The 72,089-nt window shown below is 42.5% G+C and overlaps 1 pseudogene; it reads left to right on the top strand.

Moving 5' to 3' along the window:
- The first annotated feature begins 38,512 nt into the window (after window positions 1–38,512).
- LOC147661102 (olfactory receptor 51L1-like) lies at window positions 38,513–39,448 on the top strand (annotated as a pseudogene).
- Window positions 39,449–72,089: the final 32,641 nt, after the last annotated feature.

Genomic DNA, 72,089 nt, shown 5'->3' with positions numbered 1-72,089 from the left:
CTTGAAGCAGGCCTAAGGAGTGAAGCAGTGTTTTGGGAAAAGGCTGCAACACGCATTGCTGGAGTTGTGTAATGCTTGCGACATGAATCCAGCAATGCGTGACTTTTCTGTCAACAGATGCATCAGAATTTCAGACGCATCTGTCAATCCTTGCGCCATGGTGCGCCGTATTGTAAATATGGCTCATCCATGGTGATGCAACAGTTTTGCATGGTGGCGCAGGAAAAGTGACACATCTCTACAGATACGTCACTTTCTTGTAAATCTGCCCCATAGGGGCTTATTTATGACCACTTGTGTCACTTTTGAGCCGCCGGTGCATCACTTTTTGTGACGCACCAGCAGCGTAAAAAATGTGCCTTGTTGCACCATATTTATAAAGTGATGCATCTAGGTAGATGCGATCGTTTGTAAACCCCTGTGCCACATCATACCTGCTCCAGGTATAATGTATGCAGGTGGGCGTTCCGACGCAAAAAAGTGTCATAGAAGTGACACAGTGAAATCTATAAGATTTCACTGCACCACTTCTAGGAGGCAAATACGTCAATATCTTATGCCTGCCTCATGTGAAATAAGACTGACGCAGGCACATTTCACATGGGACTTGCCCATGTGTAATGACCCATTGCTAGAGTTGCGTCACAGACATGCGTCAGTAGTGACACACTCCAGCAAAGCAATAAAAAGTGACACATCACTGTTTTCTCGCAACGATGCGTCACTTTTCATAAAAGAGGCCCTTACACTTTTGATCTCCCACTTGCTCTAATTTTGCACTGGTCACTTTATCAACTAATGTCTACTCGCTGCTAAAAATGGAGCTGAAGTCCCTATCACAGGGGTCTCCAAACCGGATTAAATTGTGGATAATTTGAAAAATACATGATTGATTTGGTTATATATTATTCTCTGTGTTGTGCAGTTTTACTGTGAATTCTCTTGAATCTTGAATGAAATAAGTAAAACACGAAGTCAGTTAATTTGCACCCATCACCTCCCCAGCAGAACCTGAGGATACTGTCAGCATTAGTAATTGCAAAGGGCCTTCTCCTGAATGTCAATTGAAGGGAAATAACGTGAAAGAACAGACGGTTTTGCACGATTTCGTCCATTTTTCATCTTTCTTGCCAGAGATTCACCTGCTGTAAGGCAGTGACAAACAGATCACAGTTTATGGCACAGATACTTCAAGAACACCACCACACACGTTTCAGTAAATGATTCATACACAACGTTTTAATCTTCATGTAAAGAACAATACTCATTTAACTCTAGCTCAGTGGATAACCTGTCAGGCGTTTTTGTTTTGTTCAAAGATTCAAATAAGACTTTTGTTTTGCAGATTCCTACAATTAGCCAGTGCTTGAAGTGTTTTAATTGCTGTGAACCTGCACAACATGATATGTGGCTTTGCAGCTCACTGTTCCATTAGAGACCCTAAGAATAGAGCTCCTTGCAAGGATGATGTTATCTCACCTGAGATACCCAGTGGATTAGCAGAGGGCCAGGGATGCTTTAGAGTCTCCCAGGAGTGGATCTGAGTACTTCTTAAATACCCCTGCACTGTGCACACATAGATTCACCATCTGTGAGCTGCACGGAGAGGCCTGTTCTGCACAACACTGCTGGGCCCTGGTGCACAGCACAGGGCTGATAACCAAAGCACTATAACATTGTGCCAGACTGGGTCTGTATTCATGTAGAACTACTATGTGAACCTGCTGCATGTGGATGCATTGTGTCTGTTTTTTTACATTGTAGAGACATAGTACAATACTTCTGATTGTGCTGCGGGTTCATATTAATGACCTGGCTTCCAGCTTCTGAAGACTCCACATCAGGGGAGGTGAGTTACCTTAGTGCTGGAGTTGGTGTCTGTGAGTGGCAAGTGTTGATGACACTCTGGAGCATATGTTCAAGAGGATCCGCCACCAGAACGCCACTTTTTTCGATCCTCCGGTGACGCAGTGCCATGCAGCATATTTACAAAGCGAAGTTAAGCCACTTTACGTGGCTTAACGCTGCTTTGTTAATATGGTACCTTTCACACAGGAATCTGTGTGAAAGGGGCGTACAATGGGTGTTGCTGCAACACCCATTGCTTTTTGAAGCTGCCCCCGATTTACAAGGATGTGTAAATCTGAAGGAGCGCCAAAAGTGGACACCATGCACAACAGGCATTAGAGTGGCACAACTAGGAGAAATACTTTATTTCTCCTCGTTTTTGCTTTTTCTATGTGTGCTGTATTCTATAGCACAAATAGAAAGAGCAAAACACCTTTTCAGATGGTTTATGTGCAGGAAGGGACACCCTCCTGAACATGAAGAATCATACCTCCAATGTCTGTGTTAGCGCTTGGCAGGAATTTTTTGTGTCACCGCTGAGGGAAAACACAGGGGTGCGCCATATTCTTGTAAATACTGTGCATCCCTGTATTTTGAAAATGGTGCAGTGCGGCACTGCCAAACTTGCTGCAGCACTGCACTGCACCATTTCCTTGTACATATGCCCCTTTGTCTTCTCCCCTCTCACTATGATGGCAGAGTGAGGAGTCTCCGGGCAATAAAATAAAGACCATTTAATGAATCTCGCAAATAGAGCTTAATTCAAAATGAAGCTATGCCTACTAGAGTGGTTCAGCTAAAATGTGCAGTGTAGAAAATAGGTTAACAAAATGTAAACTCATTTCAAATGCATGTGCAATATGGCATTAGTGGATCTCAAATTGAAATACAAATAGATCAATAAAGGCAGTTTCTCACGTTTAGGTACATATGCAACTTCTCCAAACGTCATTGTAGGATTGAAGTGTGACCGGCGTATTATGATGATGGCGGTTGGAGTTTAAATCGGTCGGGGAATCTGACATGGTTCTGACGGGAGCCCATCCGCCAGTCGGAAAGGGCTTGTAACCCTTAAGGATGGCGTTTCTGTCTTCAGGATTATGAGATCGGTTTCCGACAGCCAATCCATGCCCGCTTTTCCGACATGATTGGCTGTTAGAAACTGATTTTTGAGGTCCCTAGCAGGACCAACTTTCCCCTTGGCCCTCCCAATTTGGCACAGGGGGCACCTATGGGGCCTGCTAAACATGCCTGGACCGTGTGGCAGGCACCTACCACTTGGTGCACGGATGTTTGGAAACACCCAATTTACTATGGGAGCTTATGCTGCGTGCTTTTTTCTGCTCACAGCACAAGATCCCTTAGAAAATTGGATGTTTTCGACCACACTGTGCGGTCACACCCAAATGGCCTCCGACCTGAGATCGGTCGCTTCCCATTCGGTAACGGTGTCAGTTGGACGTGATTCCGCCCGGCATCATAATCAGGGCCATTGTGTAATGAAGCTTAGATGGGCCTGAATGAAATGAATACAGCCACTTACAGGACAGACTATTCTTAAACACAATACAGAGACCTTGTAATGTCCGAGTACCGGTGAATGAGTTTGTGGTATAGACCTTAGAGGCACTCTCTGTAGTTCAGTCTGTTAGTTTATTGTCTAGGCACCTAGGCAGATTTTTTTTTAGTTTGTGTTACTATAGTGAAATGTCAGCGCAAAAAGGGTCTAGGCTGATGTGTTTAAGCATGTTATGCAGTACAGCCTTGTAGCCAATTGTAAAATAATATATTTACTTTATTTATTCTGTGACTTATAATGGAAGCTGGAGGGATTTATTTAAGAATGTATTCAACAGAGTCTGCTCCTTCACTGCCGGTGGCAATACCTAAAAAATAAATTAATACTGGGGTAAATGTGTTTCTTTATTGTTCTCAGGAGCTGTTGGAGGTTCTGTAATCTCTAGGAGTTTGCATTTCCCATACATCAGCGAGTGGAGTTTTTCAGTTCCTATTTGGGGATAGTTGATTTTTTTAAGGTGCTTTTTTCTTAACGGGCTATACATTGAGGGTGATGCAGCACTTCAGAGGGTGGGATATGTCTTCTCCCACGTCCGATGCTTGTCGGATGGTTGGAATGGCGAGCTCCGCGCTAAAGAGATTCTCCCTGCCATTTTGAGGGACGGAGTCAGGCGGCTTGGTGTTGTGTACTACCCCCTGCTCTGAGGCTTCACCTCCCTGGCCTCACTTGTCCCTGGAAGGTTTGGAGGAGATAACAATGTTTGGGGGGCACAGAGTTGTCCTCCTGTAGCTTGCCTGGATCGTCTCCAGCTCCAGTAGGCTCAGGCAGGCTTCTTGCTGTTTGCTGAGGACGTGTCAGGAGCAGCTCAGTAACAGAGGGAGCAATTTAAAAAAACCTACTTCATCTGTTCAAGGATTGGGAACTGCTGCAGAAACCTTACTCTGGCTTCATCCATCGGATCCCCAGGTTTCCAACCGGAAAGGGTAAGGGCCTTTTTTTTGTTTTTGGTTTTGGATTCGCGTTTTTCCTTGAGTCACTCTGCCCAGTTGGGTTTGCTGCCTGGGTCTATAGAGTTGCTAAGAAAGCAACTATGAGGAATCACTCTAAGGCATCGGGGGCCCTGGCGAACCCGGAGGCCGCAGCATTGGCGCAAAAGGATAAAAAACAAGGAGGGCAGGCAGTAGCTCGAGCTAACCATACCTCCCTGCTGTGTAAAGAGCCAATGATGGCCACAAATACAGGCCTAGGTATGGGAGACAACGAGGATAATTTGACATCACCAGATGCTGCTGAAAATTCCGATCCGGAGAAGCCAGAATCTATAGAGCAGACAGAGCATACGATTTTGGTGGGCACAGAGGCTTGCCATGCTAAGCAGAAGGACTAGTGAAGATACAATAGCAGTGCCACTAAATCGCAAATTAGATCTAGAACAGCACACAGCTATACTAAAGGAGTGTCCCCTGTTTCAGAAAGCTAAGCCTTTGATTGCTGTAGATTCTTCTGACGTCTCTCAGACAGGAAGTTCACTAAAGTTACTGCTGTCACTTGCTTCTGATATACTGGGAGTGCAGGCTAATCTTCAAAATTCTTCACAAAGCCCTTAGGCAGTGGCTTTCAGGTTTCTGCAGCCAAAATATCCGGATGGGCAAATAGTGGGTACAGGAGGAGATAGAAGGCAACACTGGCCTCCCATTACCTTACGGTAGCCCCTCCACTCCAGATGGAAGTCAAGGACATGCTTAATCTTATCCTTGAGGTGATAAGGGAATTTAAGGTCTCTCAAGCTTTGGAAACTGCTGCTCTCCATGGCAGTTTAAATAAAATTGAGGAAGCTAAAGTGCAGCTTACTGAGAGAGTAAAAGAGGCTGAATGTAGGTTTCGGAGCTAGAAGTTCAGCTCACTATGACCCAGAATGAAATTGGACAATTTCTCAAGCATTAGCCCTACAAGAAAATAAGATAAAGGAGATGGAAAATTACTCACAACATATTGTTGGCATACTAGAGGGCTTTGAGGGCCAACACCCGCTTTCATGGCTGCAGTCATTTATTAAATCCCAAGTCTGCCAAGTTTTTCTGGTCACTTAACTTTAACAAGAGCTCCCCTAGTCCCAGCACAGCGTCTGGTACATCGAAATATCCACGAACAATCCTTATTAAGTTTGGGGATTATCGAATTAAACAGATGGTTTTGTCAAAGGCGATACAGCAGAGACAGTTCTCATCTTCAACACTGCCCCGTGTCGGATTTTCTCAGATTTATCCGCTGCTGTAGCTAGTCGCAGATAGGAATTTGCTAAAATCTTTCATCTTTATAAGGCACAAGGGGTACAAGCTAGGATTGCCCAGCAGTCAAAGTTAAAAGTTATCTCTAAAGGGCCATTTCATATGTTTTCAGATAACCAAACCGTCGAAGTTTCTCCTTTATTTTTTTTCTCTGGATGGGGTTGAGGGGGTAGAGGGTGAAGGGCAGAAGATGGCTAGGGGTTAAGGTGAAAGTCGAGGAGACAGTGATAAATTTAGTGAATTATTATGTTCCTATAATTGATGAAACCATAGCACTCGAACAAATCTATGACAAAGCAGAGAATATGGAAGGTATACTGATTATGGGGGGTGATTTTAATTTTATTCAGAATCTGACACTTGATGCCTCGAATAAATCAAAGTGACAATTAATGCCTTAAACAGCAAAGGTGATTAAAAAAATGACAATGGATTTTGCTTTAACAGATCCATGGAGGCAAAGGCACCCAGGTTTCTCTCAATTAACTTTTTCCTTTTCTTGATATAGAACGGCATATCGATTGGACTTTTTTGGTAGATAAATTACTAGCTTATGGCAGAACAGGGATACTGGCCAACTCTTTTTCCGCTCACTACGTAGTTTCTTTTACACTAATCTTAGGGATTACTCCAAAAAAGAAACTACAGTGGCAGTTCAATAAATCTTCATTAGAAGATAATACTTGGCTTAAAGAAACTAAACTTTTTATTAGGGAGTTTTCCCAATTCCAATCTTTATGCTTTGGAAGGCTTTTAAAGCTACATTCACAGGGCAAACTATTTCTGATGGGTCTAGGCTCAAACAGTGTAGCAAAACACTCAAGATGATGGATGGAATGTTGTACATTGGCAAAACATTCATCCCCAGTCACAGATCTGGATTTATTCTATTGTTATTTTGCTCACCACGCCACCCCTGTTCAGACATGGCCATATGCAAAGCAGTCTTGACCCTGTGCCTCATGGGAACAGTCCAGCCCGAACTGCCAAGCCAGGTCCTCCCTGGACTGGAATCAAGCATCCTAGGACCGGTTTCTGGCTATCAGCCATCATCAACCAGGATAGCTTGACTCCAGTGGCGTAGTGAGCACGTGACCCAGTGTAAGCAAAACAAAAAATTCTGGGGTTACAGGCTGCTGCGGATAAAGCCAGACAAGACTCAAACTTAACACTGATGGAGGAATACACTTTTAAGGTACAACAGCAAGAAATATTCAAAGCTAAGGAGAAATTGAAGGATTTTTTGGAGTAGAAGAGATTGTAGCAAAGTAAGGCATACCAACAAAAACTTTATGAAGAGAGTCAGCATATTGGCAGATTTTTGGCCTGGACCGTGAAGTCAGAAAGCTGGACAAATAATAAGTCAAGCAAAAATCCAATTACTGGCCAATTAGAAGAAGATAAACACACAATTGCAGATGTCTTTTTCACTCATTTGACAAATATTTATACGGAATTTACGGTTATAGAAGAGTCAAAATTGACATCATACTTTGAATTATTACATCTGCCTCAGTTATTTTGGCAGTTAACTGAGCAGCTTAATAGTTCCATAGAAGTTTCAGAAATTTCGACAGTATTGAAAAGTATGGCAAATGCCAAGGTCAGTGGCTCTGATGGGATCCTGGTAGTAGTGTATAAAAGGTTTCAAGAGGAATGACTTCCTTTTTTAATTAATCTGTTTAATCTAATAAAAGATTGGATAGATATCCCCAAAAGTTTTAAGGAATCAGTGGTGGTAATCTTCCTAAAAAAGGATAAAGATCCTTGAGATCCCAATTCTTACTGCCTATTAGTCTGTTAAATACAGGTTACAAAATATTTATGAAATCTGAGCAATGAGAATTGCTCCATGTGCCCAACAGGTGGTTCATATAGATCAAAATGGTTTTCTTCCAGGACGGCTAATGGCCACTAATACATATTTTTTAATGCAAGCTATTGGCTATTTTCCGGCTGATAGGATCAAAGCAGCAATTCTGATCATGAATGAATGAATGAATGTTGGATTTATAGAGCGCGTAGTTACCCTGGGGCATCCCAGCGCTGTACCACTGGGGAACCCATCCAGGCTTCCCTTTACTGGGCATCCCCAAGGTGCAGCCAGGCATCCCCGGCGGTGATGAGGCCGGAGTGGAGAATAAGCAAGCTATTGCCCAGAGTTGCAGCGTGGGACCCCATGGTTAGAGTGGCACCGAGGCGAGATTTATCGGGCCCGCTGACATTGATCCTGCACCCGGCCGCATTGGGAATTGAAACCTGGTCCCGGGCGAACCCCTGCCTCCGGGTCTGCCGCCTGTAACCGTTGTGCCACATTTCTCCACCTGATGCCGAAAGGCTTTTGATTTGGTAGATTGGCGTGCTTTATTTTTTATTTTGGATAAGTTTGGTTTCCCTCAACAATTGATACGAATGCTGAAAGAAGTATGTAGCCAGGCGGAGGCCAAAAATTATTATTAATGGAGCAGAAGCTAGGATGGTAAATCTCAATTGCTGAACTCGACAGGGATGTCCGCTATACCCCCTTCTTTTTTCCCTGTTTATTGAACCCCTAGCTGCACAAATTTGTAATAATGTACTGATTTTGCCTCTCATTGAGGGGGTGGCAATAATTAAATTATATGCAGACGATATAATCCCATATCTTAAAGCCTGGGGTTCTGATATACAGGATGCTTTGGACAAAATTCAGAAATGTATGCATGTGGGGGGATACAAAGTGAACCAAGTAAAAACGGAAATCCTCACATTTAATTTGGAGCTTTCCGAGATGCCATGACATCGGTCACCACACCCAATTAGATACCTGGATATCTTTGTTACAAGTTAATATGACCAACTCTTTTCACTGAACTATAGTAATAAGCTTGCAAAAGTTAAAAATTACTAGATAAATGGATTTGGTTGCATTTATCACTGATAGGATGAATTTCAATGGTCAGAATGTCAGTACTACTATTGTGTGTTTGTGTCTTTTTAGTAATCTCACCTTAAAAGTTCCCAGTTCTTACTTTAAAGAATTGGATGAAATGATTCAGAAGTTTGTTTGGAAAAATAAGCAGCCCCGGGTAAAACTAGCCACATTACAATTAGATGTAGCATGTGAGGGATTGGCACTGCCACATTTTGCAAATACTACCAGGCCTCTCCGATTAACTTATCACAATTAGGAGAGAAAAATTAAGTTTTTAATAACTTCCTTTTAATTCATATGTTGAAAGAAAGTGCCATTAAACTGCCAGCTTTTTTGCGGTCAGTAAAACTTCCCAAAAGGACCAGATATAATTGCTATTGACGGTAGCGGTGAGAATTCAGTTGTTTTTTAAATCTCGAGATATTCCAACATACCATGCTTATACTCCTATTCAAGATTGTGCCGCAGGAGGTTTAATGTTGTGCAAAGGACTCTATCAACTATGGCAAGAATTAGGTTTCATTTGGCTTGGGGATTTTTACAATCAAGATAGATTAATTGCATGGGAAACAATATGATTGCAATTTAGTAACCCAAGCGCTGCCCTTTATATGACTTTCCACCATGAGGTGAATTTTCTCAAAAACAATTATAGTATGCTGAGCAAATCTACACTCAGATCACTAGACAGATGTCTAACAAAATGGCGAGAGTTGGAATTTGGTATCATTTGCTACATCAAAAGGCTAATAGAGAAGAGATTATTATGATATGGCTTCAGAAAATTCATTCTGAGATAGGGTGTAAACACTAGAGAATGGCAGAAGCTTAGTGAGATAAGTAATAAAGTGCTGTGAGTTGTTACTTTCAATAAAATTATTTTTTTATTCAGGTAAATAGCATATTACACCCCTTTGAGATTGCATAAGATGTTGCCAACAAATCAGAATCAATGTTTTAGATGTAAAAAAAAAGTTGAAGGGGGTTGGGCACATATATTTTTTGAATGCATTTACTTACAGCAATTTTGGAAGGATGTTTTCATCTCTATCACTTGTTGTTTGTCTATAGCAATTGTTCCATCCTGTATGCTGGTTTTATTTGGTACAACTGGGGAGGTAAAATGTCTGAAAAAACACTCGCAGTATTTTATAGTAATATCGATAGCCGTTGCAAGGTCACTTATTTTACAAAACTGGAGAACAAATAAACAACCAATGATTGGACATTGGGTTAAGAAAATGTGCATGACTTATTGATTTGAGGAGGTCTATGCAAAGGGGGTAGGAGCCACTGTAATTTTAGAGCTATCTGGGCAGGTTTCTCTTCTTCCCTCTTGAATTGGTAACAGTTACAGATGAGCGCTCAGCAGATTAAGGTAAGTCAAGTCAAGTCAAGTCAAGTCAATTAATTTATATAGCGCGCTACATACCCAGAGGGCCTCAAGGCGCTTGAAGAAGGGTGGGGTATTACTTGTCGAATATCCAGGTTTTAAGTTGCTTTCTGAATGCTAGGTGGTTCTGAGTGAGGCGAAGGTGAGTGGGAAGTGTGTTCCAGGTTTTAGCCGCCAGGTAGGAGAAGGATCTTCCTCCCATGGTGGTTTTGTTGATGCGAGGTATAGCAGCAAGGGCTTGGTTGGAAGAGCGTAGTTGGCGGGAGGGGGTGTAGAAGGCAAGTCGTGTGTTGAGGCATTCTGGTCCAAGTTCGTAAAGTGCTTTGTGTGCGTGGGTTAGGAGGCGGAATGTTATCCTCTTATTGATGGGGAGACAGTGGAGGTCTTTCAGGTGACCAGAAATGTGGTCTTTACGCGGGATGTCTAGTATGAGTCTGGCTGATGCGTTCCGGATGCGTTGGAGTTTTTTCTGAAGTTTTGCGGTGGTACCGGCGTATAGGGTGTTTCCGTAGTCCAGGCGGCTTGTAACCAGTGCGTGGGTGACCGTTTTTCTAGTTTTGGTGGGGATCCAGCGAAATGTTTTTTTGAGCATGCGAAGAATGTTGAAGCAAGATGATGAAACGGCATTGACTTGTCTGGTCATCGAGAGTGAGGAGTCCAGGATGACGCCCAGGTTCTGCGCGTGGTCCGTCGGGATGGGTGCTTTTCCAAGGGCCTTTGGCCACCAAGAGTCGTCCCAGGCGGAGGGGGAGGTACCTAAGATAAGGACTTCTGTTTTGTCTGAATTCAGTTTTAGACGGCTGTGCTTCATCCACTTGGCTACTTCTTTCATTCCTTCATGTAGATTGGATTTGGCGGTGTTAGGGTCTTTGGTGAGTGAGAGGATCAGTTGGGTGTCATCAGCGTAGGAGATGATGTTGAGGTTGTGTTGGCGTGCGATGGCCGCAAGGGGGCTCATGTATACGTTGAAGAGGGTGGGGCTGAGTGAAGATCCTTGTGGCACGCCACAAATGACTTCAGTGGCCTCTGACTTGAATGGTGGGAGGCGGACTCTCTGAGTTCTTCCGGTAAGGAACGAGGTGATCCATTCCAGTGCTTTTCCTTGGATACCGATGTTTCTGAGGCGTTGTAACAGGGTGCTATGACAGACTGTGTCGAAGGCTGCGGAGAGGTCGAGGAGGATGAGGGCGACTGTGTCTCCATTGTCCAGTAGAGTTCGAATGTCGTCTGTTGCTGCGATGAGTGCGGTCTCAGTGCTGTGTTTGGCTCGGAAGCCAGATTGTGAGGAGTCGAGGGATTTGTTGGTTTTGAGGAAGGCGGCGAGCTGGTTGTTGACAGCTTTCTCGATGACTTTGGCCGGGAATGGAAGGAGCGAGATGGGGCGGTAGTTTTTGAGTTCGGTGGGGTCCGCTGTGGGTTTTTTCAGAAGGGCACTGAGTTCGGCGTGTTTCCAGCTTTTCGGGAAGGTGGCAGAGTTGAGGGAGCAGTTGATGACGTCTCGGAGGTGTGGTGCTATGATGGAATCTGCTTTGTTGAAGATGTGGTGAGGGCATGGGTCTGTGGGTGATCCTGAGTGGATGGAATTCATCAGGCGGATGGTGTCCTCAGTGGAGATTGGGTTCCAGTCATTAAGGATGTTCAAGGGGGGTGGAGGTTCGGCAGAAGGTTGGGTGGGTTGGTCTCCGGATTGGTTGTCAAAGCTGTTGTGGATGTCTGCGATTTTGTCGTGGAAGAACGAAGCTAGGGAGTCGCAGAGTGTTTGAGAGGGAGTGATGTTGTTGGAGTTGGCAGTGGGGTTGGTAAACTCTTTGATGATGTTGAATAATTCCTTGCTGTTGTGGGCGTTGTTGTCTAGTCGGTCTTTAAATGAGGCTTTCTTGGCAGTCCGGATCAGTTGGTGGTCAGTGATCAGTTGGTCACAAACACAGTCTATATCGGTGCTCCAGGAAAGAACAGAGCCGGGTACCACGACTCCACAGTTGAGCCACCTGGGTGGTTCAATTTCACAATAAAGAACAAGTCTTTTCCGAGCACTCTTAATATCAATAAACACAGTCCTCCAGTAATGGTTCCCACGCTTGTGTTGTTTTCGGTTTATTATTTCTCCATCATTTTCCACTTCCTCACAGCGCAGCCAACACGTGTTTCGTCTAGTCAATATTATGACATCAGACTTCCTCAGGGCTGCAATTAACAATAGACATATTCTAAATCATATTATCTTCTAACATTCTCCTATTTAACAAGATAGAGAGGGGATACACCCTAACAACTCCCTAGCGTGATAGTGACTAGGGTACAGTTGGAAGAAAGAAAGTCCCAAACCAGGAGCACTCAAAAATCACCCACGTGTATCAATAGAGTGCATATGTCACAAAAACTGCGACATCAGATATATAAAGTTACATTGAAAGACAACAATCTTTCATACCATATAAATATGAGGCATCATCTACATACTCTCATAAGTTCATCTGGGTATGCAAAAAAGTTCCATCTAAAACTCGACCTTGTCACACATCCTGACTTTGGAACTGTAATAGACAGTCCCTCTTGTACTAAGCAGGATTAATATAGGCGAGATGAGATTGTAATGATGCAATGACGTGGTGCATAGGATTCATGACATACGATTAAGCAGTCATGTTTGTGTTTTAGACATAAGAACGACGGTATCACATATAAGGCAACATTGCGGCAATAATTTAGAGAAGAGATTTGAGGAAACAATGGTATTCCTAAAATGGCTGCCGCACTTTCTGGGCTGGCAATGCTACTTCAAAATTCAGTCAAGAAAAACTTAGAACCTGGTTGTTTCAAGAATAAAATTTTGCCTCAATAAACACTCTGAAAATGCAGTGAAAAAGATTTCGTGGCCGATGTTTGCAGTTGGGAGGTTTAATGAGGAAAGATTGTTATCGCTCTTATGAGACAAAATGGCGCCTGTGATAGAAGTTGAAGCTCATAATAAGCGATAAAAGTCTGTGAAGCGTGTCGGAAAGGTTGCTGAGCGCTTAAATGCATACCCGACACCTTCCGACGCCCTTAGTTGTCCTCGGCGCAGGAGGGGGTCAGCTTACAGATGAATGTCTTCTCAGTAAGCCGCGGAGCCTCACTCATCCGCCGCCATAACCCTCGGGCACCAAGCCACACCCCCTTTGCATAAATACTTTAAACATTGCCTCTAAGTTAACCCTGACTGCTTTTGTGCCAAGCTACCCAATGACTTTATGTGTTCACCATGCATGGGTTTGTGGCTGTTGCTTGATCAGAGCTTGCACCTCAATTAACTAAAAACCCAATTTCTTACATATTATCTTTGGTATGAGTGTAGTAAAGTGCTTGTGCTTGTCCCCTACATCAACTCTGGTTTATTTATTTTCCCTATAATTCTACTCTAAATGCCACAAAAATCATCTATGACATAGCCTATTAAATGTGGGCTGTAGTGTACATTTATACTTACTACATATATGACAGAATTATATGCTTCCATAGGTTAACACTAACACATGCCTTGTAAGCCCACAAGGTAGCTGATAATATATAAAAATCGGGGGCAAAACTTATTGAGGCAACTCTGTTCTCACAAAAATTCAAAAAAGCAATTTTACTGGTAGGTGCTGCTAGTTTTTCACTGAACATGCTTAGCTGAGCTTAATATCTTTGTTTCGTATTGCTACCTGGGGAAAAAAACTAGAAAATGCTTCAGTTATTTTGTCACAAGCCACTTACCTGAATTCTAGGTAGTTCTGACTTGAACTCAACACCCTTTGGGAACTAACCTCGGTAGCAATGAAAACTAACTACATTGCACCGCAGGAAGTTCCCACAATGAAAGGTGGAATGGAATGAGAGAAAGAGAGACAAACCACGCGGGACTGCAGCTCTTGTTGTCTGGGCAAATTTTCGGTCACAGCGAAAGGCAGGCAGCGACTGGACTGGGTTGCGTCAATTACAGGTACAGGTACCAAAATCGACCCCTCCACAGTTTGTGCTTATGTAACTCACATGGTAGCACAGGCACAGTTAGAACATGATACCCCCAATGCAACATTGCAGTGCATAAACACTGGTTTTGTATCAACACATAGAGTATACCACTGTCTTTCTCTTGGTGGGCCTCCATGAATGTTAATGCTCAAGTTGTAAACTGTTTAATTCTACAAGTTATCTACCAATTTGCATTAATGCCAAAATAGCACTTGTTCCAACAATGGATCGGTCCTAAAAGCAATGTCCTATACACGCTTAGTCCAAGAAAAATACTGTTCAGACAGCTCCAGAACAGGCTAGCATCTACTCTCAATATGCAATGCAGGTAAGTGCAAAGTCTCGCACACCAGAACCTGGGCTTCTATGGGAATTCACAAGGGCACATTATCAAGCCCTTTATCACTGCTTTAGCTGCAGTTTCCTGCCTCTAAAGTGGCGATAATGTTATCTCCGTTCCTTGATAATATGGCCCTATTTGCCGTAAAATACCAGATTCCTTTTCCTTTTTTATTTTCAGCACCTGACTGCAGGGAGAAGCATTGCCGAATGTTAACAGCCAGTATGAGAGCAGGAGTATAGGGCAGGTGCAGAGTTGCTGTGGAGACGATGAAGCTTTTTTTCTGACCGGGTAGTTGCCAGAAGATTCGCCAGGGAGCTGCAACGTGAAGAGTCCACTGGTCTGGAGTCAAGGTGAGCAACTAAGATGAGGCCAAGCACCAAGGTGTGGTCTGGGCGGCTTAACCCTTTCGCTGCCAGGCATTTCCCCCTCCCCACATGTGCTAAGCCGACTTTTGGCTATTTGGGGTAGTTCGCGCTTAGGCCCCTGCAACTTTTTGTCCACATAAGGTATCAATGCCAAAATTGTGTCCTATTTTTCCAACACACTGAGGATTCTAAAGGTACCCAGGGTTTGTGGATTGCCCTAGCAGGGCCCAGCAATTAGCCGAAATACAGCTTATTTATTAATTTAATTTATTAAATTCGAAAACATTGCTGCAGAAGAAAGGGTCTGTTTTTTTCTTTGCAAACGCCATCAACAAAGGGTTTGTGGTGCTGAAATAACCATCTTCTCAGCTGTAAGGGACAGAAAGACTTTTCTTAGAAAGCCAACATTTTCTTTACAGTTTTGGCATTTTACTGGGCCGGGGGAGGGCCAGGGTGGGGAGTAGTAAACACCAGAATATTGATGAACGGAGGTAAGTAAACATTTAAATAAATAAAACAAATTTCCTTGTGCCTGCTGCATCGCGTTTTAAGATGCAGCGAGCGCAACACATTTTTAAAATTTATTTAAATGTTTACTTACCTCCGTTCATCCATATTCCGATGTTTACTACCCCCCACACTACCCCTCCCCTGCCCCGCCAGCCTCACTGCCCCACAGACCTCCCTCCACGGGCTGCTACTCGTAAAAATTACTATTCCCACTCAGGGATTGCAACAGTAGGGAAAGTGCTGGATAGCGAAGGGGTAAAAATGACTATTCCCACTTCAAAAAGTGCAACAGTAGGGAAAGTGTTGGATAGCGGAGGGGTAAAAATTACTATTCCCACTCCAGTGACTGCAACAGTAGGGAAAGTATTGGATAGCAGAGGGGTAAAATGCTCTATTCCACTCCAGTGAATGCAACAGTAAGGAAAGTGCTGGATAGCAGAGGGGTAAAAATCACTATTCCCACTCCAGTAAGTACAACAGTAGGGGAAGTGCTGGATAGCGGAAGGGTAAAAATTGTTATGTCATGTTAGTTATGTATTTATAAAGCGCACGGCTGCTCCCAGGAGTGTCCTGGCGCTGAGCAAAGAACCACATAACAATCACGGAGAAAAGATCGACATAGACAGAAATCAGAAGACAGATTAGAGTTGGAAAAGCCATATCTTGAGCCTTTTGCTAAAGGTGAGCAGATCATGAACCTGTCTGAGGTCCAAGGGAAGACAGTTCCATAGACTGGAGGCAACCACCTGGAAAGAACAAACCCTATCTGAGCAAATGAAACTTTAGGAACAGGAATCAGGAGTTGAGTGGAGCACCTCAGAGTACGGTGGGGAATGTAATGGGGGAATCTTTGTCTAAGGTAAGGAGCTCCAATCTGATTAAAGGCCTTAAAAACCAGAATCATAGCATTAAAATGAATTATTTTCTGAGCAGGAAGCCAATGCAGGGGAGATGGCCCTAGCCGCCGTATCACCTGCAAGCGAGCAATTAAGTAACTGGGAAGTCCCAGGTACAAAGAGTTGGCATAGTCCAGACACAAGGTTACCAAAGCATGGACAATGTTTTTTTTGTGAGGGACAGAAAGCAGGGGCAACATTTTCCGCGCCATTCTTGAGATCCCGAAACAAGTCCCAGCTACAGATTGGATCTGGGACTTCATAAAAAGCCTAACATCTAGTCGGACTCCAAGTTTGTTAACCGTAGTCACGGAAGAACTGGGGTAGGACAGGTTCTGTCTTTCCACCAGCTATGCCAAGTCTCACAGGGGCGGTGGCCGAAAAAGATTATCTCGGACTTGTCACAATTACATTTCATTTGATTATCTTTCAGCCAGGGGAAAACATCTGAGAGACATGCATTTATTGTATGACCATCAAATTCAGCCTCCTTCTCACAAGTGAACAAAGGCTGGGTATCGTCTGCATACAATATAATCTTAGCCCAGTGTTGTTCAGCCAGAAGTGCAATAGGGGCAAAATATAAATTAAACAGAGTAGGGCTCAAAATAGAGCCCTGTGGGACCCGGACATCCATGGGAGGAATAACGGCAGAAAAAGTGGGAGACCATATTGTTTGGAGAGGAGCAATTACATTTCCAACTCCTGTGAGTGCAACAGTAGGGAAAGTGCTGGATAGCAGAAGGATAAAAATCACTATTCCCACTCCAGTGAGTGAAACTGTAGGAAAAGTATTGGAAAGCAGAGAAATAAAAATTAGTAACAAAATAATAAAATAATCGTAAAAATAAATAAACAATATTTTTCAAATATACAATTAAATATTTTAAACATATAAAAATAACACATAAAATGTTAATAACAAAAAGCTATAAATATGATATAAAAATAATAAATACATTTCTGCATAATATTTATTTAAAAGGAGCAAATATTCACAAACAAATTATTTAAAAATAAATGTATTTATTTTATTTCCTACCGTATAACACCACACCAATAAAAAAACATCAACATTTCTATTTACATTTATTGCCATAATTTCCATAATTAATAATGATTGTAAAATATATTATTAATAAAACAAAGATAATACACATTCCTTGAGTACACATTATTTAACACTAACACATCCACAACACACACCTAAAATAAATTACCCAATTACCATAATTAATTACAAATACATTAATTTAAATTAATTAACAAATAATTAATAATTCATCGATACAAAATAAATTACTTCCCAGACTGCACAACATTTATACCTATAAACACCACAACACACACCTAAAATTATTTACACCATGACCATCATTAATTACTAATTAATTCATTTAAATTAACAAATAATTAATAATTCATCAATACAAAATTAATTACTCCCCACACTTCACACCATTCATACCTATAAACACAACAACACACACCTTAAAGTGATTACACAATTACCATAAATAATTACAAATTGATTGATTTAAATTAATTAACAACTAATCATAAAACAATTATTAATAAATTAGTTAACACATTTAACACTATAGCATCACAATTAAACAAATATTAATAAATTAATATTATTAAATACATTTTATGTAATAAATTACTTCCCACCCTACTACCCTATCAACTCACCACCCGCTACAGAACTAAAAATGCAAGATTCTATTAAAAAATGTATAAATTCTACAAACAATCAATACATTTATACAATTAAATTACTTCCCATCTTATGCCCCTATAAACACACAACCCACTACAGAACTTAAAACACAAAATTAAATTAAAAAAATTTAATATCAACTAAAATGTTAAAATATATAATAAAAATGCAAACAATTCTCATAGAAAAAAACAAATATCACTCACATCTAAAATATATACTAAAATATATTTCATTAATAATAAATCGATATTTTTAAAACTATATTTTTACAAACAATATTAAACTCTTCCATATTTTTAATCAATATTACTTACATAAATTCGACATTCTTGATCACAATGTTTTTTTAATGATATTCCTGACCCACTAAATTTTTACTACGATATTTGTGCAATTCGATATTTCTTACTCGATATTCTTTCTCTGCACCATGTCATTACTTATTTGCCAGCCTACTGGCACAGAAGTCAATATCCAAGTCCTCAGTGAAGAAGAGTGTAAAGAAACAGTATAATTTTTATCTAGCTGTCACTGTGATTTTTGTTTGAAAGAAGTGAGGCAATTCTGCCAACTTATCACCAGCCAATTTGGCCTGTGGATTGACAGTTCCGGAGCATTGTGGTTCACAAACCCCATTATGTGCACACTTTTAAAATGTAGGGTTCTTATATTGAGTTTGGCAGAGAGGATTCTCCATCTTAGGGGCATATGTAGGTAAAAATTAATTTGCGATTCTGAAATTGTGATTTTCGGGAAATTGCATTAACAGAATCGCAAATCGCGATGTAGGTAAAAAAATCGCAAAAAATTTGCGATTACCAAAAAATTGCAGAATATCATAGCGATTACTCAAATAGCGATTCCTTAATAGCGTAATCGCTATTAAGGAATCGCTATATTGGGAAACTGCAATTCAGGTGCAGAATGATGACATCACAACCATGAAGTGTGATGGCCCACGCTGCACCTGATTGCCAGCACCTGTGTCAGAATCAGAAGCTGCCTGAGAGCCTGTGAGGAGGGAGTGTGGTTTTTGCTCAGCAGTTGCAGGAAGGAGAAATGGAGTCTCAGGGGAGTGAGAAGCAGCGAGAAGAAAACCCAAGTAAAAGAAAGTAAACATTTAGGGAGAGGGAGCTTGAGGTGCTCACATAGGAAATAGTAAGGTAACAAGACATTCTATTTGGCAAAAATTCACTCTGTGTGCCAGAGGCAAGGAAAAGGAGAATCTGGAGTGAGATTCAGGAGAAAGTCAATGCATTTTGCGTAACACAATGCACAGTTGAAGACCTACGCAAGCGGTGGTATGATATTCGCCAAAGGTCAAAGGAGAGGGTGGCCACCAGATTGGCTGAGGCTAAACTGACTGGAGGTGGGACGTGAACAGCACCAGGGCCTACACCCCTGGAGGAGTTGGGGGAGGGCACCCTTATGCCTGAAACTGTGACTGGCGTGGCTGACCCGGACAGCTCCAAAAATACAGACACCAGACAAGGCAAGATGCATGCCAATATCCCCAAAACATAACCAGCCCACTCACAGCCCCAAACAACCAGCCTGAGTACAACTCCAGTACATGTCCACAAGCACACCCAGAATTGCATTATGGGATATGAAGTTTCATGCACTGATAACTGTCCCTGTAAAAACATAGCAAGAGGACATAGGGATGAATCATACTTGGAATGTGCAAAACAGACAAGTAGTAGTAATGTGATTAGATATTTGCAAACTTTAATGCATAACAAAATTTGAAACATGACACACAATTAATGTGTGCATTTAATTTTACAGCACCACCGAAAACACAGGAAACAGTGGCAGAAGGGGTGGATACACCAGCAAATGTGGACGTGTCAGGGCAGAAGGAGCAGGGCGCAGCAAGACAGATGGATCCTGCGCCAGGCAGATGGTGCAACATAGTCTCACCACTGCCACTGATGGAGGCAGAGTGCACAAATCCAGCTGAGGAGGCACAGCCAGTCCCAAGGCAACAAGCAAGGCAGCACACACCACAGTCCACTGTCCAAACTTCAAATGGTAGTGGGTCAAGATGCAGGGCATGGTCCTCCACCAGCAATCCACCTTTTGAAGAAGACACAGTGTTCTCTGGCCTTGAGAGCAGCCTGTTAAAAGCATTGCACCTGCAAGTTAAAGGCATAAGATCAATCCAGCACCAACTTGCAGCACATAACCATAACATGTCTGAGATGCGGTTCAGTGTCAATTCCATGAAAGGTGCATTGGAAGGACTCTGCAGGGAGATCAGGAGACACAGGGTAGCCAGGCGCAGGGAGAAACACTGTCTCCACACCCGGATGGACCTGCACACTAGGGCTGTGAACCACCAGTCCACCGCCTTATCCCTACTAGCCAGGAGATGTGTGAGGATGCAGCATGAAATGGCACACTGCTGCCAGGATGAGGGTAGGGGCCTGGTGCAGGTCACACATGCCATGGACCAAATGCGTTCCGTAGCCACAGGTGGGATAGGGACCCTGAGCAGCTTGAATACAGATGAACAGTCAAGCAGGACCAGCATCATTCCACCACTTCCTGCAGATAGACGCCAGAGAGGGCGCCAGGGGAGAGCAGGGGAAGACTCCAGTGAGGCCAGTGTGCAGCCTGCACGAGGAGCAATAGGGCGTGAACATAGGAGGTGAAGGGGCAGCATGTACTCATGGCAATGTGTGATGCAACACAGACCAGGTGGACTGAGTAATTCATGGCAATAATAGCACTGTGAAATAAACATGTGCAACTTTCAACATTTCAGTCACGCTGTGTGAGAGATTTACTCCTGCAGTTAAGGAATTAAATATTATACTTGAGCATCATTATTTGTCATTTTGTCCTCATTTCTCACCTAGAAGTAGTTCTGTGTGATGTCATCACGTCTCAGGTGCCCCGCACCTGCCCCGGCCCCACCTGCACATCTGCGTTGTGGAGCTGGTTCCTCCTCATCTGATGTGTCTGCATCTGTCAGATCCACTGGGGTGCCCTTCTTGGTAGCTATGTTGTGTAGCATTGCGCAGGCTACCACAATTTTGCAACACGTTTCTGGGCTGTAATGTGCACCACCCCTCTTATGGAGGCACCAGAAACGGCTTTTAAGGATTCCAAAGGTACACTCAATGGTGCAGTGTGTGGCTCTGTGGGCACTGTTGTACCTCCGCTCGGTAGAGCCTGGGACCAAAAACGCAGGTGACCCCCTTTCAAAAGCAGGTTGTTATGTGATAGGTAACTTTGATGTCTCCACAATACGTTTAGGTCCCTTCCCTGACGCGGACACTAGCCCTACCCACACAAGTGAAGTACCATTTGTATTGTGGGACTTTGGGGAAAGCTGGGCATATGGAAATTTGTGGCTCCATGCAGATTCCAGAACTTTCCATCACAGAAATTTGAGGCAAATTTGTATTTTTACAAAGTTTCTGGTTTGCAAGGGATTCTGGGTGACGGAACCTGGTGAAAGCCACACATGTCACCTGATCCTGGATTTCCCTGTTTGTCTAGGTTTTAAAAAATGTATAGGTTTTCTAGGTTTCCCTATGTCCCGGCAGAGCTAGGGTTCGAAATCCACGGCTAGGCACATTGCAAAAAAAGGGTCAGTTCTCACTAGAAGAATGTGATGTGCCCAAGTTGCGTTTTGGGATGTTTCCTGTCACGGTCACTAGGCCTACCTCCAAAAGTGAGGTACAATTGTTATTGGGAGACTTGGGGGAATGTGGGTGGGTGGAAGTTTGTGGCTTCTCACAGATTCTAGAACTTGACAACACAGAAATGTGAGGAAGTTTTTAAAAGCTTAAGGTTTGCAAGGGATTCTAGATAATAGAACCTGTGAGAGCCACAGACTTCACACCACCCTGGATTACCCAGCATGTCTAGTTTTAAAAAGTGAACAGGTTTTCTAGGTTTCCATAGGTGCCAGCTGAGCTAGAGCTCGAAATCCACAGCTAGGCACAATGCAAAAGAAGTGTGGGTTTTAACTAGTAAAATGTGAGGTGTCCGTGTTACGTTTTGGGCTGTTTTCTGTAGCGGTCACTAGGGACATCTAGCACATTTTAAGATGAAGCCCCCTTTAAGCCATCCTGTAGACAAGGTCCATAGTCTTTATATGATATCCTGTAAAAGCTGGAATGTTTTCTAGTTTTAAAAAATAGGTTAATTTAGAACATAATAAAGCATAGGGATATGAAACAACCCAATACAAATAAATAAGCAATACATTATACATAACTAAGCAATACTGGTCAAGTATGGAAGAGATGAATTGTACATGGTCTGAAAACAGGAAAAGTTGGTTGTACAAGCATAAGAAAAACAAGTGCATTACATATGAGTTTAAACATGAAACAAAATTAACAAAAAGTATACTCAATTATAATAAATGGAGATAAAAAGAAAGTCACGGTGGTTTAAGAATTTCCTGTTGGCCAGGTGTGCAAGCAGAGGAATATTGTGCACTATCATCTAAGATTTAGGTGACAGGAGACCACAAGATCTGGCACTTCAAAGCCAGAGACATGGAAGAGACGTAACTTGTGTCTAATCTATGATTGTAGCAAACCGCATACCACCAAGCCTAAAAAGATAACTTAGTAGAATCTTTCCAATTCATAGTGATTTTTGGGAAAACTGCTGCCAACAATAGATCCAAAATACGAGTGTCACATGAGACCAAGCACCAAGCTTCAGACATAATACCTAGGAAATAGTAGATAGAGAAAAAGGGATTGCAGTATGAAAAATGGAATTAACCTGAGCCCAAACCTGTATCCAAAAGCGCAACACAAAAGGGCATGTAAAATGTAAGTCAGTGATTATGATGGCAGGCAGGCTCGAGTCTGCCCGCCATCGTAGCAGTGACTGGGACCACCCGCCTGTAAGGTGGCAGTCCTGCACCACAGATTACGATACCACAGCCACCATGGCGGTCGCATCCAGCCTGTTTAACATTGCAGGAGATGCTGCTGGCGGCAGCACCCGCCGCAATACTAAACAACCACGTTGTGTATTTCCCTTCACAACGTGGCAGGCACCACCACCAAACACAAGGTGGGCCCGCAATGGGCCCCCAAAGCCAATCCCTGCCAGCCTTTGAAAGGCTGGCTTGAGCCAGCAATGTAATTTGCCAGACGGTGCCTGCTAGGCACGCCACCATTTTCAACATACAGGCCAGTCCACCAAGCAATCAGAACGATTGCCTGTGGCGGAACCGTGGCGGGCGGTGTTTGCGACCACCATGGTGCCAGATCGTTACCCTCCACCATCGTATTATGGTGGGGGGGAAATTGCTGTTCGATGGCAGAGGGCCCGCCACTGCATGACTGGCGGTGGCTGACCATCTGCTATTGTAATCAACCCCTAGGTGTTTTAAATTTGCATGTGGCAAAGAACATGCCCAACATGTGTCTGTTATAGCTGGATGTATTATGTGCAAAAGAGTAGGAGTCAAGAAAAGTCTATTATAATTTATATATGAAGAGGAGAGACTGTGTTTTGCAAGGAGGTCATCTGTGGTTTTGGTCCCGGGCTCGGCAGTCATCTAGAGAAATCTACCTATCCTAAACATTTCTAAAAACTAGAAAGCTGGGGAGTCCAGGGATCACAGCACCATGATATATGTCTTACCATCCAGCATTCCCCTTGGTCTCCCGTGTAAAACAATACCTCACTTGTGTGGGTGGGCCTAGGTCCGGCGACTGAGAAGGGCCAAAAACATAGGGATTGACGGGATAGCAATGCTAGTTTCAAGCACTTTTTTATAATATATACGTTTTTAGGCTACCTTTACATTGGGCACCCACACAAATGAGGTATCATCTTTTTTGGGAGACCAAGGGGCATGCTAGGTGGTAGGACATTTGTGCTGGTGGGGTAATCCCAAACAGAAATATAATAAAAATGTTATTTTTTTAGCTGAATTTGAGGTTTGCAGGGGATTCTGGGTGGGAAAACTTTGGGGGATCACGCAAGCCATACCTCCCTGGACTACCCCATCTGTCTAGTTTTCAAAAATTGCTAGGTTAGCTAGGTCACCCCTGATGGCTGTCGAGCCTGGGACCAAAAACGCAGGTGACATCCTTTCAAAAGCAGGTTGATAGGTAACTTTGATGTCTCCACAATACGTTTTGGTCCCTTCCCTGACGCGGACACTAGCCCTACCCACACAAGTGAAGTACCATTTGTATTGTGGGACTTTGGGGAAAGTTGGGCATATGGAAATTTGTGGCTCCATGCAGATTCCAGAACTTTCCATCACAGAAATTTGAGGCAAATTTGTATTTTTACAAAGTTTCTGGTTTGCAAGGGATTCTGGGTGACGGAACCTGGTGAAAGCCACACATGTCACCTGATCCTGGATTTCCCTGTTTGTCTAGGTTTAAAAAATATATAGGTTTGCTAGGTTTCCCTATGTCCCGGCAGAGCTAGGGATCGAAATCCACGGCTAGGCACATTGCAAAAAATGGGTCAGTTCTCACTAGAAGAATGTGATGTGCCCAAGTTGCGTTTTGGGATGTTTCCTGTCACGGGCACTAGGCCTACCTCCAAAAGTGAGGTACAATTGTTATTGGGAGACTTGGGGGAATGCTGGGTGGGTGGAACTTTGTGGCTTCTCACAGATTCTAGAACTTTACAACACAGAAATGTGAGGAAGTTTTTAAAAGCTTAAGGTTTGCAAGGGATTCTAGATAATAGAACCTGGTGAGAGCCACAGACTTCACACCACCCTGGATTACCTAGCATGTCTAGTTTTAAAAAGTGAACAGGTTTTCTAGGTTTCCATAGGTGCCAGCTGAGCTAGGGCTCAAAATCCACAGCTAGGCACAATGCAAAAGAAGTGTGGGTTTTAACTAGTAAAATGTGAGGTGTCCGTGTTACGTTTTGGGCTGTTTTCTGTAGCGGTCACTAGGCCTACAAACGCAAGTGGGGTACCATTTTTTGGGGCAGATGTTGGGGAATACGGGTGGGTGGAAGTGTGATGACCCACACAGATTCCAGAACTTTACATCACGGAAATGTGAGGAAAATGTGTTTTTGGTTTTTACAAACTGTGAGGTTTGCAAGGGATTCTGGGTAACAGAACCTGGTGAGAGCCACATAAGTCACCCCATCGTGGATTCCCCTGGGTATTTAGTATTAAAAATGTATACGTTTGCAAGGTTATTTAGTATTAAAAATGTATTCGTTTGCAAGGTTTCCCTAGGTGCTGGCAAAGCTAGGGTTCAAAATTTACAGCCAGGCACATTGCAAATAAAGGGTCAGGTTTCACTGGAAAAACGTGACGTTTTCATATTGTGTGTTGGGCTACCCAGACAAGTGAGGTACCATTTTTATCGAGTGACTTTGGTCAATGCTGGGTGGTTAGAGATTTGTGGATCCACACAGATTCTAGAACTTTCCATCACTGAAACTTGAAAATCGATTTTTTTTTTTACAAATTTGAGATTTGCAAGGGATTCTGCATATCAGAACCTGGTGAAAGCCACACAAGTCACCCCATCCTGGAATTCCCTGGGTATTTAGTATTAAAAATATATACGTTCGCAAGGTTTCCCTAGGTGCTGGCAGAGCTAAGGTCAAAATTCACAGCTAGGCACATTGCCAAAAAAGGGTCAGTTTTCACTGGTAAAACATGAGGTTTTCATGTTGTGTGTTGGGCTACCCACACAAGTGAGGTAGCATTTTTTATCGGGAGACTTAGGGGTACACAGAATAGTAGAACACGTGTTATTATCAATTGACTTTCTTTCCATTTCTGCTTTCCAAATGTAATACAATTTGTAAAAAAGAATTCACATGCTTGTATGGGTACTCACAATTTCGAAGATGTCCAAATAACCACTGCTTCTGAACTCTATATTTTCTTCCCATTTCGGAAATATATTTTTCTTCTTGGTACCTATTTTTCACTCTTTATATTTTACCAAATTAATTGTTATATATCTGGTACACAAAGAAAAAACAATGCAAGATGCAGCTCAGTTATTGGCTCTGTGTTCCTCGGGTTCTGGGTGAACCAACAAGTCCTATATTTCCCCACAACCAGAATGGTTTAGCGGATGTAATAGTATATTGCCATAAAAAATGTGGCATACGTAGACAAAGTTATAGTTGAAAACGTTGGCACAAATGGCTGTTTTTTTTAAACTCGATTTTATTATCTTTATTTTTTAACTGTTAGTTTCTATTAAAAATATCCTTGAAGGATCTACACAAATGACCTCTTGCTGAATTCAGAATGTTTTCTACTTCTCAGAAATATATAGCTTCCCGGCATCCATTATTCCTTTCACGCCGATTTCTACCTCCAACCAAGGAGGTGGACAGCACAAAAAACAGCAAAAATAGGCCATGCCCCAGTAAAATGTCAAAATTGTGTAGAAAATGTTGGTTTTCTGACAAAAGTACGCCTGTCTCCGGAAGCTGAGAAGATGGTGGTTGCAGCACCATAAACCCTTTGTTGATACCATTTGCAGGAAAAAAACAAACTCTTTCTTCCACAGCACTTTTATCCCATTTGAAAAAACAAAAAAATGTAGTTGTACTTTGCCTAATTTCTGGGTCTCCTCCAGGGGAATCCACAAATCATGGGTACCATTAGAATCCTGAAGATGTTGCAAGAAAAGAACGCACATTTAGCATGGATACCTTTTGTGGACGAACGGGTACAGGGGCCTAAGCGCTAACTAACCCAAATAGCCCAAAACAGGCTTAGCAAGGGGAGGAGGCCTAGCAGCGTAGGGGTTAAGAGTTGGAAACTGGGATGGCTCCTCCACTAGGGCAGAGGAGCATCACCCCACTGCTTTCCCACAGAGCGAGAAGCAGAAACATAAATTGGTAAAACTACCATTTTATGTTTCTGCTTCTCGCACTGCATGAAAGCAGAAGTGTTTAGTTGGGGGCGGGTGGGTGGGCGGATCTGCTCGGCCCTTTGGACCAACCAAACCAGTCATGTGCACTCAGTTTTTTCTCCATGTAGGATGCAATGCAGCCTACATGGAGAAAATGGCCTCCCCATAGACAGCTGGCTGGTCGGCGACCCGGCCAATCACAACGCTGCCATTTTAGCATTGTGATTGGCTTAGGGGAGGGGAGGTAGGCTGCCTGATTCCTGTTCCTACTGGAGGCAGGACAGCAGGAGAGCAGGTCAGGAGCAGAGAAGACGCGGGACCTGGCATGGTAAGTTTATTTTATTTTTAATGAACCTCCCCCCGCACGACCAACACCGCATCCACCCACCCGCGAGTCATGTCGACTGCAACTGAATGCAAACGGGAAGGTTAGTACATCTGACTGAGTTCCTAGTGGGTATATATGATTCTTATATTTTCAGTTATAGCATCAACAACAAATATTTTTAAAATATCAGAGATAGCTTACTCGTAGGTAGGTATGATATTCATGGCTACAGAAACCTAGGCACGTGTCTTTTCATGTGCACCAGGTAAACAAAGAAACACATTGATACCTTGCCGGATGACACCCTGCACCCATTGTTTGATTGTTGAGGAAGAAGCATTCTACACTTGTAGCATCAGAAAGATGTGATTGGCATACTCAAATCAAGATTCACATTCCCATACCTGCTTGTTGGTAGACTGTAGTTGTGGTAAAAAATGTGTTGTTCTATTATTGTTGGGAGCCATACCTTACACAACTTATCTGCATAAGGCGGGATACCACTTGAAAAATAGCCAGAAGGCAATGTGCAGCATTACTATGATGACAGCAACTCAGACTGCAAATGTGGCATAGACTCAGAGGATGTATAAAACGCTGGACAAAAATGAAAAATATATAACAATCATCGATATAATACAAAAACAACAACAAAATCCTAGTAAGATTTTATTTTGAAAAACATTCCATTTGATGAAGAGTAATGTATCCCCCTTTCAAGTAGACAATACATTGCCCAGCCCTACCATCACTGTTTTCCCACTCCTAACCTGGACCTCCACCCACTGCAGATGGTGGGCCTCATTTATGAAAAGTGACGCATCGCTGCGTGAAAACAGCGATGCGTCACTTTTCACTGCGCACTCCTTGCGACACCAATGATGCGTCATATTTAATGTATGGCGCATCATGTCGCAAGGACTTACAGATACGTCAGTATTTCTGACGCATCTGTAAGCGCAAAAGTGACGCATTGCTGGAGTGTGTCACAAAAGTGACGCAACTCCAGCAATGCGTCCTTTCACATGGGGAAAGCCCCATGTGAAAGGGCTTGCGTCAGTCTTACGCCTGCTGTGAGGCAGGCGCAAGATTTTGACGCAACAGCATCCTAAAAGTGACGCAGTGAAATCTCATAGATTTCACTGCGTCACTATTATGAGGCTTTTTGCGGGGGAACATGCATACATTATACCTGACGCAGGTATAATGTGGCGCAGGGGTTTAAAAAGTGACGCATCTACCTAGATGCGTCACTTTTTAAATATGGCGCAACAAGGCGCATGTTTTACGCCGCCGATGCGTCACAAAAAGTGACGCATCCACAGCGCAAAACTGACGCAAGGCCTCATAAATGAGGCCCCCGGTGTGTTGTTTGGGCACGCAACTTTCAGTACTGGTACACTGTAGAGCCATGAATATTTATTCTACTGTGATTCATACTCATTGACCCAAGAGTCCTCCAGATCTCCTGCATTTCATTTGACACTTTGGCCACATAGCTTTCCAGTGCATCAGACCTTTCCCAAGGGGACTTTTTAAGGGTATTATTGCTTGATTAAACATCAAGTATTCACTGATGCCCTGTAACCTTGCCTCCATTCCAGTCATGAAGGTTTGTTTGTTTTTGAAAAATAAACAAAATATTTGCCCCACACCCTGGGAGTGTTCTCCAAGTGTGTGGCAGTCATTTTGGTTTTTTTCCTATCCCTTACTGCAAGATGTTTCTTGATAGTGACAGGCATGATAAACAGCATTACACCCTCCACTAAATAGGGCAGACAGTGTAAAGCCCTTACTCTGACGGTCCCCACTCTGTTGGGCCATTGAACAATGTATTCTGTCGACAAAGCCAACAGGGGCTCAGTTGACAAAATACTTAAAATTCTCTTATTTCTAAATAAGGCTGGTGAACTGGTGTTTTGTCAGTCAAGGACTCCGCTGTAATCACAATGGCGTACACTGATAGCAAAATTCTAAAACTGGACCTCAGTCTTTTAATTTCCTACACATTCTTAACAATTTCAAATGAAAATTCTACAAATAGGAGAGAAAAAATGCATTCGTCATCCCACTGATTTGTATAGACATGCACTCATGATTAGCTTATAGATGTTTTTGGATTTACAAATTTAACACACTTTCTGATTGAATCCATGTTGCTGCTAATATTCTATTATTTCAGACTTTCAGCACACCATATTTTAGCATTGTTTTGCCTCAATTATGCATCAAACATTTAACAGTTCACCATCCTCGCCCAACAGCATCACAAGTGGTCTTCTTCTTGCCTCTAAAAGGAATTTACACAACAAGTGCCATTGTTGTCACTGATGTTAGTGTAGATTTCTCCTATCACTGCAACAAATGTGCAATGATAGCAGTGTGGGTGATGAAAGAAATAGGAGGTAGAAAACGAATGTCAGATTGCTGATCAAGAAGTGTGCTCTTGCTACCACTTGATAAGAAACTCATTTTATTTGCTAAGGCAGGAGAAAAACCACAATAGTGCAGTTTAAAAAGATATACCACTGCAAAAAGAAGTGGTGATGAAGGGGTTTAAAAGGTCAAAATTCGCCAATGCTTTTTTGAGCATTGTTGGAGAATGTACAAGACCCATTACATTATAGAACGTATTAAATCCTGTAGAAAGTGTCATCAAGAAGGTTATTATTTGGGAAGGGGTACCCTAATCAACTTAAAAAGCACATTCTTGTTTGGCGAAATGATAGTTTTTAGAGACACTCTGCTTCTTCGCTGATAACTATGTCATACCACCCAGCAATTCCCTAGAGAAATGTGAGTTAAGTTCAAACAACCAATTTAAGGAAATTGATAATAATTGAATGAGAAACAAAGACATCAAAGTAGTGCCAATATCAATAATATTGGAGAAGAAGGGCAATATATATGATTTTCTTACAATATTTAAGGCAAAATACACATAGAGGGAACTAAGGTGCCACTTGGTTATCAGTTGCTGATTGAGAGAGAGCTAGGCCCAATTTCAGGCTGACTGTAATAGCGCAGAGGTGGGTATGCTCAAAGTCTCACACCAGTCAATGCTTTTGCCATAGGTCTTGGTCTACTTTTTGGAGCTCAAACGGCTCTAGCAAAGCAAGATCCACAGCTGAAGCTGGCACCAAAGTTGTATGCATTGTAGTTCTGGTTAAAGCCATTAGTTTTGGTGAACAAATCTGACTCTGAGCGGGATCAAGCTTGATTTTGTAGCCCCTTAGTTAACTTAAATGCTAAGATAGATTTGCCATCTCATCCCCACCCGAGGTTTTACCTTTTAGATTTAGTCACTTTTTAATTTTCAAAATCCTCCAGCTGGGCAGGCCTGGAAGATGTAGCCAGGCGTGGCTCTGCAAGCAAAATAACTTTAGGATGAGATCCGAATCAACCAGTTTTCAGGGCTGAAAAATGCTCCAGGCCGGATTAGCCTGACTTTCTTGCCTGCCAGCGGTGCACTTTCACATGAGGTTTAGCTGAACCAGCAATGAGGGCTGAAAAATGATCCAAGCAGTATTTAACTGGTTTTCCTGTCTGCCAGTTGTGCAGCTTTCCTTGATTGGTCACAGCTCCTTGTCTCTGCCCATTTTAGGTGGAAACAAATAGTAAGTCCAACTTTCCTCCAGTTGCTAGGAAAGTTGGTCCTGGTCTCTCCTGCACTCCTTAGGTGCTCAGGGCTGTTTTTAAACACCGGGTATCTTTTTTTTATTTGAACAGTTTTATATAGCGCTGGCTAGACCCAAAGGTATCTGAGTGCTTTACATTAGGAGGGTCCAGTCCAAAGTGGTAATCTAGGGTCATATGTAGGAATCCAAATTGTGGTCGCAAACGTTGAAATTCACAGAAGTTCAGCGTTTGCGATCACAATTTGGGCAGTGTGTTATGTAGCAGACAAAAACCCACCTGCAAAATAAGGAATCACAAAATTTGCGATTCCCTATTTTGCAAATGCATTTAAGGAATCCCAAATTGCGATTCCTTAAATGCAATGTAGGAAGCACCCAAGTTGTGAGATTTTAGCTTAAGGAATCGCAAATTACCGCCAACTTCAGGTTGCTGGTAATTTGTGATTTCTTTGAAAAATTTGCTTTTTTGCATTTTTCAAAGTGCCAAGTGGCGCACATACATGCCCTTAGCAAATGTATGTGCTCCACATCTGCACAAATTCTTATTTCAGGAGTGCAACAGGGTGTCCTATTGACACCCTTGCAACTTTGAAATTCCATTCTCAATTTGCGATTCTCTAATTGGGAATCGCAAATTGAGAATGTCTTCCCATTCATTCCTATGAGCCTTCCTAGCCCATAGGAATGAATTGAAAGGTATTCCTCATTTGCGAATCTCAATTCACGATTCGCAAATTAGGAATATGTAGGATTTGCAGAATATTTTGCAAATCCTACCTACATTGCGTTTTGCGATTCTCTATTTACGATTACCTAAAAATTGCATTTTGAGAATCGCAAAAAACGTTTTACCTACATATGGCCCCTGGCTGTTTTGGAGAAAGGATTACTTCTGCTTTTTATTTTCTAGTAGCAGGTATCCTGAGGTCGATCATTTGGGCCCTTGTGGAGCAGTTCTATTGTTAGAAACCAGCATGATTCACAAGTTCTTAAGTTTACTAGTTTGTGCAGTCGTGAAGAGTTTTATTCTTCAAGATGTTTTTTTGTTACAACCAGGAATATTTTGAGATGTGGTAGTGAGGTGCACTCATCCTTTGCACTATCCAGTCATTTCAGAATTTCTTCCAACCAATTTTACCTAAATATTTTTTGCCAGTCACCCTTTTCCTTTGCAGATCTTACACTTTTGGTTTACTAAGAACCTTAATAAGCCCTAAAATACCATTGTTCATGCTAGCCTCTGCCAGAGGAGCTCTTGTCCTTCCCTTAGAGATACCACAAGTCAGAGGAGAGGAAGTTTTGGATGTACTCCTGTTCAACACATTGTTGTTTGCTGTGCCATATTCAGAGTGGAGCCGTTTTGTATATTGGAGTCACTTGGGTTCCACAGACACTTGGAATACAGAGGGGTTCATCACATGTAGCAGATGGCAAGAAGTGTGAATGGCAGTATGCCTGCAGATTACTGATTGGTGATTTAACATTCAAACGTAGGCACCTTCTTCTTGGAACACAGATGCTATTAGTTCCCAGTGGAAGTATAAAATGTTAAATCCAAGATGAGGCAGAATCTCTTCTTCTGATGTACAGTCCCTGCTTTTGGCATCTTTATTTCAAAAAGAACAATTGATGGATGGAATGCTGAACAAATCAAGCATTCACCCTGAGTCACACATCAGGGTCTGGCAAGTAAGAAAACACAAGGAGATAATGGATGGTGCGTTCAACCTTTTCAGACACTCATCCCCAGTCACTAATAGATCTGGGTTTAAACTATCATCTTTCTTTAGCTCACTCCCCTATCCCAATTTGGACAAAGCCATATGCAAATTTGTCATGACCCTGTACCTCATGGTTAGAGTCCAGCCCAAACTGCCAGGCCAGATCAGACCTGGACTGAAAAAAGAATCTTGGGACTGGTCTTGGGGTATCACTCCTCATCAGTCATGCTAGCTTGAATCCAGCGGCAGTGGCCCATTGAGCCCACTTAGGGCAACAAATGCGTAAAGAAAAGATGATGGACATAATAACAAACAAAAAAAAAACATTCACCCTAGTCACAAGTCTGGGTTAAATTCATAATTTATTTGCCCTCCAATACTTTTGGCCCCATTTGGGCTGCTAGCTTCTAGTTTTTTGACTTGGAAGGTGCACTGAAGCCTGCTAACCGGACATTAGAGCCTGTGTGCTAACACTTATAAAATATAAGTTGAGTGGGCTACCTCAAATTGGCACAAACTGACTGACTTGGGAGTCCCTAGTATATGGCAGCATGATACCCAGGGTATGTACGTTAGAGAATCCACTCAAAGGTGCAGCACTGATTGTGCAAAGTGCAAAATGGCTGCCAGCCTGCAACTGCAGCCTGGAAGAGCAGCTTTAAAACTGCTATTTTGGCCTTGCCATTTACACTAATTGTGAAGCTCCTACTTCCCCAACCAATATATGTAAGTCTCCCCTAAGAAGGGCCTCTCGAACACTAAGGCAGGGATCTGTACATTATTAAGAGGGACATATACTTTAATAAGCCCTAACAGCAAAACTGCCAAGTTGCTGTTTTGCTAGGGAAAAGATAGTAGCTCCTTTGGTTTGTACACTTACCAGGTGACCTCTCAGTCTGGCTAACTTCTTAATGGCAGTACAAAAGTGGGTATTTTAAGATATCATGCAAGTCACTGGATTGCCTTCTGTCATTCTGGGGAGTCATATGAACTGCTCTCAGGATCAAGAAAAATAGAAGCCTGCCACAGAGAGAGGTGTTACCTCCCTCTTGAAGCAAGCCAAGCATGATATTGGCCCAAAAGGCGAGCTTCAAAGGGGACATTGCCTTTTGTGGGAAAATGGCGATCACACTCATGTAGGGTTACACCTTTGTTCAGGCAGATGGGCTGGCGGCAGGAACAGAGAAGGGAAAGCTGTGGCCAAACTCGTTTTCCTGTGGGTGTGAGACCCACAGGTAGCCACATCTCTTGGATTGGCTATCAAGCTTCTAACATCCAAAGAAGGGTTCAGATTTGTTGGTTGAGAGTGGACAAAATTGTGCACACTGGGATGGCTGGATGCCACACATAGCCAGAAGTCTTCATAGGGCAGGAGGGATCCTGGTAGCCCATTTGCTAGTGACTGCATCATCCGCCCAGGGGCCTCTTGACACCAAAAGATCACATTGGGGTTGAATAAAGGACTGAAGAAGGACTGCCCTGCTGACCCCTGGACCTGGCAAGAGAGTGCAGGACTGCTCCTCCTGCTCCTTGGGCTAGAAACATGAGGGCTGTGATGGTGGTGCCTTTCTCATGGAAAAGTTGCTACTGAGCCTCAGACCAAGGTCATGACTCCAAGGGTCAGTCTACTGACCTCCTGTTCCAGTACCAAGGCCATAAAAGCTGAAGTCATTGATCCTGGCAATTCATTAACCACTGCCCGAGAAGCCGAGAAGACCTCTACCCCAGACTCAAATGTTGCACTTGTGTCTGGTGGACTCAGGAGAGTCATGAGAGTATGGATTGGTCACCAATGATGGACACTAGCGCTCACAAAAGTATATTACTGTACCCAATTGATCCGGAAATTCAAGAGCCCACCTGTACCTGGGCTTCCAATGGCATAAAGAGGACTTCATGGGACTCTGACCCATGTGGCTAAAGTCGCCAAACCTTACCTACGGACCAAGGAATATCCCAATGAGGATCCCTGTGACCACACAGCACCCAGAGTATCTTTCAGCTAACGTTGCCTCATGCCTCCCCAGCATTAGGACCACTCTATTGAAGACGATGGTGGTCTTGATGTAAAGTGTGGAACTGAACTGAGACAGCTTTGATGACCAGGTAGCTGTCCAAATAGTCCTTATTGGCCCCTCTGACCTTCTCCCAGTTAGAAATGGCCACCTATCTCGGGACAAAGTAGCCGATCGCAACTTTTTCCAACTTTTAAAACGTTTGCAAACTTTACAGTAACCAATGCTTGCCCAGGCTTTGGACAAGAAAACTGAGATTGATATTTCTTAAAAATCTAGTCCCTTATCTTATCTTATCTTAAGAGGAATTTATAGAGCGCACTGACACCATAAGTTTCCTGGCCCTGGAAACTTCTGGTGGATTTTTGCTCAGCAGGGTGACTAAAAATTCATAAAGAATATTAACAATTTTCAGAAATTGATGTCAGATTTATTTTGTGTTGTGTGAATTTATTTCTCCGTTTGATGCTTCTGAATGCTTTACATTAGTTTGTTTGTTTAAGCCTTGCTGCTCAAAGCCACAGATACCCATGGTTGAGCTTGAGGTTTTACAAACAAGCCCGACTGGACCCAAGATGGTTTCATGAGTGTATTACATATTAAGGTTGCACAACCATACCATATATTATACCACAATCCTCACATCTTGGATTTCCCGGATGTTCCTATTACCCTCTGTGATAACCCATGTTAAGTGACAACTTAGTGAAAGCACCCATTCATTCCTAAACCCACAGATGAAACCATTGTACAATAGGCTCCAGGTGGATAACTGCCAAACAAGGATATGTTATGAGCCTCAAGAGTAGGGATGAAAGGCAAACTGGTTCTAAACCAGATTATTTCAGGCAGCCCAAGGTATGCTTTCGTCTAAAGTTACTTTTGCACTAAATATGTCACCAATATGTTTTCACTATTGAATTAGAGGGTTGGAACAAAGTAAAAAATAAACTCTAATAGCTTCAATAACATTTTCCTAGGCTGTTATAATAAAAATTGGTTGATTTTCTGCAAGGACTGTATCTAGAAAATGCAGATTTAACCAGTGCTTAATTTGTAAAATATTAAGTGCCGGGGGCTCAGACGAGGAAGCCACTGCAGCTTGCACCACCCATTGCCCTTATCACCACTGCCAAAACAACTACTAAACTTATCTCGTGCCTGCAAGTGTGATGGTTCAGAATATTCCAGGTCCCCAAAGCTAAAGGAATGGCTGGGGAGGCAAGTATTAGCAATTTTTATCTATATTGTATTCCTAAACAACCATTGTTCTGCTCATCTCTAAATTAGATGAGCAGCGCCACGACGTGGTAGACTGTTCCATGTATGGTGTTGACAATTAGGTGTTGGTGCCGAGCACTGGAAACCAATTAAGTACCAGTGCTTAGCACCAGAAAGCACTGGCTCAAATTAAGCACTGGCTTTAACATATTGAGGAATACTATCTCCAGTATGTAGTATGCCACATTTGATATAGTATGGACCCCTTGGCTACCAAGGCACACTTTAAGCTTGTGTGAAGAAATCATACATTATTGCCATGTGTAACTGTAGTTATTTTAATCTGTTACTCTAGACAATGAAAACTGGAATCACACATTTTTGTCACATCCATCCAGAATTCGCAAGCCAGACTCATCCTTAACCACCCACACAGAACTTGCATCACGCCATAACTCAGTGAACTATACTAGCTTCCGAAACACAAGTGGGGCAGATTTACAATAAAATAATGCAGCGCAGTGCAGCAAGTTATTTTGCTGCATTTAGATAGTGTCAATGCACTGAAATACAACATATTTACAACAATATGTTGCATCTCTGTGCTTTCTCCTGCGCTGATGCACAAACAGCTGCCATGCCCGACGCAGGCACCTTTGCACCATGGTGCAAGGATGCCTGCGTCACAGGTATGATTGTTTATGTGCAGGAAGGGTTCCCTTCCTGCACATAAACACTCAGAAATGGTGTTTTACAACTTCTATGTGTGTTGCATTAGCACACATAGAGCTTGCAAAATGTCATTGTTTTAATGACTGTTTATGTGCAGGAAGGGACACCTTCGTGTATATAAACAATCACCTGAGGTGATTTCCTCTTCCATGTGGGCTGCAGAATTCAACACGCATAGAAAGAGGAATAATACGAAGATAAGTGAATACATTTTTCTTTGTTGGGAACCCTAAGCCTCCCCTGGGGAGGCATAGCATTCAGACGCATTTCCAGATTTACGATTTCTTGTAAATCTAGAAATGTGTCAGGATCCTTGGGAGTTGCATGGGAACACCCACAGCGACACCCATGGAACGCCCCTTTCACGCAAAGTGCTGCGTGTAAAGGGCCCGTATTTACAAGAACAGAAAAAGTCATGCAAGGTGGCTTTTTATGCCCTTTTAAATATGGGGCAGCAAAATCTGCTGCCGTGGGTCACATACAGTGATGCACTGGTGGCGCAAGGGGCTTGTAAATCTGCCCCAAATGTTCCCAATTCAAACTCTTCACACACACATTCAAGGTACTACACAATTCAGGCTCCAGTAACTTGAACATTTACGTGTTCTTCCGCCAACCACCCAGACACCTCCACTCCGCAAGACTCCTACTGGCGCACGTCCAACGCATTTATAGAACTAGATCAGATGGACAGGCATTCTCTCACATAACTCCTAAAGCAAAAAACAACCTCCAACTCTACATCAGAGCCTCCTCCTCTCTTCTTAAATTCTGCAAGAAGCTTCAGACCTGGCTTTTCTACTAACTAAACAACCATGGGCAGGGATGGGCACACATACCTCTCCATAGCCAGGATACCCTCACCGGTGATAGTGCACTTTAAAAATACACATACAAAATGTGGCCTGTATACATATCAATTGCAGTCCATATATGAATTTAAACTTCCAAGTGCTAATGCAATTCCAGCTAACAATTGCCTAAATGTAAGCTAAAACAAGCATTTGAATGAAACTATTTTGGCATTACTATTTTAGGCCAAAGCAAGTCACCATAATACAAGAAACAAATTGAGTTCAGAAAAAGGGGAACATTATTGGGTAAACACACAGAAAATGTAACTTTTCAGCAGAGTTTTAATGAGTAATGTGTCTATATATTTTATAATAGTCCTACTGCCGTCTTGTCTTTTCACAGCAGTATGTCACAAACTAGTGAATGTTCTTTGAATAACCTTGGAAGGTGCAGTGCCTGTGCATGCTGTTTTCTAATCCTAACTGTCCTCACCAATCCCAGCTTTTAACCAGTTACGTTGAATTTACACTACCATATTGCACTATTCGAAAGTCCAGGAGACCAAGTGCCTTGCCAGCCAAATAGTTTGGAAAATTGCATACCAGGCTTAATAGATTAATTTTATCATTTCTAGTTGTTATTAAATTAATTAATTCCTGTGTGATAATAGCAACACATCTCATTGCGGGAGTGAAAGGCTGGGCTTATTCTTGCCAGGGATGTCTGGATAAAACCAGTGGATTCCACCATGGTGTGAAAAACATATGCATTTTCTGTCTTTCTACTGACCTGTGTATTTATTCTTCGGTCTGCTTTGATGTCAACCTCTATCTTTTAAAGAATTACAGGAATGATAAGGACACTGCTTCCAAGAACGTGACAGATTTAGAAGTTGCAGGCACGGCAATGTTTATGCACCATTTGTCATAGTTGTATTTAAAATACAAACTGATAAAGTTAGGTTCTGCCATTAGTTTATTTCTTATGCAATGGTTCTATCATCATTGACTGCTTAAAATAGGCGGTATGCATTCCCACATACATCGTTGCTCATGATATCACTTGTGTAAAGAAACCTAAAATAGATATAGTATGCAGATATTCTAAAGAAAGTAAGGACCTAGACGTTCCAAGAGTGTTAAATGCATACCAGATTTTCAGGATGTCCACATTAGACGTATTTGTATATAATGCATGCAGCTTGAGTTAAAATACAGAGTAAGTGAGCATCCTAAAAAATCTGACATGTATCAGACTCTCCTGGACTAACAGTGAGCATTCCAGGTTCAAACACATTGTCACTGAATTGTTAATGCATTTGTATACTGATAGAAACTACAGATTTCTTTTACTAACTATACTTTTGAATACTTTAAATCATAGATCATTCTTCATTTGTACCCAAGGCCATCATGGCATCTGTCAACATGAGCAATATTCATCTTACATCATTTCTTCTGATGGCCTTTCCAGGGGCAGATGCTGCAAAGAACTAGATTTCTCTTGCACTGTGCCTTGTGTATCTTCTCTCTATCATGGGAAATGGCTCAATTTTGCTCATCATAAGAATGGACAACCATCTCAGAGAACCCATGTACCTATTACTGTCTATGCTTGCTGCCACAGACCTGAGCCTCTCTCTTTCTACTTTACCCACATCGGTCAGCGTCTACTGTTTCGACTACAGAAGAATACACATCTATGCTTGTTTCACTCAGCTGTTCTGTATGCAGACACTTTGCTCAATAGAATCTGCCATTTTAGTGGCCATGGCATTTGACCGCTATGTCGCTATATGTATCCCTCTAAGATATAACTCAATATTGCACCCAATGATTTCAAAAATAGGGCTGGTTGCTCTAATCAGAGGGGTGCTCATTGTGTTGCCTGCACCGTTGTTGCTAAACAGGCTTCCCTACTGTGGTAATGATGCGCTCTCCCATGCATTCTGCTTCCACCCAGATGTGATGAGGCTCGCTTGTGCAGATACCTCCATTAACAGTAAATATGGCTTGGTTGTGGCACTATCTACTTTCCCTCTAGATTCATTTTTTATCCTGCTTTCCTATGTGATGATCTTAAAGACTCTCCAGGGCAGAGCAGGGAAATCAGGAATATTGAAGGGGCTGAACACTTGTGTGAGCCACATATGTGTTGTCCTTCTGTTTTATATCCCAATGATGACTCTGACTTTGGGCCACAGGTATGGGCAGAATGATTCACCTCTTCTGCTAGTCATGATGGGTGGGGCCTTCCTTGTGATCCCACCTGCATTGAACCCAGTTGTTTACAGCATGAAAACTACACAGATCCGCAGGGCCATTTTTAAAATGGTAGGGGCAAAATAGAAGACTGACAATGTTTTGGGGCAAAACAGTAGGACATTAAAAACTTCTACAAAAGCTAAAAGCTTTAGTGGATTATGGAATGAAAGCAATATTAGTGTGTAACCTAAAATTCTGACTGAAAAAGACTCTTAAATGATGATATGAAACTAACCTTCACATTAATTGTGCTGCCCAAGTTTCTCTGTTGTTTGTAAAATCTCCAAATAATGAGTCACCTCTTGGTAACAAATCACATAAATAATGCATTTTTGGGAGAAGGTAAAAACAAATACTAATTTCAATAATGATATGTAGATGGATGTGGATTTCCAGACTTAGGAATGTACCATGCCCTCAAAAAAGTATTTGTGGCAATATTTGCAAAGACTGGTGTATCAGTAGCTGTCACTTACTTTTCTGGTGTTTGTGAATTTCTCAAGTCAAGTCAAATATGCTTTATTCGAGAATTCACTCATAAAAGCAGAGACAATTTAAAAATACAAATCAATTAACAATCAATTACAGTAAAAACAGATAAAAAAGCATATTATTTACAATCCATGACTCAATTTTTAATTCAAGATTTAAAAATATCATATTAAAATTGACCTGTTAAAATGTTTTAAAAAGAGAGACCGCAGCATAGAACACTTACCTGCCACGCCGCTCTGTTGCAGTTGGAGAAGCCGCCACCGTCGAGAGTCACCTTGCCATAGAGACCCGCGCCGCCGCTCCGGGAACCACAACCCCCGGCAGGCCTCGCGGCGGCGCGTTGTGTGACGCGCGCAGACAGCGCCGAGAGGCCCACAAAGCAGGGCAAACCCCGGCAGAGCGGGGGAGACCGCAGCATAGAACACTTACCTGCCACGCCGATCTGTTGCAGTTGGAGAAGCCGCCACAGCCGAGAGTCACCTTGTCATAGAGACCCGCGCCGCCGCTCCGGGAACCACAACCCCCGGCAGGCCTCGCGGCGGCGGGTTGTGTGACGCGCGCAGACAGCGCTGAGGGGCCCATAAAGCAGGGCACACCCCCGCGTCGCGGGACGCCCGGGGCTAAGCCCGGGCAAAGGGCGGGCCCTCTACGGCCCTCATCGGCAGGAGGAGGCAGGGGCAGGGCCAGAAACGCTGCAGGAAATATTTCTGTGATCCATCCCTCAAGTAAGTCTTGCTTTCACAAGACTCTATTAACTGTTGTTTTGTTTCCACAACATTAAATTTGTTTATACTCCCAATTATGCCTAAAAAACTTGATGAAGTCCCGCTAAACACTATTGACAATTACCTTGTTCAGACTGTTAAGAAGATAAATATGCAAAGGAGGGAGTCTTTGGGGTTGAGTCAATCCCCTGACTTACGATAATTGTCCCCTTCCACATCTGTATGTATGTATAAATGTATGTAAATGTATAGGCATTTATATAGCGCACTACTAACCCGTAGGGTCCCAAGGTGCTTCGACCGCTGCGAAACCCTTCCTGGCTTCCCTGAGAGATGGTCCCTTAATGGGTATCTCCAGGGTGAGACCAGGCATCCCCGGCGGTCTGGTGGGGCCGTTAGTGAAGATGAGGCAAGCTAATGCCCAGAGTTGCCGAGTGTGATCGCTGATCAGAGTGGGCACCGAGGCAAGAGAATTATCGAGTCCGCTGACCCTGGTCCAGAAACCTGCCGCGCCGGTCAATTTTCCCCCAGCACAAGCACAAGCTCATTCAACGGATCCCCTGCAATTCATAGTTGAAGCCACACCTGTGGTTTTAGTCCTCGCAAATGTCCCCCTGCTGGAAGGGGGAACAGTGGAAAGCCCCACTTCTCTTTGCAGCAAAGCCCTACATTGGCTAACTAGTAACATGCGGCTAGCACCAGGGGGAAAGCATCATCTGGCAAGCGTAATTAAGTCAGCAACCAGGGTTCCCTGGCTGGGTAATCGGCCGAAAAAGTTCAAAGGGGACTGTGTGGCAGTGAGCTTTTCAAATCAAGACGTTCTTCCGAACATTCTTGCGAACATTTTCCCTCCCCAACGAAGACGGGGTACTGTGGTTCCCCTAACTTTAAAATTCTTTTATGGGGAACAGCAGAACGTTACTTACCCAAGGACCCCTGCCCTAGGGTGGGATAACAACTGGGACTTGAACTTCAGATGGGGACAAGATTCAAGGCACAACGTAGCAGCTCATCGTCACCAACCATTATTGTTTAACCCAGTTACACAACCACTTGAACTGTTCAATCGCTATGCGCCGTTATCTTTCATGGATCAAAATGATTGACTTTTGCCAAGACAAGATAGTGATGTAGAAGGACAGCCACAGAAGCGACAACAAAGAGGCTTCAGAGCCCGGGGGAGGGGACGTCAGGGCAACCAGCAAGCGGGGGGAATGACAAGGAGACCATATATGCGGACCCGCAGCCACAAAGAGTGGGAATAGTGGGAGCGAACTTTACACTTCCCAAACATGGACAGACAACAGAGGTAGAAGCCCTAAAAGCCCCGATAATTAACCTTTCAAATAAAATACTAACTAAATATGAAACCAGTGTCCTAGAAAAAGGTTTGGGTTTTGCCCCGAGCACAACAGGGTGTAGATTCAACATTGAAAGGGACGTTAGGGACCTATTCAGAAAAATTAGAATCAAAAAGTTTTTTGAGGGAAAAGAAAATAGAGAAACCACAAATAAATCTGGCCTAAAACCACCGTCCATCTGGACACCCAGTATAGCAATGGTAGGACCAGAGGTAGATACTTTTGAAAGAGCAGTGACCATTGGTTTAGAGAAACTATTAGACACACAGGTATGGACCGATAACAATCTATCAAAAGAGGAAAGGGAGGCACTAAAATCCCTGTCATCCAGTCATGATATTACGATAAAGCCTGGAGATAAGGGGGGTAGTATAGTGATTCTTACTACAGAATACTATGAAAAAAGAATGCTGACACTTTTAAATAATGAGTTACACTACAAATCTAGCAGTGTGAGAGAATGGAATAGTCTGAAGAAAAAGGTCCAGGACGTTGTGAATTTTGCAAAGGAAGACAACATCATTTGCGAGGAGGAATACCATTTTTTGATAAACGAGAACCCTAAGGTCCCTGCACTATATGGGCTGCCTAAGGTGCATAAAAATTTGGAAGATCCTCCAATGCGCCCTATTGTGTCAGGGATTGAATCCCTGACTGAGCCACTTAGTAAATACGTGGATCACTTCATTCAGCCTTTGGTCACACAATTACCATCATACATAAAAGACACCACCCACATGATTTCCAAAGTTGAAGGGAGAGAATTTAATAAAGATACACAATGGTTGGTGTGTCTTGACATTGAAGCATTATATACAAATATCCCGCAAGAAGATACTGTGAGAATGATGAAGGACATTTTAGGTAATGAAAATGGCGACTTGACTTTACAGAATACCTTCATTGTAGAATGCATAGAGATAATCTTAAAAAACAATATCTTTTTATTCAAACAGGATTATTACTGTCAGATCAAAGGCACCAGTATGGGAGCCACATGTGCTCCCAGCCTGGCATGCCTATATGTAGGTAGATTTGAGACCCAGCACATTTATAACGAAATGTGCCCTTTCTTCGAGAATGTGAAGTGCTGGTCTCGGTTTATAGACAACATTTTCTTCATCTGGGACGGTCAGGAAAGGGAACTAGATAATTTTTTAGAATGGTTAAATTGTGGGGATTCAAACCTTAAGTTCACTTCCAACAAAAGTCAGGTTTCAGTAGACTTCCTAGATATTAAGATCTACGAAAAAGAAGGAGTTCTCAATGTAGATTTGTTTGTAAAACCCACAGACCGTAATACCCTACTTCACCTTACGAGCTACCACCCAAAATGTCAGAAAGATGGGATACCCTTTAGTCAATTCCTAAGAGTAAGGCGTAACTGTAGTGATAGAACGAGCTACGAAAAACATGCAGCCATTTTAAAAACCAAGCTAGAACAGAGAGGATACCCTAAGCGCTTAATAAAACAAGCATATAAGCGTGCCAAGTATTATAATCGTGACAGTTTATTCGAGGCATCGTCAAAAACAAATAACCGCAACGATGGAATCATTATGGTATCTGACTATAATGGTTTCAGTAACAAAGTAAAAAACCTGATAAATAAGAACTGGGGCATACTAAATAAAGCAGGAACAGTACCCATGACAAAACCAACTTATGCGTATAGGAGAAACAAGACCATAAGAAACCACTTAGTGCATACCTTTAAAGAACCAAAAAGTGGAGGACAAAGGAATGTTGTGACCAACAATCCCATCAGGGGAAATTTGCCTTGTGGATCTTGCTCACACTGCAAGAACATAATTAAGACTGACAAATTAGAAGTGAAGGGCATAACCCATTGGATGAATGAGCACGTTAATTGTCGCACCACCAATGTAGTGTATCTTGTGTTATGTCCGTGTAACAAATGTTACATTGGAGAGACGGGGCGCGAAATGCGTCTGCGCCTTACGGAGCATCGCTCTGCAATAAGAAACAAAAAAAAAGCATGCCCCTCTAGTTGAACACTGGATAGCTGAAAATCATAACATTGACGAAATCAAGTGGTTCATTTTGGAAAAGATTAAGATCTCAGTAAGAGGAGGCGATTTAAACAAGAAACGAAAGCAAAGGGAACAATTTTATATGTCCAAATTCAAGTCATATTACCAAGGATTAAATGGTCGGTAGGAATGGGACAGAATGATTAGATAATATTATAAATCCCTTCCCTTTGTAAATTATCTGATATGAATAAAATTGACATATATGCCAAAGTACCCCTCCAACTGTATACCCGCTCGAATAGGACATGAATATATGTTTATTTTTGTACCCATAAAAAAATGTGGAAAAATGTAATTAGCATTGTTTTTAACCTAGATACAACAGAAATGGTAGTACATAGTAGCACTGCATTTGAACCAATTACCATGAGTATGTGCAACAAACTGTAAGCTATTAATTGGATATAGAGTTATCATCATGAGAATCTGTGAAAAAGATAGCACCATATATCGTTATAGTGCATAAGCGAAAGTGTATATTACTGAAACAAACATTGTATAAGAATTGAATCACAATCCGCTTTTTAGCTAAATGGATAAAGAAACTAAAAGCATAGGACATACACTGTTCATTTTGTACTCAATATGTATGTATAATAATGTGAGACACATATAGTATCCGAACAATACAATATAGAGATGTAGCAAACACAAGGATCGAACCCGCTTCTTGCAGTCCCCATAGGACCTTTACAAAAAACTACCAAAATGGCGCTGACATACGGGCGCCGGCGCGTGTCTGAGTTAAACTACTAGACAAAACCGAAAATAACGAGCATTAAAACCAGTACATCAATTTAATAACATGAGGGGAGCCGAAGTTAGAACCCCTAGGAATAAGCCATAAATACAGGGCGTTTTTTACGATCTTGTAGTTCCTATATGATCGTCATCAAAAACTACAATAATGGCGCAGAGATCCAGGTGCCGCCAAGCAATTATATAGAAAGTGTGAAGCCACAGGTCTGGGCTTTAGAGTTTTAACATGCTGCAGTTAAAAACCACTTAATAACATCGGTAAATACTCGGATGCCGCTAAATAAACACAGAGGAAAGGCCGAAGCTATAGTCCCGGTTTTTGTAGTTAATTTTCAAAACCTAACAGCAAAAAACTACTAAAATGGCGCGAACACACGTGACACAACAAATTTGATCGCATCACTTTTAAGTAGTTAATTGATCCTCAATTAACGAAATAGAAAGGTATTTAAGGCCTGCACATGTGACTTGTGGCAGGAGAAGCAGTCCAAGCAGGAAGCCGTCACAAGCAGGTTCGCCGAACGTCGAGTCGAGAAGGTAAGGATCGTGAACTTGGGAGGTAGCTAACAGAGGAAGACGAAATCCCTGGGGCTTTAAACTAGTAGCAAGAACAGCCTCATGCTGTCCGCTTTAAAATAAACTCTAATCTTAGATTACTTGTGACATTTAATGTGCAAGTACGTAGAGGGCTTTTATAATGAGCAAAAGAAGGGCTTAACGCCAGGAGTGCCTTAGACCCCATAAGAGTAAGCAAAGCATATTTGCGCCACAGAAGCAGTGGTTAGAACCGACTCAATGAACGGGCACGTAATAAAAAGTACAGTCACAGAAACCAGGGAAACGTGGCAGACATGCTGAGCAATTGACAAACGCGATGTCAACATTAGCCCATGACGTTCTAATGAATTTGATTTATCCATAGGTTGGGAGAGAATAGAATTGAAAACGTCTCCCCGCCCAAAAGTGAGACCAACAGCATTAAAAGAAAAGGAAATAAGTGCTGCATCTCGGGCAATTAAAAAACACCACATCCACAATAGGTATGTATACCACCCCCTTCAACTAATAATGATAGGGGACAAGAAGGCTTATAATCTTTGTGCATAAATGTACTAAAGCACAATGTCATGTGATTTTGGCATAGGTATCAAGAAACCATGTGAGAGGGTGACAGCAAGTACAGCCTGAGTGTCGGCATTAGATTCATAAGCTCTCGGTAGGTACTGGGGTGATTAATTCCATACAGACTCACCAGCCCTAAAATCATGACCCACATCACTTAGCAAATCAATGTGTACCTTGCAGGCACAACAAGATTAACCAACCTAGACGGTGTATATTGAAAAACGTACCTGCATCGACAGACACCCATATATAAAGGGTCAAGTAAAAGTTTATGAGTAAGTGGCTTATGAGAGATGTAAAAACAAGCCAAAAGTATTTGTAGTATGGTATGTAACTCCATGCTCTTCCATTGTAGAAAGTCAACGACCATAAAGACTACGGTGTGAGTGACTAAAAACGCCAAAAGGAAATATAACGGTCCTGAAAATTAACATAAGGACTGCAATCCCTATACTTCAAGTAAGGGCGTAAAAACATACATTTAGTGAACCCCACTAGACTAGTCCACAACTAGAATTAAACTCTCTATAGGGATAATGTATTAATTATATTCAATTTTTTTCTTTTTTAGAAAGAAGTAAAATACTTATGGTTTTTAAATTTCGTCCGTCCTGAGGAAGGTGCATTAAATGTAACCAACGCACCGAAACGCGTCGACAGTGGGACTTTTTACCGTATATGAATTGTTTGTATTGTGTGTTTAATTTGAACAGATAAAAGTATACAAAATTTTTTTTTTAATCAGGGGTGACTCTGCGATAGATACCGTAATTTGGAATTGTTAGAAAGTGGTTAATAGTGTAACAGAGCACCCTTTTTTAACAGTACTATTTGTATGTGGATTTCTAAAAAATGTTTATTTATAAAAATAAATCTTTGAGAGTAACAAAAATGACATTCTAGTGTGGAGTACTAATGTTAACCTAACAGTTATCTAAATCATAAAGTAATAAGAATTGACGCAAATGTGTAGGCCTCATGGTCACTAACTGAAAGATTAATACACAGAAAGGAATTTCTCTTTTTTGCTAAGTTTCTGATACCCAGTCCTTTCTGGTCCCTGGGAAACTCTCTTTTTGGAGATTGGTAGAAGGACCCCAGCCTGCTCCTGGTCCGTCAGTTCAGTATTCTGCAGGTGTTAGGGTCTGTAGAATTATGAGCTGGAATATTGCTGGCCTTAGAGCCAAATTTAACGACAAGAACTGGCTGGACATAATTAGATCCTATGATATTCTTGCCTTTCAAGAAACATGGGAAACATCAGACGGATTGGCCTTGGATGGTTTTTCTTATTTTAATGTACCCGCAGACCCCAGCAAAGCAGGAAGAGCAAAGGGGGGTTTGGCTATATACATTTCACTAGATGTCCAAGGAAAACCTAGACATATTAAGTCCAAATCCAAAAACTGTTTAGCGGTTGAACTAACTACATCAAATTCCCAACCCATATTATTTGTTAACTTTTATAATTCTCCTGTCAGTCAAACTCCAATCGAGCATTTGGTAACCTTAGAGGAATTCCTGACTACCCACAGTGAGAACAGTGCCCACGGGTATGAGGTGATCCTTATGGGAGCCTTTAATATTCACCCATGCCATGTGGATTGTCACGGGAAACTTGAGGAATTCTCCCCCTATTCCTCCCCACCGCATTTCGAACATACACCACGCGGTGAGGCTTTGGAATTGCTCTTAGCTACCTTCAACCTTTATGAATCATGTAGTTGCCCCACAGGTCCGAGGTTACCGACATATGTGGGCAATGACTCAGGCACAATTATAGATTATATCTTTTTATCTCCTAGTATTCTGCCTGAAGTAATTAATTATAAGGTAGAAACCACAGTTTTTAGTGATCACAATCCTGTGATTTTAGAGATTATAGCTCAGGGAGTCTTGGGAAAAAGGAAGATCCACGCTTTATGCGCGACAGAACTAGTTCTGAGAGATCAGAATCGGAGGCTGAAATGGGATCAAGTTACCCCAATCACCTTCTTACAGGAAACTTTGGCTAAAGTTGAGGGGGATGTCGCCATCTGTCTAGATAATAAGAACTCTAGCGCCACTATGGTTGAGGCCTTTAATGTTATTTGCCGCCAGGTCAATTTAGATCTGACTGTAAAGGCAAAGCCAAATAGGTTCAAGGGCCCCAGATGGTTTGACAAAAACTGCTCCAAGGCCCACTCAATCCTCCTAAAGGCACTAAAAAATAAACCTAAAGACAGAGAGCTGATAGCGTCATTAAGGAAACAATACAATCAAGCTATCAGGGTGAGGAAATCCGAGATAAAAAACGAGGCCTGGAGTGATTTATTATTGCCTGAAACACAGAAAGATAGTGCCAAATTTTGGGCAGTTATAAATCACCCATACTTCGCGGGACTAGATAATCAGAGAGCAGACTGTATTATTCCAGATGAACAGTGGGTGACACATTTTAGCAACATTTATAGTTGTACTCACACTATTTTAGAATGTGAAATGCCTCCCACACAACCGATAACTCCCATCTCTCCTTTTAGCCAAGATGAGGTGAAAAAAGCAATTAACGATACACTCTGTAAAAAGGCACCGGGCCCGACAGGGTTCCCGCAGATTTCTTTAATAATGCTCCCGAACTAAGTTCCAAGATTCTCACTAATATTTTTAACGCCACAAGGGAGTTTATTTTTCCCTCTAGCTGGGCCAGGTCGACTATAGTACCAATTTTTAAAAAAGGACAGAGGACAGACCCGGCCTGTTATAGGTCAATTTCTCTCATCAACTCAAGTGTTAAAATCTTGGGAAGAGTCCTCTTAGGAAGACTGACCCTGATTTTAGAAAGGAAGGGCGTTCTATCTAATGCACAATATGGCTTTAGAGCCAAAAGAGGAACCTTAGATCAGTGCCTAAATCTAGAATTAATCTTAAATAAATATGTAACCACCAAGGGGGGTTCCCTGTACATGGCCTTTATGGACCTCTCATCAGCTTTTGACCTGGTCAACAGGGCAAAGTTGTGGAGGATCCTTCTGGCCATGGGCCTCGACCCCCCTTTGGTTGGATACATAGCTGAGCTACATAAGGATCTCGTGACCTCGGTCAGAGTAACTAGGGAAGGAAGATGCACTTGTCACTTTAAGTCAGAGAGGGGGGTCAGGCAAGGGTGTATACTTGCCCCGCTCCTCTTTACCCTTTACATAAATGATTTGGAGGCAGTGATGGCAACATCCCATATTGATATTCCGCGTGCAGGCGAGACAAAGATCCCTGTCCTCCTGTACGCGGACGATGCTGTTCTCCTGGCACGCTCCGGAGTAGCGTTAAATAAACTCCTCCTATCTTTTGGAGATTTTATGTCCTCGCTGGACATGAAAATCAACACAGAGAAATCTCATATAATGATTGCTGGAGCCGCAGGCAGGAAAAAGAAAGTCGAAAACATTTTACTGTGCTGGTAAAGAGGTCAGGAGAGTCCCTTCCTTTCCATACTTAGGAGTGACCTTTGACGAAAAGGGCACCTGGGGTCCTCAGCATTCATTCAAAAGCAACGCTGTTGCAAGAGCGGCAGCAGGGTTGCTAGGCTTTGCTAAAAAACTAGGCGCCCGTCCCATGGAGAGCATCATCAAAGTCTATAAAGCAAAATGCTTGTCCGTTGCCCAGTATGGCTCCGTTATTTGGGGGTACACTAGCTCTGATAAAATACAGAAAGTAGAAAATAAATTTCTGAGATCTCTGCTTTCTGTCCCCCAATCGACTTCGACCTTTGCACTACACACAGAGCTAGGATTGGGCTATATATCTGATATTTTAAAACTAGCCCCAGTGATTGGTTGGATGAAAACTTGGCTTAACCAGGAGCTTACTTTAAATCACACTATTTTAAAAGATTGTTTAGCCCTGGATAGAGCCCTTAACATCCCGTGGGTAAGACACGTACAAACGCAGCTAATCTTAGCTGGACGCCCGGAACTCTTTTCATCTCCAGATGTGATTAGTCACGAAGACCTTAAATCAGTTAAAAACACCCTGACAAATCTATATGCCCTGGAGAGGGAAGTTATAGAGCTAAAAAAAACCATGGTAAGGAAACACTGTATGTTGTCATCTGTTCCAGGAATGGAACCATATCTTTTCCTGGTAACTAATTCTTATCATCGTTTCCTTTTAACGAGATTTCGTTTTGATTTGATTCACTTTATCCTGGGCAATTTTAGAATCTGGAATAGACCCGATGATGCTGAACCATGTGATTGTGGCCACTTTTCCACACAGGACACAATGCACTTTATCATGTTTTGCGGACATTATACTGAGATTAGAAAAAGATACCTGCTTCCAATCTTACGTAATCAAGGCTTTATTCAGGTAAAACCAGCCCTGTTGTTTTTGCAACTCCTCCCTAACGTAAAAGTAGCTTTTTCTGTTGCTAGTTTTTTAGTTGCAGGAGCACGTTTAAATAAGCACCGTACAAGATATAGGCAGCCTATCCCTGAATAATGATTTTCCTCTTTATCTCATTTATTCAAATGTTTTGTGCTTTAATAAGCCCCTTTTTTATCTTTTTATCATTTTTTAATATCTTTGTATGACTCATTGTGATTTTAGTGTTTTTAAAATAATGATTGTTTGTTTTAACTTTGTAACAACTTGTGCTCTGATGAAATGCTGTTATGTAATTATGCTCGTTCTTTCATGATTTTTAATAATCGAATAAAGATAATTGACTGACTGACTCAATTTTCAATTCAAGATTTAAAAATATCATATTAAAATTGACCTGTTAAAATTTTTTAAAAAGAGTTAGGTATTACATTTTCCTAAAAAGAAAAATATCATGGATCGGTGTAAACAGGTGGTTCACCTAGACAGAGAATAGTCGAATGACTAGCAGTCTCTGTCCAGTTTAATCACAGAGCATATCAGACAGAGAATAGTCAAGAGACTAGCAGTCTCTGTCCGATCGACCATGCCCATCCAAGATATTTGGCAGTTGCTATCAAAATCCACATCTCACTAGTAGTGCATATAATACGCAAAGCAGTTAAACTACTGGTAGTCCCTAGATTCTTACACATCGGTTTTAACCATACGCGTCTTGGATCCTGATAAGCAGCGCAAGCAAACAAAAAGTGACCCTTAGTTTCATTAGCGGAGCCACAAGCAGTACAACTAACATTTACGCCACCTTCCCATTTAGCAGTCAAAGAACGAAGAGGCAATGAACCTGCTCTCAATTGGAATAGGAGTTTACGGTCACAAGGCCTTGTTATACAGTCCCAGTAGGATTCCAAGGAAGGATACAGTTTAGCCTCTAAAAATCCTTCAGTCATAGAACCTAAACTAGTGCTGGACCAGCCCCAGGAAGCTACCTTTTCCCAATAGGTCTCTTTTAAGACTCTTTTAGTAGGGAAGACTGATCCAGCTGGATCGGGCCAAAGCAGACCCATTCCAAGGTTATTCAGAGTTACTTTCAGGGAGTTAAGCCACCTGTTTTTATGAAATGTATCCGCTCTAATAATATCTAAAAACCCCTCAGCATAGTGTGAAAGCTCAGGCGTGGTCCAGAGCCTCCTCCAATACAAGATTGGTCGAAGTCTGACCAGGTCAGTAACTAATTTTCTACCCAAGTCATACCTGAGGGGCAGTAATGGAGTGCTTTTCGGGACACCAGTTATCGAACGGAAAAACTTGTTTTCCGAAATTTGTAAGGCAGCCACCTTTTCAAAGCCCCATAACTTGGGACCGTAAAGTGCAGAGCCAAGAGCTTCTGCCTCATATACCTGCTTTGCAGGCTTAATAGGTTTCGTCAGAGACTTTCTGTGCTCGGAACTAATGGCACCTGATAGTTGCCTGTGCCTCAATGAAGCTATATCTATATGATTACTCCAAGAATTCTTGTTTGAGATGTGAATTCCTAAATAAGTGACCACTTCTAGGGGTCATCCATTCATAATAATTCTGGATTTAAAACTCGGATGGGGGTTAAAAATCATTAGTTTCGTTTTTGTCACATTAACCTCCAAACCATGTTAGCTGCAAAATAAATCAAAAATAGCTAATGCTCGCTGCAGACCACTTGGGGTTTTTGATAAGATAAGCGTATCGTCAGCGAACATTAGTATTGGGATTTTAATATTGGTTAATGAAGGGGCATCCAATTCTGCCATTACCATGGGTGATAAGACACAGTTTATAAACAGTGTAAAGAGAGTAGGGGCCATTGAGCATCCTTGCCGGACTCCCCGCTCTACCGGGAAGTCCGATGTCTCCATGCCCTGACCCCCCCCCATTAAATTCTAGCAAATTTTGATTCATGGAGCCTCATTATTAGAGTTAGTAAATCATCAGGGACACCCAGGTTCCTGAGGACAGACCACAGCTTCAACCGCGGGACTAGGTCGAAGGCAGCCCACAGGTCAACAAAAGCTGTGTACAGGCTGCCTCCGCCCAGCACCACAGTCTTCCATTGCAGTAAATTAAAGCGGAAAACCTGGTCCACAGTACTTGTCGACCTGCGGAAACTCGCTTGGAATGGTGACAAAGCATCATTGTCCTCAGCCCAATACAGGAGCCTGTTCACAATCACACGCCCTATTGTTTTTTTTGTAGTGTCAATAAGGCTGATCGGCCTATAATTGCCGGGCTTGGAACGGTCACCTTTCTTGAACACTGGTATGATTACAGCACCCAGCCAGGATGCTGGTATTTCAGCACCCCTTGTAATACTGTTTGTAAGGAGACTGATGTACCTACACCACCGCTCCTTATCATTAATAAAGACATCAGCGGGAACACCATCCATACCTGGTGCATGGCCACTATTTACAGTACTCAAAGCCCCCAGGATCTCTTGTGGACTGAAGAAATTATCTTTAAAATGAGTATAATTTATATACGCGCTACATGCATACTGATTTGAGTCCGCATACTGCGTGCTAAAAATTTGTATCCACTCTTCTTCCGGAACATAATTATTTGGGGTTTCGGGTTTTCTCTCACCACCCCATTTAACAATGCTCCAAAACAATCTAGTGTCTTTCTTGTCACTAGCTCTTTTTAATTAAGACCAATGACGCTCATCCCAGGCTTTCTTTGCACTCACTATACTGACTTTATACTTCTTTCTAGCAGATTGAATAGCCATAGTATCCCTACTCTTTAAAGCAGCACCTTAAGCATTTCGGCAACCCTTCAATGGGCATTATACCAGTTGGCATTCTTGGGTACTCTCTCACCATTGCCCTTAACCCGCTTTAAAAAGTGGTGTTTAATAACTTTGAAAAGAGTATCATGAATTTCGGTCACACCCCTCTGCACAGGCCTGGAGTGATTAAACTGCTCCATAGCTATTATAGCTTTTTCAACCTCCATTTCAGCCTACGCATATTATTACTAGGAACGATTTGAGGTGGGACAAGGGCACTAAAACAGGTTTGCTTATGTGGTAACGACCATCATTTATGCTTAATACACAGAGGATTGTGATCACTCTCACTCCTCCACACAATCACTTAACAAAGGCCATAAATTCAAACTACAAAGAACATAGTCTATTCTGCTCTTGTGCCACCCGTTGTCAAATGTCATGGAACCACTTTTGTCACTTTGCGTCCTACCATTTAATGCTCTTAGGCGTTTCTCTAAACATAGAGCATTCATGCTAATCACATCTTCAGTCCAGCGCACAACTGGTTTCTACTCTAATTTCGGGACCCCCCCAGTGCCAGTCCTCGTCATCCCCAAGGAAATCTTCATCTGCCACTAGAGGTTCAAATGTTTGGTTAAAGTCACCTGCAATTACAGTCGGGTGGTCCCTGGAGAAAACATCAAGTAAAGAACCCAAGGCCCCCAGAACCTCTGACCTCCCACCCCCTGAACCCCTCATATATACATTGTAGATGTCTATTGAACCTAAATCATCAGAATTGATTGGAATTAGTTGAATGTCTCTATGCCCAGTTTCTATTACTTTGACATCCAGTTTTGATGACTGTCGAACCCAAATGGTTAGACCACCCATTGGTCTTCCCCTTGGGCCTTTTAAGGCTGGCACAAAGTAGTTCAGGTATCTTTGAGCAAAAGGTGGTTCACATGACCAAGTCTCCTGAAATATACATATATCAAAAGAATTGACAAATCGAAGCCAGTCTCCAGAACCCAATTTGGATCCCAAACCTGCAATGCTCCATGAAAAGAGTTTCCCCACAATGTCCACAGTGCCATCCGGGTCCGTCAATAAAGGATTCGTTACACTTACTTCTCCATCAGAGTCGTCTGCTCGCAAAAAGGTATTCTCGATGTTAGAACCCAATAGAGGAACAGCAGCACGCATATCAGACTCAAGATTTACAGCAGAATTGGAGGGTAACTTGGAGGGTTCAATCTTTTTACTACTAACCAAAGAGTTTGTATCATTTGTTAGACTTCCTTTGAGGATACTAATAGCTTTAGAAAAACCAAAATCCCCCGCAATAGAGATGTAGGATACGTTTTTCTCAGCAAACACATTAAGTCTACCACTACCTGCCCTCTCAAGTCAGTCGCAATCATTCAGGTCTGACAATGCTGCAAATCTATTTTCAACACTAATACCCCACTCACTTGACTGTGGAAACCTATCCCAGTTATTTGTCACCAAGTTCCATTTTGTTTTTAAAATATTAGGATTCACTGTGTTACTTCTCCTATAGAAAAAAATCCAAAGTCAGCGGGACAATCTCAGCACTCATACATTGGGAGGAAAATATATGCCTTAGAAGCTCAGGGAGTACTTCTGGACTTATAAAATGCCGGACTACACAATCCCCCTTTACTTTTTTGTGGTAGTCCCTATCCAGTCCACCCTTCTTGCCATAGTGATCTCCCCTGCTAGCTATTGTTTCCCTCTCTGAGATATCAACATGTTATTACATAACCAATGGTACGCTTTACTAATCAGAGAAGAAGTAGATTCTGTTTGACCTGGTTTTAACGGAGGCACGTTTGCCAAAACCAAAACAAGAGGAGAGGCCTCCACAATCAGTTGAAAGGGGCTTGGATCTACACTATTCACTATGGAGTTGGATGGTATATCTTTCTTGGCTGATACCCTAATACCTTTATCTGCTACCTGCTGAGTAGGAAGCAGAATTGATCTCACATCATCACTATTACTCCCCATCCCATCACTAAGAGTGTTTATCGATGGTACAGCCTTGATTGTAGCAAAAGTTGGTGTATTATACCACTGTCTTGTTTAGCAGTCCCCCTAGTCTATTTACCTCTGCTGTTAGTAGATCGATTTTAGCTACCAAAGGTTTAATTAATGAATTGATCTTTAAGTCAATCATACTAGCTAGCTTATTAATCAAATCATCACCTAATATCTACTTCTCTGTTTGTTCCCCGTTCACTTCAGATATAGCAGCGACTTTCAGTGGAGATACAATTATTTTCCTACTGGAACGCAGCCCACCCCGTTTACTCTGGCCCTTCCTGCATGCTCTTATGGCTCTAGTTACAAGTGCAGATACGGGGGGAGGTGAATCGACTTCTATTGTGTTTAACTGGTCACCTGGGTCGTCATCTAAGTTAACGGCCGAAGGTATGATCAAGTCAAAATCAGGATCCACATTGAGACATGACTCAGAAGGTGAAGCATCACCATTGTGTACTTGTGCCGGTACTTCTAAAACAACAGGATCTAGAAGTGAACTTTGCGTGGAAGTGAGCGGTGGTGAGCTCAATCCCTACGATATACGCCTTGTGCTGTTAATTTTGCTCACAACCTGTACTAAATAATTGTCTAGAGTATTAGGTACAGATGAAGACCTTTGTTTAGACATTTTGGGAAGCGTTGGTTAAAAAATTATTTCAAAATATCAACCCAGACCAGAGGAACGCTGACAAATTAGAAAGAATCTGCAGCGTTTAACAGAGTATGTAGTCAATAATAAATCTTAATAGGTGACACCTATAGCCACAATGAAACAATGCAGCAATGAAACAAGCAGGGGTCCTGGCCAAGGCCAGTTACGGCCAGTCACGGACTGTCACGGACTGTCCGTGCTTCGTCCGGTGCGTCCCGCGCGTGTCCTCGCGGGACGAGGGACCTGGCATTGTTTTATGCGCCTCCTGGCGCGCTGGGTAGTGGCGTCGTCAATTTCCCCCGTGGGATCCTGGGGGATGTGGTTTCCTCAGTCAGACCGGCGGAGCCAAGCCCGGCCGGTTGATTCAAGCAATGGTGGGGCGGAGCCAAGCCCGGAAGCTTGTTTCCTTCCCAGTACAAGAATTGGCTTGGTAGTTTGGTCTGCCCTGTTCCCATGATGCACTGGGCCAGGGACAGACTAATTTGCATATAGCCAGGTTCTGAGCTGGGATGGTGCAGTGAGCTAAAAAACGGTGATGGATCAAGCCCTGATCTTTGGACTGGGTAGGAGTGGTCTGCTTAATTCAGACACTCTGTCCATCACCACCCCCTTTTCTGAATCGTTTTTGTCCACCATAAGCGTGGAAGGGTATACTCAGATGTGAGTCCCTTGCTCATTGCACCATCAGGATTCAAGCAAGCTGGGCCGAATACGGCTGTAATGCCAGAAACCGGTCCCCCGGAAGCTTGTTTCCTTCCCAGTACAAGAATTGGCTTGGTAGTTTGGTCTGCCCTGTTCCCATGATGCACTGGGCCAGGGACAGACTAATTTGCATATAGCCAGGTTTTGAGCTGGGATGGTGCAGTGAGCTAAAAAACGGTGATGGATCAAGCCCTGATCTTTGGACTGGGTAGGAGTGGTCTGCTTAATTCAGACACTCTGTCCATCACCACCCCCTTTTCTGAACCGAATGTTGAAGAGGCTGGTGGGAGCCTACCCCGCATCTGGTGAACTGAACTGTGCACATAACTCAACCATAAGTGAGCAGCCTAGAGAAAAGCGCCTTCCCACCCCGCGCAGCATGTGAAATATAAGGCTGCGGCGTCGAAGTGGAAGAGCGTGAAGTTAGCGTCTGGCTCGCGGCTGACAGGAGCGGCGCCGGCACCCCCTGTGCAGCCCGCAGAAAGAAAAGGCCTGCAGTGAATGGCCTACGCCCCAGCGCGGTATGGAAGAGGTGAGTGGACAAAGCAAAACTCGTCCTGGGACACCACCACTGCCTGTTGTACACTCCGGCTGCAGCAGAGGGGCGTGTGAGTGAAACGAACCTCAAGCGGAGGTCGGACACACTGAGGTAGCAGCGGAGCCTTAAGCAGGGAGGCAGAATTAGAAATGAGTGCCCCCCTTGCGCCGCAAAATATCCAAGCCCTGGTGCCCTAAAATAAGGTAAACTAAACGTACCTTGGAGCGGAAGAGCACGCCAGCCTGCTGTGTGGTCCCGAACAACCGAAACAGCTGAGAGAATGCTGAGAGGCCCGTGCCGATCAGTGCGGCGCCAACACCCCTCCCCAAGCACTAAATGTGCATTGTGCCCTCCTGCACGGCCGGGTAAAAAGACATAATAAGAGACTCACCGCAAAGGAGAGGGATTCCTGCTGCACGGCGCCGTCTGAAGGGTGACGAATGCAAGGCCATGGGGAGCCCAGGGGCCAGCCTAAATGAGCCTGGGCCGGGCCGGCTGGAAAATAAAAGTGCACGAGGCCTGTAGCATGATGAAAACTGACAAAGACAGTGAACAGAAGCCAGAGTAAGGCAGCACTTCCATCTAGTGGCCTTTGTGCATTAGTGCACTCCAGCAAAGGTGAACACAATGGTGAAAGACACTGGTTCACAGCCAAGGAAGGACTGACTGGTGTGACCTGCAGCATAGAGTTTGGCTGCTGTGACCCACAGAAACGGGGTAAACAGTGGAGAGCCAACCTGCTGACAAGTAGCTGTCCCAAAGAAAAAATATAGAGAAACCATCGCCAAAGAAAGTACATATGGACATAAGCAGTATAGCATTCCCCAAACAGGAAGAAATGAGAACAGGGTGCGAACATGCTTTCTCAACGCTAATGCTGCCAGGACATGCAGACATGTAGGAGAGATGGCTCCGCAGGCATGTCTCGTAAGGAGCATGAAGCAAATGTGCGGCAACACAGCAACAGGGGTAGCAAGCCCATCTACTATGAGGAATTCAATGGCAAGAAGGAAACTGCGAGAACAGGGACTGCCAGGGCCGAAGACGGAGAGTGCAGTGATGCCTAGTGTCCACAGGTAATCACTGCTCCAAGAACAAAAGACTACAAGATAACCGCCCAAAGCAGCAAGTCACTGAAATGGCAGAAGAGCGCAGTCAGAAGCATGCCAAAGCACTGCAACTGTGGAGAGATGACGGAGCGATTGTGCTGACCAACAGAAGCATGAAGACTCACAGGAAGAAGCAGACCACCCAGTTTGTCACAAGAAAGAAGAAGCCGTCCACCCAGTTGGACACAAGAAAGAAGAAGCCGACCACCCAGTTGGTCGCAAGAAGGAAGAAGCTGGCCACCCCACTGGTCGCATGGAAGAAGCTGACCTGCCAGTCTGGTCGCAAAGAGGTGGAAGCCAACCACCCCGCTGGTCGCATGACGGAAGTAGCCGATCACCCAGTTGGTCGCAAGGGAGAAGAAGACGAACACCCCGTTGGTCGCAAGGAGGAAGAAGCCGACCACCCCTATGGTCACAAGGAGGAAGTAGCCGACCACCCCATTGGTCGCAAGGAGGAAGAAGCCGTCCACCCCGTTGGTCGCAATGAGGATACTGACCTGCAAGAAGTCAGCGAGCAAAGAGATCCGATAAAGACATCCGACAAGAAGAACGGAGAAGACATCTGTGAACAGAACGACCGAGGAGATGTCCACGAAGAGGACCAGGAACAAGACTGAAGCAAAGTCTAACAGAATCAACTTGAGGTCAGAAGTTATCAGGTGAAAGAAGGATGCGACGACAGGTACAGTCACAGAGCGAAGTGAAGACAGTGTCCAAGTGCTTGGACAAGACCAGGGGAAAACATGTGCAGTGCATGCTGCACAGAGAAGCCCGGTCAGAGCGAACAACCAGATAGAAGACCAGACCGAGTCGCAAAGGAGGAAAGAGAAGACCAATCCTGAGTGGCACAACGCCACGACGAAGGAAGAATAGAACAAAGGAGAAGAGCAAAGAGGTGTGCATGACAGTCCGACACAACAGACACCAGAAGGAGAACACCCGAAGAGGAAAGGAGTAGAGCACAGAAGGGTACGTGACGGAACACCACAACACACCAGAAGGGGAACACCTGATGGGGAAAGTGAAGGATGTACGGACATCCGAACACAGCACCTGGAAAACATCACCACCACTGTGAGTACACATCTATGTGCAACCCGAAGGTCACCCGGGAACGACAGAGGCGAGCAGGCCGGTCCATTGGTAACAACCACCTCTGGGATGGAACGGACACAGCACCGTGGATATCCAAGGGGCAGAGCCTCAGGGACACCGGTGGCAGCGGATTCCAAATTGAGAGATGGACCGTTGAAGCTTGCTCTGAAGATTCAGGGAGAACAACGGTAGCATGCGACAGAACAAGTGCCAGCAACACTCTTTTCAGGTGGAGCTTACGGACACGAAGAATGGACCCATAGCGATACCTCCAACTCGCTTGGAGCGACAAGGCGGCAGCCCACCGGTCCAGTGGAAGCCTGGCAGCAAAGGGCCTCCGGGTCGTCCAGTGAGAGGGGACACCCACGAGAGAGGGGTATCAGTGAGAGTGACATCCTGCAACTGCAGATCCTGTCAGAGACAGCCACCAGTTGGAGATAACACCTCAACCAGGAGTATACAGTGGACAGCAGAACACCAATGATCCACCATCATTCCATCTGCAATTTTCACCGACTGCGGTATCAGAAGAATGGAACTGAAAAGCACACTTCCACGGCGCAAGTACACAAAGGAGCACAGACACAGAGCACCAGAACATTGTGCCAAGGAGATCTAATGGTCCCAGCTGCAAGGACACTCTCGCGGGCAGATGACCAGCACTGAAAAGACTATGTGGAAGTCGTCCACATTGAGTTATGTTTTGGTTTGCAATTTTGTATTCTCTCCCATAGGTTCGGACTTCATTTTGTTTGGACCTTCATTAAAGTTTGGGAGGGATGTAGTATCATGGGATACGTTCTAGTGTTCCAGCATGTTGTATCACACACTGAACACCCAAACACCACAGGCGTCATCAGTCAGATGACCCTGCAAATAAAAGGGGCTGAGCGCACGTGCTCAGGGCCAATTAACGAACTATATCCACTGTATCTGTGTCACCTTACTTTACTAGTATGAGGGCCTGAGGCCCAAATACAACAATGATGAATAATCAGTGCCTGAGAAAGCATATAATGGACTAACTAAAAATAATCAATTACATAGAATTTGCCGTTCCAGTTCTGAGCTATGTGCACTTTCATTTCTGGTGCTTTCCGATGTTTGTTTCCTCCCTCAGCCTGTGCCCCTGCCCGGCCCGAATAATTGTTGCAGTCGCCTGGCAATACTAAAACTCTCCTTCAACACGTCCTCCATGGCTGGGAGAGGCTGAGATGGTGATGTTTAGGTCAGGTCCGCCTCTCACAAACACAGCTAACAAGGGACTGGCAAATCTAGCAATTTTTAACACAATACATGTTGGTTTGAAGTTTGCTAATTCACATAAAAAGGTTCTCATTACTACACAAAATACAAAAATGCATGCCACTTCACCAGCGTTACGACTAGGGAGAGACTGACTTTTCTACTTTTCTACTGCACAGCAGCTGAGAGTGCATGCTACCGGCTCAGCCAATGAGTATAGAGAAAAACTTTGCAAGGAAAGCGGCAGCAAAAAAAAATTTTCTAACCCAGGTTGTGCAGTGTAGTGTTATGACTTTACTAGAGAAAATGTAAGTCGTTATTAAATGAATACTTTTTTTTTTTTAAGTTTGAGTTTATTAAAATATAAAGAAACATGGACAGAAAGACAGGAAAATGAAGAAACAATCATAAGTTACATCAGAAGGAAATATCGCATTGAAAAGGGATCAAAATAAAGTAAACATTGAGCTGCAAGAAAAATCACATGGCAAAGTCAATCAAATAATACAAAGAGATAAAAACATTATAAGCATAACAGTAAATATCAAATACAAAATAAGACAATTAGTGAAACTAATAAAAGGCATTGGGAAGGGATCACGGTGGTTTCTGAACCTCATCTGTTTCAACTTGGGAAGAAGATGTAGAGAAAGCAACCAAGGACAAATAATTGGTTAGAGGGAGCCATAAAAGATCTCGTTTAATTGCTAGGGAAATGGGAGAGACAAAGTTAATGTCACGTCAATGGTGAAAACAGACCGCATTCCACCAAGCACGAAAAGCAACATCAGCAGCCTGTTTCCAATTGGATGTAATGAGATGAAAAGCAATAGCTATTAAGATGACCATTAGTGTGTAGTGATGTGTGGATTGAGGGTAATTAGGAGAGAGGGAACCTAGAAAAATGTTAATGATGGAGAAGGGGGATTGAAATTTAAAAAATTTTGGGATTTGAGTCCAAACCAGGTTCCAAAAGTGAGAAATGGGTGGGCACTCAAACAACATATGTTTTATATCAGCAGAGTGGCATGAGCAAGACCAACAAGTGGATGGAGTATCTGACGAAAAAGTTGATAAGGTAAGTGGGGTAAACAAAATAAGATTATAAATTAAAAGTAGGGTTTGAGTAGTGTTAGCCGCTCTAGAGGCCTTATGAATTTTCAACCAAATTTTATCCCATAAGGGGATTGACCAATCCTGTGAAAAATCTTTTCCCCAGGCTAACTCAACTTTTGATTTAAGTCTATCTACTACACATTGAAATGACTTATAGAGAAAAGAGGCCGATGGGGAATGATCCAGTGCAGAAGGGATAGGATGAAATGAATAGCATTGGCGTGAGGTAGCGATTGAAGGTACTGTGTAAGAATAGGGGAAAGTGAATTATATTGTGAGCGAGAAGATGAAGGTAACGAAAATTGTGTTTGAAGTTCGAGGAAAGAGAGAGGTTGATTATGAGAAATGAGTTGGGAGATCCATTTCAACCCATGAGAGTACCAAGACCTCCAAAAAATAGAACGATTTCGAATTGTAAGGTTTTTATTGTTCCAAATAGGTTGCAAATTAGTAGAATGAATAGATGGGTAAGAAGATGACAAATAAGGTAGAAGAAGTTTTCAAAAATGAGAGATAATAGGATTACGAAGGGAAGCCATGTTAGACGTAAAGGATAATATTTCATGAAATTCAAAAGGAGTAATAAAGTAAGATTCTAGTTTAAGCCAAAGGGGGGGGGGAAGGAAGGTCAGAAGACAGCCACCGTGTAGCTTGCTTCAATGAGAAGGCTCTATGATAAGTCTTAAAATCTGGAAATGTAAGTCCTCCATTGGATTTATCCTTCTTCAAAGTAGCAATAGCAACACCGGAGCACTTACCTTTCCATAAGAATTTGAGTAAAATGGAATAAATTTTCTGAAAATAATGAGAGTGAATATGAATAGGAATCATAGAATAGTATATAAAATAAGTGGAGGCAGAAAGGAAAAGAGGATTCCAAAGTGTAATGGCGGCATTCAATTTTTTAGAGATATATTCAAAATTGATTTTAAGGGTATCAGATAAAAAAAGGGGCAAACCAAACTCCTAAGTACTTAATTTTTGAAGGTTGCCAAGGGAAACCAGAATGCTCAAAAAGGTGTTTTTGACAGAGAGAGTTTAAGGGTAAAATTTCACATTTATCAACATTGAGACGATAACCAGAAACCTTGGCAAAGGAGGAGACCTGTTGTAGAAAGAAAGGAAGAGAAGAATGGGGATCAGAGCAAATACAAAAGAATGTCGTCTGCGTAGACCGAAAGTTTAACTTGATGAGAACCAAACTGAAAACCAGAAATGTTATCATCTTGTCTAATTTTAGTGAGAAAGGGTTCCAAGGCTAAAACAAACAATAAAGGGGATAATGGGCACCCTTGTCTAACACCTCTTTGTAATGGGAAATAATCTGAAACCATACCATTTGCAAAAAGCGATGCTTGAGGACTCGAATAAAGTAAAGAAATAAAAGAGATGAATTTAGGTGGAAAACCTGAACATTTGAGAGCATGAAACATAAAGTTCCAACCTATCCTATCAAAAGCCTATCTATAGAGATGGCAGTCAAAAGGTGGGACAACGAAGGAGCCTTACTTAAGATATTAAAAAAGACACGTGAATTATCTGATGAAAGACGGCCTTTAATGAAACCTGATTGTTCTGGGCCAATTAAATCTGGTAATAGAGGATCCATTTTAAGGGTGAGAAGTTTGGCAAAAATCTAATAATCAGTGTTTACTAATGAGATAGGTCAATAGTTCTTGCATAAAGTATGGTCCTTATCCTCCTTAGGAATCAAACATATCAAAGCTTCTTGAAATGTCCCTGATGAACCTGAATCAGAAAAGGATTGGAATAACATTAGTAGTTTTGGTAAAAGAAGGGAAGCAAAATGACTATAGAATTCAATAGTAAAGCCATCATGGCCAGGAGCCTTGTCGTGTCTTAACAAAGAGACGGCGCATGAAATTTCTGCAATAGAGATATCAGAATCCAGGGAATTAAAATCTACATGAGTAGATGGAGGTGAGGGGATGTTTTGGAAATAGAAGAGAAGATCAGCCGAGTCGGTTCAAATTTCAGGGGTATAAAGAGTATTATAGAAGGAAACAAACTTGTTTAGAATCTCTTTATCCTTAAATAAGGAGAGACCAGCAGGGTTTTTCATAGATTCAATTTTCATTCTTTCTTTCCGTATTTCAAGGTAATTGGCTAATAATTTCCCCATTTTATTGTGGCCACCATATTAACGAGCATTGCATTTCTATAAAGAATTTGAAGCAGCGGCCGTGTTAGATTTATTAAAAGCAAATTTTGCCTCAACGAGCTCCTGAAGAGAGGATTCAGTATTTGATTGATAATAGGAATATTCAAGATTTTTGATTCTATTCAAAAGTTGAGTGGATTGGATTTCTAACTGCTTTTTCTTTTGAGAGACAAGGTTAATAATGAAACCTCCAGCAGCCGCATTCAAAGAATCCCACACCATCACAAAAGAGGAATCAGGGGTGTGATTGAATTTGCAAAAAACAGTAACAAAAGTATTAAATTTAGAACAAAAAGAAGGGTCAAGAAGGAGAGAGTTATTAAACCTCCATCTTCCAGGATGAGAGGAAAAGGGGATGAGGTCAAAATCAACAAAAACAGGTGCATGATTGGAAATCAAAATAGATCCAATATCCAAATGGAGAGCAAGTTGGGCTAGGGATTTGCTGAGAAAAAGGTAATCAATACAGGATTGTGAATGATGGGAGGGGGAATAAATACTGTATTCTTTAAGGTCAGGGTTACAAAGTCTCCAAATATCAACTAGTGCATTGTTACGAATAGCAGTAGTAAATTGAGAATGCATTTTGGAAGTGGAGAATTCAACTTTGGAATTGCTATCTAAAATAGGGTCTAAAATCTGGTTGCAATCCGCACCAAAAATAATATAATTATCAGGAATTGTGACCAATTTTTCTGAAATAGCAGGCCAAAACATTTTGTCAATACCAGTAGGTGCATAAACATTAAAAATAACTACAGGAATCTTATCTATATTCAACTTAATAAGCACCCACCGACCATCAATATCTCATTCTTGGGAAACAATAGAAACATTTAACTTTTTATGACATAATATTACAACACCATTTTTCTTACCTATGGCAGGTGAATGGAAGACATGGCCTACCCAGTAACGCCTTAGTTTTAGGGCTTTAGATTCTGATATGTGGGACTCCTGTAGAAGGGCCACATCAGCTTTAAACCTAGCTAAATGGGATAAAACCTGCTGCCTTTTAATAGGGTTATTTAAACCTTTAACATTCCATGTAGCAACCCGGAATTTAAATCAAAGAAGTAATATAAGGAAAAATTACGAGGTGAAGAAAGAGAAAAGTGTTAAGAACAAATATGAGCAGAAAAGATAAAAGCATAGGCATATAAAAAAGAAGAATCGTAAAAATGAGCAAAGCCAAAAGAAGAAGAGGAAAAAAAGAAAAAGGGAAAGTGAGGAGGAAAGTAAGAAATTGAGAAACAGTAGACAGTACAGAACAAAAAAAACAATTAAGAACATACCTACAGATACAAAACGAAGAACGGGGGTGACGATGCCAGAAGATGACAACATCAACAACGAGGACAAACGTCACCAAACATTCGAAGTAATACAGCGAAACACATGACGTATGAGCCACATCGGGGAGAAGAGGAAAAGAGTATACCTGTAGAGAAAAATTGAGAAGAAACATGGAATTATCAAGAGAACAACACATGTCAATGAAATAACAAGAGAACAAAACATGACTATGAAGTAACAATTCAAGAGCGGAAACATGAGTACAAAAGCACAAAAAAGTGAAAACATGAGGAAAGAAATGTGACAAAAAACGGTTGAGGGAGCAAAAATTAGGAATAACAGATAAACAGCTCTTGAAGTGTCCATAACATCAGCTCCTTGACGTCGAAGAAATTCTTGCAGAGCAGAGGGGTCCTCAAAAGACATGGTCTTGTCTTTATAGGTAACCTTGAAAAGGCAGGGATGAAGTAAGCCAAACCTTGCATTAAGAGCATGCAACTGTGGGCGCATATCCAAAAACTGCTTGCGTCATTCTGCTGTAACCTTAGCCACATCTTGAGATAGATACAGGCGATGGCCTTCCGAAACAATCTGTTTTTTAGATTTAGCTGCAGATAGAACTTGAAGGAGGTCAGTATACTGTAGGAACAACATGATGATGCCTCAAGGTTTAGAAGAAATCTTTGGGCCCAGTCTATGTGCTCGTTGGATGTTGAAAGCAGAAGAAGTAGGAAGGTCCAGGATTTTTGGCAAAAAAGGTTGAAAAAACTCAGTTGGATTTGAACCTTCTGTGTGTTCAGGAAGTCCATAAATCCGGAGATTATTTCTGCGATTTTGATTTTCCAAATCCTCCGCCTGCCTCTTGAGGAGTGAAATGTCCTTTTCCAGAGTTGTATTTCAAAAACACGAAGATTGAAGAGACTCCGTCGATTGTTCCACAAGAAGAACACGAGATTCTAAAGAGGACCACTTATCGTGTAAAAATAGTAAAGTTTTTGTGGTTTCCGTCATAAATGGTTTCCGTGCACATATTTCCTCCAGAATAAGGTCCATGGAGGCAGAGGTTGCAGAAACAGAATTTGCATACACACCTGGGGAAGGAGGGTCTTTCTTCAGTCATTTCGTTGACGCAGGTTGTACTCGTTTACTTGAAGACGGCGTTTGCCCCAGGCGTCAAATCAGGCTTCTGTGATGCAGTTTCTTCCATGTCTGGGGATGTTGAGTCTGAGTCTGAACAAGCGCGAGACTGAACAGAGGCAGAAAGTTTAAGGTTGTGCAGTTTCCCCATATATGACGTGAAGAGATTAGAAGAAATCAAACAAGCCTTCTAAAAACTTCCAGAACCTGACAAATAGTAGATAATAAATATGACCAAAGTAGGTTGAGGACCTAAAAACATCAAGTGTGCATTATAAATCCATATGACATGAAGAATGAGAGTTCTTTTCCGTCACTATTGACAAAATGGCAGTATTGAAAGTCATGAAGAGAGGGAGAGGGAGAGTTCACAGAAAAAGGTCATCATCCTCAAAAATACAAGTTCCATGAAGCGTGTGACGATATTAGCGATATTATAGGCATAATAAGTCATATAAACGTGTTTTGGAGCATTATGCTGGCAAGAATCGGCAATAGCGTAATGAGGGAAAAAACAAAATGGCGCCGTGATCAAAACGGGCCGATTTGCGGTGAAATTACGTGAAGAATGATGAAGTAGGAGGTGATAGAGTAGCTTTCTGGGCTCACCTCATGTTACATAAACAAAAAGGGAGGTAGAGGGAGAAAGGCTAGGGCTCACCCTCCTAGTATTTATAAGTCACACAAGATCTCTGGGGACAGAGATCAAGAACCCAGCCGTAGTCTATGACTCTATTCCCATAACACACAATGGTGTTGGAATAGTGTCAATAGTACCAAGAAAAAAAAAAAAAAGGAAAAATATTCCTTTTTTTTAGGTGTCCCCTCACTCACCAGGGTTGCCCTACGGTGACATGCTTCATCATAGGGGCCATCCCAGCCCTCTACGGACTGGGGCGTGCTGCGACTTGCGGAATTACATAGGAGCACTTACAAAAGTCTATGTGTGGTGCAAGGAATGTGATGTGAAGAAGTGGAGTATATGTGATTAGTTAAAATTACCTGCCTAGTGAGTTGCAAATACTTTATTCTGGCTCCTAGGTGGTAAAGCTAAAAATGGGGTAGAAATGGTAGGATACCTAAGTTGTAATGGGTTTAGGTGTACCTAGCAACTCCTGTCTGCCAACATGTTTCGTGCGTCCCCCTAGCACTTCCTCAGGGCTACACAGGGACCAGCCCTGTGTTCGCCACTCCTTATCCAAAGCCTAATAAGCTATTAAATACGAAATACTAATAATGAATTCAATGCTGCAAATAAATAAGGCATGCATCTGGTACCTACGCAACCAAACTTAATCACGTGGTCATGAAAAAAGGCTTAACTGTGCCCCATGGAATCGGTAGGGGTACAATATCCTGGTAGATTAGGTGCCGGGATACCACAATCCCGGCCCCGGTCTTTGCCTCAGCCACCCTTAGCCTTACCGCCAATACACAGAACGAGTCGGATAAATTAACTCGTCTACGAAAAAAACAGATCCGGACGGATCTTCATGGCCATTTCTTACTTCAACACCTCCGAGCAGGAACTATCCCAGCAGGACTAGTGGTCCGCAATATTCCTGTAATCTTTACTGACGACCCGGATTACAAAAAGGATTTCAGCGGAATTGAAACCAAGTGCAGCCGGGACCTCATGGTCCTTACCATTCAGACTGCACATAGGATTTCAACAAAGGAATTGGAGGAAATATCTACTCTCCAGAGAGAAATTGAAAATAATCAACTTATTTCGGACTCAAAATCTCTTCTGGAAAAAATCGAAAAGGAGATTCTGGAATTTAAAGACTTCTCAGTCACTCAGAAAAGTAACAAATTTGAATTTGACAAAAAGAACTTTTCATTGGAGTCCATTTACCCCTATTTAAACAAGGATTTTTATACACGGCCTGACTCCCGCTGATTTTTGCAAGGGGAACCAAGGAAGATCTCGCCAAAAATGTATTACATTCTCCGACATAACGTCATCATCCGAGAGCGAGCCCGACAACACTAATCGTCCATTTCAAAATAGGACAGACAACCGATCAGGGCAATACCAACAACAAAATCAACAGCCTTTTTTAGGGCGAGGCCAACAGAAACCTCGCAGCAGAACTCGAGTCACCCAACCTTGGGAGATGAGAACACGCCAGAAGTTTTACAAGAGCTAACTAAATCTCCCATCTTCAATCTTTCTGATAGAACTCTCACACCAGCTGAAATATCAATTTTAACAAAAGGACTAAATTTTGTTCCATCACGACCCACGGATTACGTCAAGATGAAACTGGAGACATTAGAATTCTGTCGCAAAATCTGTCTGAAAACATTTTTTCAGGATTCTGAGGAAGAACAAATAGAAGAATTGACAGGCCTAAAGAGGAAATCCACGTTTTGCCCCAAAGGACCCAAAATCCCTAAGGAAATCACCACCTTCGAACGTACTGTGCTATCTGGAATATCCGCTTTAGAAAAAAGAAAACCTTTGTAAAATATAACCTTACAAAAGCTGAGAAAGATGCCCTTTTGACCATAAAGAATGATGACACCATTGCGGTCAAGCAGGCCGATAAAGGCAGCGCAATTGTGATTTGGGACATCAATAAATACAAACATGAAGTCCACCACCAACTAAATGACCAAAACTGCTACAGGCGCATTGGCAAGGACCCCACTTTAGACATTAAAAACCAAATGTTTGAAATCATTCAGAGAGGCTTTGATCAAGGATTTGTCGGGCCCAAGGAATTGATATTTTTTTACAAAACAAAAATCCCAGAACCCCTGTGTTCTATGTGCTCCCCAAAATGCATAAGGACGAGGTGAACCCACCTGGCCGCCCAATAATATCCGGCTGTGAATCACTCTTCGAACCAGTGGCGAAGTATATAGATTTCTTCCTGAAACCCTTTATTGACACCATTCCAGCCCACCTGCAAGACACCACTGCGTTCCTTAATCGTGTAGCTTCAATCAATTTTAACAGTGAGAACCAACTACTGGTTACGCTGGACGTAGTGTCTTTATACACTCAAATTCCGCAAGAACAAGCATTGGAAACCTTAACCATCTTCTTGGAGAATCGGGACAGACCTGTAAGAGTTCCAACTGATTTCATTCTTGACCTAGCTCGCTTAACACTGCAAAAGAACTTCTTTACCTTCGATTCAGAGTTCTTCTTCCAAGTAAAGGGGGTAGCGATGGGCTGCCCCTTCGCCCCAGAGCTGGCAATAATGTTTATGGGACTGTTTGAAGAGAAATAACCCATATGGCCATCGCATTTCCAACTATATGCGCTATATCGACGACTTGTTTTTCATTTGGACAGGAAACCAAGAGGAATTGAACCAATTTGTTGAATGGCTCAACTCAAGAACCGTTGACATTCAATTTTCCGCGACAGCATCAAAGGACTCCATCACATTCCTTGATGTGGAAATTCAACCACAAGCACCAGGCTTAACCACTACTTTATTTCGAAAACCATCCGACAGAAATAAAGCATTGCATTTCACCAGTAACCATCCGCGCAACTTAAAAGAAAACTTACCCTATGGACAGTTCCTTAGGATACGTCGAAACTGCTCTACTAAAGAGGAATATTTCAAGCATGCGGACCATTTAAAAGACCGTCTCATACAAAGAGGCTACCCCAAAAAATTACTAAAGAATTCCCTGAAACGAGCTTGGTGGACTCCAAGAGAGACTTTACTTGAAAAGAAAGTCAAACAAGACCTCAGAAGAATGGTATGTGTTACCACTTTTTGCCCAGCAGCAAATCAATACAAAAAATTGATCATGTCCAACTGGCATCTACTTAAAAACCTTCATGAAGACCTGTCAGCTCCCCCACTGTTTGCTTTTAAAAAAGAAAAAAGTGTGGCGAATCACATCGTAAGAGCCGCCCTCCCGTCAGTCAAAGCCCCCACATTACAAAGCCTTTTTGGATTACCTCCCACCAAAGGTCACCACAAATGCGGTACTTGCATATGCTGCAATGAAACGATTGAGGACTCTGTTTTCACATTCGAAAATATCCATTGGAAGCATGACACATTTACAAATTGCAAAACTAAAAATGTGATCTACGCAATCATCTGTCCGTGTCCTTTGGTTTATATCGGTAAGACTACACAAGAAGTGAGGAGTAGGATTACTCAACACAAATCCCGAATAAGAAGAGGAGTGGAAAATGCCCCCTTAGTCAACCATTGGGCTAACATGAAACATAAACAGACCGATCTAAAATGGACAGTACTGTCCAAGATTGAAAAAGATCCAAGGGGAGGCGACTTGGACGCCAAACTGGCCCAGCGTGAGGCATTATTAATTATGAAATTCAACACCGCCGTGCGAGGGTTAAACGAAATGTCAGAGATTTATAAGTCTAACACCTGACTCGTGCAGTCAGACAGCAAAACATCAGAACACTATTTTCTGCCGTTCTTTCCACCAGCAGTGAACTATAAATCCCAGAAACCTCTAGGAGTACTTTAACCAGGAAGTAACAATCCCGACTGCTTTGCAATCGTGATTCACTCTGATGAACGTTTCCATGGACGAAGGACCCATTGTTTGACCGGTACGCTTGTTTTGTGAGAAGCGCCACGTTTTTGAACATCCACAGCATTATCTAATCATCAGTTCCTCCGTTTCAGCGGCGAATACGCGAAGGAGCCTGTTCGCACCGCGACTGATGAGAAGTATGATTTAAACGTCCAGCCAGCAGCCGACGTCAGTGCAGGTAAACAACTCCCCAGATCCCCAGTGCACACCCGACCCTAGTGAAGCGTGTCGTAGGGTAGCATCCAAGCGCGCTAATTTACTTTATTCAATTTTCTTTTACTCACAGCCCGTGAACACACCTTACGGTGAAACCTTCTGCTTTGACACTTCCATCCTCGAAGTACTTACTTTTCTGGTTCATTGGCTGAAGGTAGGCTTTGGTTGAGCTCGGAGTGAGCGTCTTTCTTTTTCCGACTCATTGCCATACTAAGTACCCCATTCTTTTGATTATTCCCACAGAACCAGCCTAGGTCCTGAGGAGAACCCCACCAATCATAAGGGTTCGAAACGCGTCGACCATCCCCGTATCCGGTCTATATGTTTTGTGCTAAAACAAGCCTGTTTACCATCTTTAAGAGAAGTGGACTCCCGTTTAGAGATTAAGTTAAAAAGACTTTAGAAAATTCAAAAACCTCAAGGGATTCCCTCCACTGATTTATGACCGATACGTGGTTTTCTTTGTAAAATGTTTCGTTTGTTGTGTTTTGATTATTTCACTGGCTATTGTGTATGAATGTTTTGTATGACTGGAAGGCCATGTATGCTGTAAGTGTGTAAATATTTTTCTACATGTTCATTGTGTATAAATATAAAAAATGTCTGTTTTTTCCATGCACTAAAAATATTATGTGACAAACAAAAGAAAAATTTTGAAAGAGGAATAAAATTCCCAGTTGCTAATTATGCAGCTTGTTTATGATTTATTCTAAACATCCATATGTGACAAGCTTATGTGGTCAAAAGCTCCAGCAGTGGCGCTTGTGTTGCTTTCTAGTTTAGTTTGGCTCAGCCTTGCTGAGTAATGAGTCAAGACCCTAGTGTGTTTTGCTGGGATACCACAATCGGTCTCACCTAAGTCGGACCGGAGGGGTTTGCTTAAGTGAGACCGATTGTGGTATCCCGACAGCAAATCTGCCAGGATATTGTACCCCTACCGATTCCATGGGGCACAGTTAAGCCTTTTTTCATGACCACGTGATTAAGTTTGGTTGCGTAGGTACCAGATGCATGCCTTATTTATTTGCAGCATTGAATTAATTATTAGTATTTCGTATTTAATAGCTTATTAGGTTTTGGATAAGGAGTGGCGAACACAGGGCTGGTCCCTGTGTAGCCCTGAGGAAGTGCTAGGGGGGCGCACGAAACATGTTGGCAGACAGGAGTTGCTAGGTACACCTAAACCCAT

This window comes from Lissotriton vulgaris, unplaced genomic scaffold (genome assembly GCF_964263255.1).
Source record: "Lissotriton vulgaris unplaced genomic scaffold, aLisVul1.2 SCAFFOLD_235, whole genome shotgun sequence".
Taxonomy (NCBI): Eukaryota; Metazoa; Chordata; class Amphibia; order Caudata; family Salamandridae; genus Lissotriton; species Lissotriton vulgaris.
The sequence above is the reverse complement of the archived record's forward strand: the minus strand, read 5'-3'. Positions and strand labels throughout refer to the sequence as shown.